Source organism: Mytilus trossulus, chromosome 6 (assembly GCF_036588685.1).
Source record: "Mytilus trossulus isolate FHL-02 chromosome 6, PNRI_Mtr1.1.1.hap1, whole genome shotgun sequence".
NCBI classification, from domain to species: domain Eukaryota; kingdom Metazoa; phylum Mollusca; class Bivalvia; order Mytilida; family Mytilidae; genus Mytilus; species Mytilus trossulus.
The window spans coordinates 46,003,792-46,075,880 of NC_086378.1; the positions used below are offsets into that span (position 1 = coordinate 46,003,792).

Below are 72,089 nucleotides of genomic sequence, written 5' to 3' on the forward strand. Positions count from 1 at the left end.
TTTGCTCTAAATGCTTTCAGAGATATAAGCCAAAATCTTCATTTCACCCCTATGTTCTATTTATAGCCATGTCGGCCATGTTGGTTGGTAGGCGGGGTCATCAGACACATTTTTTAAACAAGACACCCTAATGGTGATTGTGGCCAAGTTTGGTTAAAATTGTCTCAGTTGTTTCAGAGAAGAAGGTTTTTGTAAAAGATTACAAAAATTTACAAAAAAATGTAAAAAAATTAGGTCCTGTTGACTTATTTGTAGATCTTTCTTTGCTGAACATTATTGCTGTTTACAGTTTATCTCTATTTATGATAATATTCAAGCCAATTACCAAAAACTGCAAAATTTTCTTAAAATAACCAATTCAGGGGCAGCAACCCAACAACGGGTTGTTTGATTTGTCTGAACAGTTCCAGGGAGATCTATCCTGACCTGGTGCACACTTTTATCCCATGTCAGATTTGCTCTAAATGCTTTGGTTTCATAGATATTATTAAGCCAAAATCTACATTTTACCCCTATGTTCTATTTTTAGCCATGTCGGCCATCTTGGTTGGGGGACGGGTCATCGGACACATTTTTTAAACTAGATACCCCAATGATGATTGTGGCCAAGTTTGGTTAACTTTGGCCAAGTAGTTTTAATTTAGAGGAGAAGATTTCTGAAAAAAGTAAACGACGGACGACGGACGCCAAGTGATGAGAAAAGCTCACTTGGCCCTTTGGGCCAGGTGAGCTAAAAAGTAATGGTTTACACATGTTGAATACGACGAGACAATTAACCATTTAAGACTTAAAACTATATAGGTAACTAAATGAAGCTGATTGATTGGTGATTGTTCCAGTGGCAAATATTTCATGTATATTGAGGACGAGAATAATTCAAATACATTAGTATTGCAAAAATGGTCGACCGGGATCAAGCAGTATTCAAAAATTGCAACATCTTTAATAAGATGGCATAGTACTTTGAAAAAGGCAAGAAGGATTTCGAAGTGGTGTGTCTAATATTAGTCATAGAACAGCGTCAAGTGAACTCAATGTTGGTAAATCCAGAAAAACCAAGTATTTCAATCAGGATTATTGCATTACGCACGCTAGTGGTACATACGTGTACTGACATTTTAATTAAATGTTTATTTAACAGTATCTAATTAAAACAAATGAGAAAAAAATAATATGTAGCATTTAACATGTTTAAAAGAAACGTAAATCTTAAAAATCACACACACTTTCTGCGTGGGCGCGTTTGAGAAAAAAACACAATTTTATTTGATTTGACAGATGTGTGGACCATTTGACACCATCATTAAACTGTTTTTGCGATTCAAATAAAAGATACCAAATAATTACTCTGTTATTCGTCATTCTTATTTAAACGCGGCAACGTTAGGATAACCTTTCACAACTAGTCTGTAGTATATGAAAAATATCAATAAATCATATGATATGGTCAGCAAGATTAATATTTTATTTTCTTACACACGCACATCTTTCATTTGGTCTTTGAAATAAAAAAAAGTTATTATTTAATCTTTTCCAAAAACGACATCGATCTCTATTGAAAAAAAATCAATACAAAAGAGACACGGTGACACCTCTAACATATATTTCAAGAATGTATTAAAGTTCAAGTTATGTTCTCTTGATCTCTACTATAATCTCAAGTGCATATTTAAAGTGACTTTTGTTCGAATCAGAAAATCCTGGATGATATTATTTGTCTTCACAGCAGGAAATTGTCTGATTACTACAATATTGTAGATGACTGACCTGTAAATGACCAACTGTGTACCACGGAGTGTACAAATACTGTTTCACCATGGAAGTATTATATCAGTATAATCATGGAAATATTATATTGACTTATATTTAAAAAGAGAACTATTTGAAAATTAAAATAAACAAGTTATAGGACAAATGCCATATTTTGGGTTTCTTCAGCTAAATAGACAGAACATTAACCAATTAACAGCATATTGGTACATCATTTATTCAAAAACATGTTTATTTGTCTTCACAGCAGGAAATTGTATGATTACCACAATATTGTAGATGACTGACCAGTAAATGACCAACTGTGTACCACGGAGTGTACAAATACTGTTTCAGCATGGAAGTATTATATCAGTATAATACTTCCGTAGATACACATAAAAAGGTTAACTGTTATCAATCAGTGACACACTGTCTACTGACTTTTGAATTCACATGCACAAGATGCCCCCCCCCCCTTTTTTTAAATTAATACAAGTCAATGTGAAATTTAAAAAATCAAGTATTTGTGTTTAGTATTTTATGTTTTATATACAATCAGATATCTAAGATAAATATGAATAAGAAATGACTGATTTTTAATAATTAACATATTTTCAAAAATATTTGCATTGTGTACCAAAATGACACTTCAATGCAATGCAATGCAATGTTCTCGTATCAAGTGCATACGTTGAAAATTTATTCTCTGAACAATGATGTCTAAAATCAGACGTGAGTTTTAATAATTTACAAAGTAATTAAAAATTCATTACACAAAAGAAAAAAAACCCTGACATTCTTAATATATTCTGTTTTACAATTTACTATTTGCCTAGCCTGCTACAAAAGATGCCAAAGCTAGACATAGCAGTCCTTCTCTCTCGTATCAACATTTAGATTCATTCTTTGGTTATTTTTTTTTTAAACGTCAATAACTTTGTTAAGTCTTCCTGCAACTGTGTTTTAATAACAAACGGTCCTTCTATACAATGACAGCAACCAGAGATTTTTTTTCATTTTCCAATATTTTACAGATATATGGACTATTTTTTTTGCTTTTTGCACTAACATTGTTTATAAAACATGGAATTTATCGAAATAATAAGGATTTTTTATTCCAGGAACAGATTATCTTAGTTTTATTTGGAAAAAAACCTTTTGGAATTTTGGGTCCCCAGTGCTTTTCAACTTCGTAATTTATTTGGCCGTTTAATTTATTGGATTCGAGCGTCACTGACGAGTCTTTTGTAGACGAAATCCGCGTCTGGTGTACACCATTGTAACTGTTATCTATATATGTGTTTATTTAAATACAGTCTGGTGGTTAAGTTTTTTTTTTAGAAATCAATATCTTTGTAAAGGCATCATGGGATGATATTTTGATTGATTGATTGATTGATTGGTGTTTAACGCAACTTTCAGCAAGTGCTATTTCTTATCGATCAGTTTTTATTGGTGGAGGAAGCCGGAGTGCCCGGAGAGAACCACCGACCTTCGTATGAAAACTGACAATCCTAGTCAATTATTATAAGAGTCGAGCGCACCTGCCACGTGCGGAATTCGAACTCACAACCTCAGTGTTGACAGGCTAGTGATACAGTAGTTCGACTACTTAAACCACTTTGCCACCGATGACCCTGGAATGATATAAGTAGCTCCTTAAAGATCAAGAGTAAAATTTAAAAATAACTGTTTCATTTTATTTACTTTACTGATTAATGGCATTTTTGAAATTTTCATTGGATGAGAATGGGTGAGTATGTTCTAATGGTATTTTCATTAATAATTTAAGTAATCTGCTCCGATACTAACTTTATCATTAAAGGGAAAAAAATTGTTACAATTAAGGGCATAAACATTTGACTAAAAAACATTTTTTAAAAACTAAGGCTTTTCTACCTCAGGAATAGACTACCGTAGCTGTATTTGGCAAAACGTTTAGGAATTTTTGGTCCTCAATGCTCTTCAAGTTTGTACTCTACTTGGCCTTTTAAACATTTTTTGATTCAAGCGTCACTAATGAGTCTTTTTTAGACGAAACGCGCGTCTGGCGTAAATATAAAATTTTGATCCTGGTATCTATGATGAGTTTATTTGCAACCACTGGGTCGATGCCACTACTAGTGGAGATTTATTTCCCTGAAGGTATCACCAGCCCAGTAGTCAGCACTTCTGTGTTGACTTGAGTTATCATTGATATGTTCATAATTATAAATTAACTGTTAACAAAACTTTGAATTTTTAAAAATCTAAGGCTTTTCTATTTCAGGAATAGATTACCTTAACTGTATTTGGCAAAGCTTTTAGGAATTTTTTGTCCTCAATGCTCTTCAACTTTGTACTCTATTTGGCCTTTTAAACATTTTTTTATACGAGCGTCACTGATGAGTCTTTTTTTTAGACGAAACGCGCATCTGGCGTAAACATAAAGTTTTGATCCTGGTATCTATGATGAGTTTATTTGCAACCACTGGGTCGATGCCACTACTGTTGGAGATTTATTTCCCCGATGGTATCACCAGCCCAGTAGTCAGCACTTCTGTGTTGACTTGAGATATCATTGATATGTTCATAATTATAAATTAACTGTTAACAAAACTTTGAATTTTTAAAAAACAACTAAGGCTTTTCTATTTCAGGAATAGATTACCTTAACTGTATTTGGCAAAGCTTTGAGGAATTTTTGGTCCTCAATGCTCTTCAACTTTGTACTCTATTTGGCCTTTTAAACATTTTTTTATACGAGCGTCACTGATGAGTCTTTTTTTTAGACGAAACGCGCATCTGGCGTAAACATAAAATTTTGATCCTGGTATCTATGATGAGTTTATTTGCAACCACTGGGTCGATGCCACTACTGTTGGAGATTTATTTCCCTGAAGGTATCACCAGCCCAGTAGTCAGCACTTCTGTGTTGACTTGAGTTATCATTGATATGTTCATAATTATAAACTAACTGTTAACAACACTTTGAATTTTTAAAACAACTAAGGCTTTTCTACCTCAGGAATAGATTACCTTAGCTGTATTTTGCAAAGCTTTTAGGAATCTTTGGTCCTCAATGCTCTTCAACTTTGTACTCTATTTGGCCTTTTAAACATTTGTTTATACGAGCGTCACTGATGAGTCTTTTTTAGACGAAACGCGCGTCTGGCGTAAATATAAAATTTTGATCCTGGTATCTATGATGAGATTATTTGCAACCACTGGGTCGATGCCACTACTGTTGGAGATTTATTTCCCCGATGGTATCACCAGCCCAGTAGTCAGCACTTCTGTGTTGACTTGAGTTATCATTGATATGTTCATAATTATAAATTAACTGTTAACAAAACTTTGAATTTTTAAAAAACTAAGGCTTTTCTATTTCAGGAATAGATTACCTTAACTGTATTTGGCAAAGCTTTGAGGAATTTTTGGTCCTCAATGCTCTTCAACTTTGTACTCTATTTGGCCTTTTAAACATTTTTTTATTCGAGCGTCACTGATGAGTCTTTTTTAGACGAAACGCGCATCTGGCGTAAACATAAAATTTTGATCCTGGTATCTATGATGAGTTTATTTGCAACCACTGGGTCGATGCCACTACTGGTGGAGATTTAATTCCCTGAAGGTATCACCAGCCCAGTAGTCAGCACTTCTGTGTTGACTTGAGTTATCATTGATATGTTCATAATTATAAATTATCTGTTAACAAAACTTTGAATTTTTAAAACAACTAAGGCTTTTCTACCTCAGGAATAGATTACCTTAGCTGTATTTTGCAAAGCTTTTAGGAATTTTTGGTCCTCAATGCTCTTCAACTTTGTACTCTATTTGGCCTTTTAAACATTTTTTTATACGAGCGTCACTGATGAGTCTTTTTTAGACGAAACGCGCGTCTGGCGTAAATATAAAATTTTGATCCTGGTATCTATGATGAGTTTATTTGCAACCACTGGGTCGATGCCACTACTGCTGGAGATTTATTTCCCCGATGGTATCACCAGCCCAGAAGTCAGCACTTCTGTGTTGAATTGAGTTATCATTGATATGTTCATAATTAAAAATTAACTGTTAACAAACTTTTAATTTTTAAAAAACTAAGGCTTTTCTATTTCAGGAATAGATAACTTTAGCTGTATTTGGCAAAGTTTTTAGGAATTCTTGGTCCTCAATGCTCTTCAACTTTGTACTCTATTTGGCTTTTTAAACATTTTGTGATTCGAGCGTCACTGATGAGTCTTTTTTAGACGAAACGCGCGTCTGGCGTAAATATAAAATTTTGATCCTGGTATCTATGATGAGTTTATTTGCAACCACTGGGTCGATGCCACTGTTGTTGGAGATTTATTTGCCCGAGGGTATCGCCAGCCCAGTAGTCAGCACTTCTGTGTTGACTTGAGTTATCATTGATATGTTCATAATTATAAATTAACTGTTAACAAAACTTGAATTTAAAAAAAAAACTAAGGCTTTTCTACCTCAGGTATAGATTACCATAGCTGTATTTGGCAAAGCTTTTAGGAATTTTTGGTCCTCAATGCTCTTCAATTCTGTACTCTATTTGGCCTTTTAAACAATTTTTTTTATACATGTACGAGCGTCACTGATGAGTCTTTTTTAGACAAAACGCGCGTCTGGCGTAAATATAAAATTTTGATCCTGGTATCTATGATGAGTTTATTTGCAACCACTGGGTCGATGCCACTACTGTTGGGGATTTATTTCCCCGATGGTATCACCAGCACAGTAGTCAGCACTTCTGTGTTAACTTGAGTTATCATTGATATGTTCATAATTATAAATTATCTGTTAACAAAACTTTGAATTTGTAAAAAACTAAGGCTTTTCTACCTCAGGAATAGATTACCTTAGCTGTAATTGGCAAAGCTGTTAAGAATTTTTGGTCCTCAATGCTCTTCAACTTTGTACTCTATTTGGCCTTTTAAACATTTTTTTGATTCGATCGTCACTGATGGGTCTTTTTTACACGAAACGCGCGTCTGGCGTAAATATAAAATTTTGATCCTGGTATCTATGATGAGTTTATTTTCAACCACTGGGTCGATGCCACTGCTGTTGGAGATTTATTTCCCCGAGGCAAGACAATAACAATATAATTTTAGATTAAAACAAATATCATTCAATAAAATCATGTGATACATAACTTACTTTTGTAAATAATTTAGCAGCAGCTTAAGCTTTTATAATATATACACAATGCAATTGTTTATGCTTATATATCTAAAAGAAAGTAAATATATAAATATTAAACTGTACATAGCTACATATAAGGTTGTCTAGGCCAAAATGTTCAGCTTGTTTACAGTCCTTCCCGTGTCAGCAACAGGTAAGATATTATTGTGGTATCCTAGATGCAGCTGGCGCTAGGGGATGATACATTAAAGACGGTCTGGTATGCTTAATGTATATAATTATGTAGAATCGTCTTTATCCCACCTGTATAATAATCATAATAGGTAGCAACAGAGGTAACTTGAATTCAGTTGACACCAGGGGACAATGCCATTAGGATACAAAAATATTTCCTTTTCTGGAAAAAAAACAGAAAAAAAACCGACAGAACACGGGTATCTTGTCTTTAAAATTCTTTACGATGCATCGTCATGAAATATCATTTATATATCATAGCGATACACCGTAGAGAATTTTTAAGGTAGGATGAAAACCGGTAAATAGATAAATAAATTATAAGATTATTTTACTTAAATGTGTATTGTTACCTGTAAAATGAATGCGCAAAAATCGAATTTTGATTGTCTCCAATTTGAACGATTGTAAGTTTTTTTTACTTCTTTTTTTTGTTGCTTTTACTTCACCGAAAACCAGAATGTCCTACCACAGAGTAGGTAACATGTCGAAAATTAGTTTACTTCGGAGTGAAACGTCGGTAATATGATTTATTTTTTGTTCAAATTGATAAATTTTATGTTCACATACTTATTCAAATAAACTCATCATAGATACTAAGATTCAAATTTTGTACGCCAGACGCGCGTTTCATGTACAAAATACTCATCAGTGACGCTCGAATTAAAACATTTTAAAAGGACAAGAAGATTAAGAGAATTACGGAAACCAAATTCCGAAAAAGGCTTTGCCAAAAACAGCTACGGTAATCTAGGCAAACAAAAAAGTTGAGTAGAAAAACGATTTAAATGTAATGGTCGAAATTTATTTGAATGCAAACAATATTATCATAAATAATTAATCAACAGTTGAAGAAAATATTTACTTAATTTGTTCTCTTAAATTTTATTCCTTCAATAACTAGATCTCGTTGTATTGCATTACTTCGATCAGAAATAAATAATCTAAAACTGACTTTTTGATGATTTTTGAAGCTCTTTCTTCAAATAAAATTATTATGACGTCATAGTCAAAATATATAAACTAAGGATAAAGAATTTACTTTTTTTGTTGGTTTTTCATAAAACGTATTCTAATGGGCTGTGTCTGCCCATCCTTGCAGTTTCAAGAACTATGCCCTCAACAATGGTTTAATATAATTTCATCAATTCAATTCAATTCAAATCTTTATTGCCATAAAACTACATATTTATAGTATGTGACACAACATAACAAAATAAAAATAAAAAATAACAACAAGATCATTAATATACACAATAAAAGTAAATATTTTAAGAGTCCCCTGCCCTCAGTTCAATAGACTGTTAAAAAGGATCCTAGCTTATTTACCTGAATGCGTGAAATTGGGTTGAGTAAATATGTTATTTTATCTATGTCATCAATGTGTTTGAAATCGTGACAAGGAAAATGTCACCATTGTTGCTATGATGATATTTGTCCTCAACACTATCGATCTTTGCATGTGAACAATAATCGTTTATTGCATACAATTAGTGTTTTATCTAAATCAATTTAGCATGGCGCGACGCCCCTTTTTCCTGACGCCATGACCAAGCTCAAGCTAGCAGCCACTCGCTAGAAGCCGCTACACTAGCAGCCAGTTTTCAGATATGTCTATGAACCCAAAAGTTGCATAATATTCAAACGTACTTAAAATGTTTTAATAAAAAAATTGCGATATTGTGTGAAATAGCTTTCCATATTCTCAGCACGCTTTAAGTTTTTAATCGTCAACACTTATGCGTGTATGTAGAATCGTAAATGATTATGAAATTGTTATCACATAGTATCGACTTTTCCATTAGAAATTAATTTGTGATATTGTGAAAAATAGCTTTCCATATTTTCGGCATCCTGTCAAATAGTTCCCGAAAAGTAACAACTGTTATACATTACAACAATAGAAAGTTGCGCTCGTGCTTTAACATTTTTTTGGCCAGACAAATCTGTTTTCACAAAACATTCTACTTCTCAACCAGTGGAATTCGCTTACTTTTGATAGGACTAAATGTTTATTTTTGGAACTCAAAGTATGGTGGGCAAGGAAATTATTTATTAGTTATTTATATAAAAAAAAAACAAAAAAAAAACGTGCCATATCCAAATCTGCAATTTTGATTAAGCACGTTCTAGGTCCCTATCTTCCGTTTGCACCTAGTAAAAAGTATTGCCGTAGAATATTTTTTATTAACTTTTCAGTAAGGATGGGGTAGGGTGTCCGACCCCAACTTTGGACCTACCTAAAAAAAAACTAAGCCGAACAAACAACACCCTGGATTTTTTTTTTAAATTAGGTCCAAAGTTGGGGTAGATAATAAATGATTTCCTTGCCCTCCATACATTGTGTACAAAAAATAAACCTTTAGTCCTATCAAAAGTAAGCGAATTCCACTGGTTCAGAATTAGAATGTTTCGTTAAAACAGATTTGTCTTATTAAAAAAATATTAAAGCACGAGCACAACTTCCTATTCTTGTAATGGAGAACAATTCTTACTTTTCCGGAACTATTTGACAGGATGCCGAGAATATGGGAAGCTATTTGACACAATATCACAAAAAAGTCGATTCCATGTAACATGCAATTTTTCCAGCAGTTCAATAATTTTATAATTATTTACGATTCTATATGTTCACTCAAAACTGTTGACTATTGAAAATTTAAAGCGTGCAGCACGCTGTTTGGTATATAATATACATGTATTGAAAACGAATACTATTGTCATTAAATTAATTAATGCACAGGAAATGAAATTTTTAAGTTCTTTGAATAGTGTCTTCGACTGCCTGATGATATATTAAACAGATAATTTAATGGTTATGCATTAATTAAAAACATTTTAAGTACGTTTGCATCTTATGCAACTTTTGGGTTTATAAACATATCTGAAAACTGGCTGCTAGCGTAGTGGCTGCTAGCGAGTGGCTGCTAGCTTGAGCCTGGTGTCTGGACAACTGAAATAGATAATAAAAATAAGATGAATTTGGAAAAGTCAACCCTAACAATCCTTTACATAAGTCTAGAGGGGGTGGGGTTTGGAGGGGGTGTACTTCAATACTTAATTGATAGGGGGTGCCGCTGTTTTGTCACCTTACCCAGTTTTACATTTTAAAAATATATACCTTTTCATAAATTGAGTAGGAAAAAAGTTATATCATATAAATCTGATAGTTTTCTCAACTTTTCACTTATTCAAGCTTAAAAATGTGTTAATAGAAGTGCCCCCTTCAATCCCAACCCCTTCCGGAAACATAACTACAGTCATGGAAATACACTGACTTTTGAAAACACCCTTTAATGCATGTGTCTGTATCTATTTATTTAAGATAATCAATATTAAGATTTCTAAGCGCTAAATGTGTCTTGTCTTTATATTATTCTTCTTATCGCTGATAAGTGAGACCCCACCCAGCATCAGATGCACAATCTGTATATATCAGAAATACCTGGTGTTTTGTTTTGTTTGTTGGTGTTTCAATATTGCTTTCCCCCTTAATGTTTACCTTGGAGTTTGTTTCTTTTTACAATTTACATCTTAAAGTGCCTTTCTGTTTCAATACATATTTAAAATTAAATCTTGTAAATAGAAAACAAATCGCGGTTGCCATGGGCACAGCTATGTTGCTAGGGAGAAACAACAGTGAATTGGCAACAATGTGCAATTAATTATGTAATATTTTAAAAATGGTGTACAAGTGTAAAGTTCACTACATGCTAAATAGGTTCAATTTCAAATATAGATACTGTATAATAATCATATTTGATGAGTTTAACTCCGCCATTTTAGTGGTTACTAGGCAACAGAATAAACGAGCTAGACCCAAAATTCGATTATTTTCAGAAGGTCTATGGTATAGACTTATAACATGACAAATTAAATGGAATTTGGGGGTGGGGCCAAAAATGGCCCTTATAGCCCCTAGTCCTTTATTTGCATCACACAGTGTAAACTGTAGACGCTTTTTCTATCACTTATGCATAGGTATCGGAGCAGGGTGGGATACAAATATTATTCTCCCACATCTTGTCTACAAAAAAGAAGGAGAAACAATGTAAGACAAAAATAAAACTTTTAAATGAATTGGTTCGAAGGTGATTTTTACTACATTTAAAACATAACCATATTTTTGTAATTGTAAATGAGGAATCTCATGAAACTAATACAAGACCAACTTTTGGATTTTAAATACATTTTTACAGTTTTTCGTAATATGATAATCTTATACTGTGGTAACGTGAACATAATATGAGTCAAAAAGCTTATCACGGTTGCAGAACCTGTCGGTTCCCATTATGTTTTAAAAGCCATCCCGGCTGGATATCCATACGCATCGCTGGTGCTGTAATTTCCATAAACCCATAATCCAAAACGTGTCTTTTTTGTGTGCGTGATGTGATGTGATCCACTTGATATTGGAGTACTGAAACTACTGAAGTGATATTCCTCTTCAGAAATGCTGTAAATATTTGTCAAATTTAAGACATTGCCGTCCAGTACAAAGCCATCGACTGCGTTTGTAGGCACCGTAATGCTGACGAAACTTTCAAAATCTGTAGGAACCATGAAATCATAATCATACAGGTACTGGTTAATACCGGGAATCGTCATCATAAAAGCGTCTCCATGTCTACCTGATAGCTCATGCGAGTATATATGTACCATTACATCGGTTGCAGATGAAACACATGAAATAGTTGTATGAAAATAATCGAAAAAGTCTCGAGATTTTAGTACGTTTGTGGTGCGATTGTCACCATTCTTCAACACTACGTTTGTATCATTTACAGCAATTACGCGAACTGTATTTTCCAATTGATAATTTAAATGTGGAATGACATAAACATTATCTAGTTGATTTGTAGGTAATACCATTTCAATGAATGGCTGACAGTCTCCTGCATAGTTTATAACGTTGCATACATTTCCACTGACTGCAACAACTGGCTTAGATGCAATAATTCTTGTCCCGGTTAAGTCTGATGTGTGCCATATTTGAAATGTTGTATACTTATTCAGTACCAATGTTAATGTCTGATTGTTGGAATATTGTATATTGTCGTATGAAACTGACCAATCTTTTATTTTAAAATTTATTTCTATAACTGTATTTGAATAGACAGAAGAAAAGGCAAATACACTATACATGCTTTTAAATTTGTTATGTGGAGTGAACGAAGGAATTATATAATCTGTTGATGCATATCGAGTTGGAATAACAAAGAATCCTTCAGAATATGAACGGACAAATAAGAATCCATACAGGTTGATCGGAACATTAGAGTGTATTACTGCTCCAGCTTGGTGCAAACCATTTGTCATTAGTACATTAGAGTCAAGGTTATAGTGATTATCGACGGAATTGAAAGTCACTGAAACATTTTTATAAGTTGTGAAATAGAAAACAGATAAAGTTCCACTTCTGTTAACTGTAGGTAATATTCTTGGTGATGGACTCCTGAATGATTCTTGAAATATCACAATAAAATCCTTTTCTCGTCCATCTGCAATAATTTAAAAATTAAAAGCTGACATTGGGTACTAATGTGTTAGCACTTAAGGAAAGTGAATTGATAAACACAAATATCAAATTTTACTTTATTTCACGATGAGACTAAGACAGTTTTGATTGACAAGTCCGTGATATTTGTCAAATTGGTCGACCTTCAATATGCAAATTTGATAGTAATAGATGAACATATGAAGTAATAAGCTCTTTACTTTGTATAGCTGGCATTATTTAGAGCGCACAGAACCAAAAAAAAATGGAAAGTTTCACACGTAGATGTTCTTGTATGAAAATTATATACGGAGTGACAAATTATGAAAAAGCATCTGGTTTACAAGTTAAATGGAAAGGCCCCAGTACCTGCATGGTGTGGTAAACTATTTTTTGCAACGTCAATACATGTGTAATTAAATTTTAGCTATGTGCTATGAACCTAGATTCAAAACACTGCACTCACTTTGTTATCAACATAGTTCATAACACCGTAGAGAATCCGAACAAAGGTTCAACATAATCCCGTTATGAAGACTTTGAAAATATACATGTATGAATAGATGAAAATCAGAATTGAGAGAGCTAACAGTTAAGCGTTAATTTTCCTAAAAATGTAGATACAAGGTTATAAGACCAATATTTTACAAATGCATATACAGGATTATGTCTGGTTATTCCTAAATATGAACTAATTTCTCTCTCTCTATCTCTATGTATATACTAATCTTTTTTATCCATACATTCATACATCTGTAACAATAGAGAAGAGCATGATTTTCCATCCATAATTTAACTGTACCAGACTGGGTTCGAGCCCGCGATCTCAGACACAGTAAGCCACCGCAGCTTAGCTAAATTAGAGGCAACAGTAGTTTACCGATGTTCAAATCTCATAAATTCATTTAGAAGAAACAAATCAAGGTAAGAAACATTAACTGAGAAAACCGCATGAACTCCAAAGGAAGCGAGACTGGGTGCGTCGATGTGGTAAGGGTCTCTTGTTATGGATGAAGCACCCGCGGTTCGAATTCACACTACGTCGAAATCTCCCTATCGGAAAGAGAACACAATCGGAAAATTTACAGATCAGACGACTATACTTATATCTAGAGATCTAAGACCTCGAAAACATGTCGCTACTGTGTTGAGTTACAGGCACATCGAATATGCCAACAAATTCATGATCGTGACCGTAAAATTTATGTTGTGTCGATTTCCGTCGTTTTTCCTCAACCCTTTGTTGGAGCAGTTTTTGTGTCCGGTGTAGACCCCTATTGACAAAGTCCCTATAATGTAAAAATGCAAGAGGGTAACGTGTTAATTGAGATATGTGAACGCCATACGATGGAACAGGGGATAGTTGACTGCCGCGAAATAGGAAGCTGATAATTAAAAATGTGAAAGTATAAGGAGTACTCGACTAGCACAGCTTATTGAGACAGTTATAAAATCTACTAGGTCAATCGAAAAACCGCTACATCCATCAATCCATTCAATAATCTATTATCACTTTCAGAATGAAATTAAAAAAATAAACGTACGCGTTTGAATGACCAGAAGATACCTTGACATTTTCACATCAAAACGACAAAACATTCTTGACATATCATTATTGCAGACTTTTGTTGTCTGTCCGTTTATGACGATGTGAATTAGACATCTATGAGACAGCTATCCAACGACACAAAACAAACAGTCAGTTAGAGGTAAAAAATACATTTATTGATAAGTTATAAAAAATTTAAATTTCAACTGTAATACTTATTTCAGAAGATTTAAAGGTCACAGTGACATTTGTATGTAAAATATGGAATCCTTTTATGTGTTGGTAAATGAAAAGCCATACATTATCTTTGCAAATCATACATCTTATTTATGATTATGTGTACACAAATCCTTTCTTGTATAATATGGTTCGACTTGGTGACTTAATGGATCTCTTCTTTGAAACTAAAAATTGTCCCTCATCTTTACTCGTAACGTTCCTTAGATAGGCCAATAAGCCAATAAGTCAATAAGCAATAAGCCATCTACGGACACTCAGAGAGTTGTTGTAACCAATGGTTCTTTAATGTGCGGATAGGCGTGGCACTCACACGAGGCATCTAATATAACATCCGAATTCCGACTGGACGTGTCTGCGTATCTATACATCCCGCACAGCCAGACGGATGCCCAATCTTATCGGGAATATTACTGCAGAACAAAAGAAGTGTTGGGATCTTTGATCATACTTCTATACACAAGTTAACACTAGGGATTTCGACGACAAGTGTAACAAGATGATAAAGTTTATATTAGGGCAGGTTAAATTTCTGTGTTTTATCTGCCTATACTCATTCTTTGGCAAGCAGATTCATTACGGATATGTAAAAAAGTAATGGTTATAACAGTCGAAATAATTCTAAAATCAGTTTGCAATTGTATAAGTTTCCCCAGGTACACAATTGTATCTCCGAATTTTGAAATTAATTCTTATGGTTGTCGAAATAACGTAGACTTTTGATACTGTTATACGAAGCCATGTACATGTTAAGACATCAACATTAAGTATTGGAAATAGAGGTTCGATCACTACTTAATGATATTTTCAAAGGAACAGATTTATCCATTTATTGGTAAATGTATGAAAATGCCATTCTGATAAAATTTATTCCAGTGAATGATTATAATAGGAACAACTTGCTAACAAATTTACAAAGAGATTTGGCCAATTTGTCATGTATTAATTATACTCGCAGGTCTCAATTGGAATGTTGTTGGAACAGAAGAGTTGTATATCTAATATAAAATACAATTCCCGTTGAAGCTCACTTGGATATGAATATTACAGAGTTAGCATAATACATATATGAGATTTTAGAACATTTTTACTTGAATCAATAGTCGAATAAAAATGTTATTAATCGCTAAACATACATGTAGCTGTTGAAAAAAACAACATCGAAGGACATCCTTACCAAAATCAATAGTTTGCATCTGAAAGACAATGAAATACGTTTCTTCAGACAGAATGTAAGTGTCTGTTGCATGGTTCAGAATGTCCTTCTGTCTTATTAAAAAAAAAATACACAAAATTTTCCAAAATCATTACAAATTGAGGTCTTTATGCATTTAAAGTCCGTCGCAAGTTCGAAAATATGCTAAATTGATGTTAAAAAACTTAAAAGTACTAACATGAATCCTTGATGCTATGAATTTTAGTAAGGATTAAATGACGTTTATTGAAAATGAACCTGGTGTAAAAAAAATCCAGGGGAAATTGGCCCTAAGAAACCACAAAATGAACCAGTGACATTACAGTTTTGTTAGGGTTTAGAATATTTCAACTACAATTTAAAATTAAATGTTATGAAGCGAACTATTATCACTTATAATTGGAAATGGTGAATTTAGCTAAATATCATGATGTGGATCAATTTAAATTATATGGAAACTATTTGAAGACACCGTCTGGAGAATTTTCCCCGCTACATGCAAAATGCGGTGGTCACTTGCTTTTAGAATTAAACATCTATACTAATAAAAAAGATTAACTATTAAACATCTATAATATTTGTTTGATATGTATATCATGTATATTATCCAACTTTAAAAAATCATAGATATTAATAGACAATTAACCTTTACAATTAAAATTTCATGTTTGACATTTTGAAACCTCACTAATGAGTGTTTTGGAACTAGATTGGAATGTTATGAGCCTAAATTTCAAAACAATCTATAGAGTAATAATTTTAGAGAGTGTTTGAAACTCGTAAGGTTTTCCAGAAATGCAGTTCCTGAAAACTTGAAGGGAAAGCGACATCAACATCCTCAAAATGTAGAATAAAGGATAATTTGATTTCGTGTCCGCAGGTTAAGTATTCTGAACTTTGTTTCAGTCTACGTAAATGTGGGCATTCCTATCAAATTTTCAAAAAGCATGGATATTAAAAAACAATCAACTTTTAAAATTACAATTTGATATTTGACAAAGATGCAGAACGATTATTCTTGTTTTGCTTGTACGTGTGTTTTAGTGGTATGTTAAACACGTTAATGTACTGATATTGCAGAGATGAATTCGCTTCTAGAACTTACTTTTGTTGTAAGATATATAAGTATGGAGATGTTGTATGATTGCCAACGACGTCGATGTAAGCAACTATAGGTCACCGTAAAAACTTAAACAATGAATAACACCAATACCGTATACAGTCAGCTATAAAAGGCCCCGACATGAAACATGTGAAACAATTCAAACGAGAAAACCAATGACTTGATATATGATATAACAATAAACAAAAACAAATATGACAGAAAGCAACGACAACAACAGAAAAACAGGCGCCTGACTTGGGACAAGCACATACAGAATGTATTAATATATTTGTTATACTATATCATTATTTTGAACACTTAATTCTTTTAATAGGAAATCTCTTTCATTAACTTTCAACCTAAGTTTCAAGAGTCCTGCATACTTTTTTGAACTGGATAAAATAAAACGTTCATAAATATAACGTTCCCTTTAAGACCCATGTGAGATTTACATATTGTGATATCAAATATCTGCTGGAATCTTTAGCTTTTATACTAGCTTGTCTTAACTTTGATAATATACTAAAACGGTATTGTCATTACCTGCATACTGACATTTGTCGCCAAGATAGCCATCAGCACACTCACATCTGTGTCTATTTTCGGAGATTTTACATTTGCCATCATTCATACACAGTTCAACGGCGCAAATATCTTAAAAAATAACAAAGGTATTTAAGTGAGTAAACAATGATTTCATTTAAGGTTAACAATATATGGTTTGTATAAACATATAATGGGAGGAATACGTATTTACACTTAAGACACCACATATAAAGTGTTGCAGTATTTGCCATTAAAAGAAGACAAAAACACAAAAGGAGAAAAAAGAACTCCCGATATTAATAACAAAAACGAAAAACTAAAATTAAATACACAAAATGCAATAAGACTAAAACAATAATTTTTTTTTTTAAAAAGGCCTGCGACAAAAGTTTTGTTAATTTATTCCAGTCTTCGAAAATGAAAAGAGTCAAAACGGATTGTTTTTTACCTGACCAAAAGGATACTTGAATTTTCCATGAGATGTAGACAAAATAAACGACATGATTTATGAATCAAGATAATGTGATACATAAAACAAAGGCTTTCAAGTCATCTTATTTTCATCTATACAACGTAATCATAAATGAAAGCGTTTAATTATAACATAGCGATCATACATTCCGTCATCTGCCGTGTCAGCATCGTCAACATTTAGGTTCGTCTGTTTAATATTTGTTTTTATTTTCCCCTATTTTACTGATAAAATAAACTTTCTCGCAGTTAACATTAAGAAACAGTCTAAGGTTAAAGTTTCAGACATCATTACTTTGGCATACCTTCATGGAATTTTATGAAACTTGGACAGAAGCTTTTTTATGCTGAAAAGACAATATTAACAGCAAAGTTTTGAAAATAATTTGTTTCATATTTCCTTATTTAACTGATAAAAGGACTTATTTGCGTTTGCAGTCAACATTTAGATACAGTCTTTGGTTTACGTGTTTAGACAGCAAGTTTATTTTCAAACGTTCATCCGAAGAAAAAAGTTAAGATTTTTTAAAAAGTTTTATTTTTTTTTATTTTTGGCAATCAACATTACACTGTTACACTGACAGCAGCAATCACAGGCGAGACACAGGGTTCCGCGTAACCCTTCGAGAGTTTTATAAGTAACCGCCGCGATGGTCTTGTGCTCGCCTCGAGTTTCATAGGTCGCGGGTAAAATCCCCGCCCGGGTCAAACAAAAAAAAATACAAAATTATGACATTTACGAGTAAAAGCAAAGGCTGGTTGGGTCGAAGTCAGAATGAGGTGTATGATATAGTGACATATCTTCTTGCGGACTGTACCCGTATGAACAAGCACGCTTAAAATTCGCCTCAGCGTGGCGGTCGAGAACAAAGCACGGAATATTTAATTAACATAATCTCGCCTTCATATGCATGTTGTATTTGCCACTGGACTTTAATCACCAAATCATCATCGTCATCATCATCATCCTTTGTAAATGTGTTTATCACCAGCTCGGTAGTCCGCACTTTTGATTTGACATGATGTATCTTTGATGCGGTCATACTGTACTGTTTATAAAATGTCGACAGAATAAGATTTTCATATCCCAATGAACAGCTACATCAACTAGATTTTGCACAATGTTTTGGAACTTTTGGGATTTAGTGCTTCGCAACTTCGTATTTGATTTGGCCTTCCAATTGCTTTAATTTGAAAGCCACTAATAAGACGAAACGCGCCAGGAAAACTGTCACAGAAAATACGTTACGTGTTTCCCGACATAGTTTGTGTCTAACAACATTTACTTGAGTAACTTTGATTTAATGGTATCACGATATTTACAATATGTTTGAACTGTATATCCTTGTTATAACAAAATTCTTCCTCACTACAGCTTAATATTACTATTATGTGCTATCATTTTATACATGTATCAGATATTTCATGTGTAGTTACATTTATTCACCACATTTAAAATTGTGTTTATATTTTTATTTTCAGTTTTTAACCGCACTTAGACTGGTTAGAGATTAAATTATCAACACCTGATAGTCTTTCACTTTTTGAGCCTAATCGTCGGTTAATACTTTATACATGATTGCGCCAGTAAAATGAAAAGCCTTAAACCTGTTATATACTGTAAGACTTCTTCATTCCGAGGCTCACATTTTATTGAAAACCTGTTTACTTGTCCTTTCACAAGAAATTGCAAAAAAGAATCATTCGTACATTTTTTTGTAGCTGTAAGCTTGACAGTACGCAACACAGCTTGTGTGTTCCAGTCAAGTGTTTATATAACTACCAGTTAGTAAATTGACACACGTAGGTTCTAATCACATTAAACACCAATACGTCGACAAGCGTCTAGATGGAGACATCGGAGAAGTAGAGGAGCTCCAAAATGATATTGAGCATTCAGATACAAATCAGGGAATACATGGACGAAAAGGTCTAGAATTCCTCACGGAGCAACGTGATCATTTCCGTCAGGAGCTAGAAAAACATCTTGATAGAAATTGAATTCATGTTACTGGAAGTAGAGACGCCTACTTACGAGCTACATAAACTGCTTTCGAAACAGAAAAGATCGATACAGTCCTTAATAAATCATCGTAGACTCACAGATGAGTATCGGGATTTTATAAAGGGTAACAGAACGCGTTACAGTCTGAAGGACGTGGACAAATGTAACTCCTTATTAAATTCGTCTGATCAAAGCAAACCTTGTCATGACAATGCTCAACGACCATCGCCTTATTCTAACAGTGACAAGATTGAAGTCTCGCTCCAATGTGTTCAAGACTTTGTCAATCAATATCCTGAACCCCCTACCGTACCGGCAGTGACAAGCCTACCTGATAGGCTCATGTTACAGTATAACTTAATCACACCTGGGTGTGTGGCAGCTGTTGACCTAAACTTGCAATCGTTTTTTTATCATAAAACAAAAACGAAAATCAACATGTGGATTCAATTTCTCTTTTCAATTTTGACTAATTGTTATGTAAAAAGTGGAGTTTTGTTAATTTATTCCAGTCTTCGAAAATAAAAAGAGTCAAAACGGATTGTTTTTTACCTGACCAAAAGGATACTTGAATTTTCCATGAGATGTAGACAAAATAAACGACATGATTTATGAATCAAGATACATTTGTAATTTGATACATGAAACAAAGGCTTTCAAGTCATCTTATTTTCATCTATTCAACGTAATCAGAAATGAAAGCGTTTAATTATAAGACAACTAGCCTATTACATAAATCAAAGAAAGCTAACAGAGCGGCTAGGAGATCAAAACTATTAGAAATAAGAGATAAAGAGGACGAAAAAAAAACGACTCTTATAATCTAAACAATTAGGGCGCTGGGTCTATCACTTTTTGAAAGGGTGGACATGTAAGATGATAGGGATTGATAATTAACGTCCAGCAGCCAATATTACACGCATATTAAGGACAATATTATTTTATATATTATATAGATAAATTCCAAATTAACTCTGCAAGTTGATATTTTAAGTCGGGGTTGAACAGACCATCTTATTAGTCACCAGAAAACAGTTCAAAAGAAGACATGTAACCATACAATGGAACGTTATTATAACCCCTGCTCTAATTAATTAGTTGTTTCTTTACATGTTATCACGTAAAACGTTAGTAAAAATAATATTGTGTTATATGTTCAGTATAAATGTTATCAAAGAAGACTAATGAAATACCTATTAAAATCAGACAGTATTCAGGCAATAACTACAATATCTTGGTGGATAAATGTCGCATTGGCAATTATACCACATCTTTTATTTTCATATTAACAAGGTAGAGCGGGAGATAATTTGCAAAAGTATGGTGACATATCTTCGTTTACACTGTTTCCTGGTGATTCATTATGTGGTCTGCTTGGAGTATGGTTAAATATCTTCTTTTAAACTGTTTCCCGGTGACTCATTATATGGCCTGCCTAGAGTATGGTTACATATCTTCGTTTAAACTGTTTCCTGGTGACCCATTATATGGTCTGCTTAGAGTATGGTTACATATCTTCGTTTAAACTGTTTCCTGGTGACTCATTATATGGTCTGCCTAGAGTATGGTTACATATCTTCGTTTAAACTGTTTCCTGGTGACTCATTATATGGTCTGCTTAGAGTATGGTTACATATCTTCTTTTAAACTGTTTCCTGGTGACTCATTATATGGTCTGCTTAGAGTATGGTTACACATCTTCTTTTAAACTGTTTTCTGGTGACTCATTATATGGTCTGCTTAACCCCGAATTTAAGTGTCAACTTGCGGAGTATATGTAGAATTTATTAATATAACTTATACAGTTATAAGTGTTATGAATATGCGTGTAATATTGGCTGATGAACGTTAGTCATCCATCCTTATCATCTTAGATTTCTATCTTTTCAAAAGTTAAAAGATCCGGCGCCCTTATTGTATAACTTATAAAAGTTTTTTTTCTTTTGTCCCTTGATTATGTTTATTTCTGATTGTAATATTATTGATCTGGTAACCGCTTTTTTTTTTTTACCGTAACGGGCTAGTTTTATTATTGATTAATTGACTGAGTTATTGTTAAAACATCCTCGGTGGTTCCATGTAAAGCAAGCCTCAGAACGAAAATGCAAAAATCCTAATCCTCATACGATATTTAAGAACAATTATACTTGGTTGCATTTTTTCCCCACTTTCTGCACTTATTATGTACATTCCTTTGATCAGTTGTTTTCCTCCGCAAAAAGTATTCGTAATAGTTATGGCGGTCACTTCAAGGCTAGGTAAACACGTCCTACCGTCGTCTCAAAGGCTTCGTCGAAATGATAATGAACATGTTTACAGCAGCTCTGTAGAAAACAGGTTAATCACATGTATATTAAAGTAATGCATCTAAAGATGACTATCCCAAGTTTTAAATGCCGAAACAGTTAATTATTGCCGTGTTCTATCAGGTAATATCAGAAGTGTGGTTGCAGGTATGTTTTATAATAACAAAATTTTATCTACAGTTTGAGAGTGAGCAGCCCAGCTTACCCATCAATAACCTGTAGAACAAATTTTGATTAATCCTTATAATTCTGAACCAAAACATTTTTGTTTAAAGTTAACTTTCGTGGAACCCAGTGATTCCATTCATGTGTATCTAAAGTTTTCAAATCAGCAGCCAAGTTTACACATCAATAACCTGTAGAAAAAAAAAATGATTAATCCTTAAAATTTTCAACCAATACCTTTGTTTTTTTTAAATTTCACTTTCTTCGAACCAAGGGATTCCATTCATGTGTATCGCGCACGAATATATCACAGTGCAATCGACAATCTTTACAATAAACATAAGTTACGAAAGCAGTTCCGGCAACATCGTCTATCTAACAGTATACTATCAAAGGAAGGAAATTTTAACGGACCAATCATATTCAAGTATTCGTAGATATTCAAATCATTTAAGAATTATTAACTACTATCTAATACATTTTTAACATCAATGTCAACCAATCTATATTAAGCAGATTAATCTCGAATTTCATTTTCTTTTCAGACTTGTGACTAGGGACTATTTCTGTGGCTGTGTTGAACTTGCTTTGTTCCAATCTACTCATTTATTTAAGACACAAGCTAGTTAAATGTCGGGATTTTTTTGGATTTTTTAAAAATATTTATGCCATCCCCAAGATTCTTATTCAAAATTTTACTCTAAGACTTGTTAAAGTACCTGACATTTTATTTGGTCTACTATAAATAACCCTTACTTTCTTCACAGAACTGCCCATTCCAGAAGTCCTTTTCACAGCACCCACAATGATGATTTCTGCACTGTAGTGTTGCTTTACACTCAATTGAGGAATTACAGAGGGCATTCTCATCTTTTGCTGAAAGTAAACAATAAATTTTAAATTCATAAATATCTGTGATGTTTAATTAAGTACCAGAAAAGGCAATCTGATTTGTTTGTCGCGACGTGTGATCTAAAAACATGTCATAATGGGTCATGTTCAGTGACCTTTTAGCATCCAATCAAAAATATGTACCTTCAAAAGTTTCGGTATTTCTAACTATGAACTATCCAAACATTGTCCAGTAAACTGCAAATTATTTCCGAATATAGTACGGAAATTACATGATCTCACTGTTTAATTTCCCGACATCGTTCCGATTTTGTGCACCGACCTGATTGTTAACAATTTTAGATTTAGGAAAGCAGTAAAATTTCATTTATTTAATCATTTTTTTATTTTTCAATCTTAAGGCAATACAACAATTAAGTGGATCATCGGAATATATTTCCTCGGATAGAATTTTCTTATTTGCCAAAATGAAGATTTTACTGTGCTTTTTTTTTTTAAATATAATAAAAAGTGTGGGTCACCGTTCTATTTTTCAAGCTACAAGTCGTGCAAAATAGCCCAAATTTGCATAGATTGTTCATGAAAAAAACACACCTTTGTAAGTAAAAAGAAATCTATGAGATAGAATTTGGAAATAAAATTTGAGATGATATGTTTTATAATATAATTTAAGAAAATAAAAGAATAAATTGTTTCACCGAACTTGTTTTCTTGCTACAAGTAAAAGATGAAAATTTCACTATCATTCCAGTATAAAAAAAAATACTATAAGAGTTATCTCCCCTTAAATGGCTAAGTTGAAAAAATAATTGTGAAAACACAAATATCGGGTATTTGTTTAAACATTTTGGATAATGCAATAACTCACTATTTGTTCATTATAAAAAGAAGCAGTCTTACACATAAATTGCAAATCTGTCTCAAAAGCAGATTTAGGCAAAGAACTAGACCGATTGTGTTCTGTTATTGTACAATCCAAGATGGTGGTATACAGTGAATCTACTTTAATCACTATAAAGGTACAATTTTGATTTTATAGTGTCAATCTATGTTTGAAGGGAAATTTGTGTTATCATAGTGTCAGCGTGTCACTCAAAATTATTGGTTGATCAAAAGTTTTCATACAAGGTTATCTAAACATGACCCCTTATGGGATTTCAGATCTTGCACGCCGAGACAAATAAATCTAGGGGAGCAAAGTGAAAGATCTGATTTTAATCAGAATGCACAAAAGCGAAAAGATCAATATGTTATGTATCAAAACTGCAGTTTCAACTTTGGATTGTATTATTTTACTGCATTTGTTATTGCGTTTAAAAACTTCGTATTATTATATGTGCATTTAATTATTCTCATTTTGAATTTACAATTTTCACATTCCTTTTTCACAGCTATTATTCTAATTCGGTTTTACTATGTATTTCCGTTGTTGTTATTCTAGCTCTCATTTTACACATTTTTTTAGAATATTTTATTCCCTTTTTACTGGTTTACTCCATAGAAAAGATAAATAATACCGTAACTTGAATTTGATGTTTCATACGTTTTTCCTTTATTATTTGTACGACGATTTCAGGCCTCATTAGTTTTCATAATAACGAAGTTGATTTTAACCGTATTCTTTGTGAGTCTTTCACGCTCTGTAAAAACTATGTCGGACAATAAATTCATACTTATGAAACACGTTGATCCTGTCCAGTAGTCGGATGATGCACACTGACATACACTCCTAGCACAGTGCAAATTTGTTCCGCACTCCTCCTCTTTCATACATGCATCGTTTATAGATTTTCCTTAAAAAAAGTGTTTGATATAAATAGTATAAATATATGTCTTTTATAGTTACCCATGTAAAAGATAGGCGGAAGATATCAAAGAGACATCCAAACTCACTAGTCGAAGACAAACTGACCATTCCAGGGCAAAAACGATGAATGATATAGTTAATTTATAAAATGTTTTTTTCTCCTCATGTATATCAATGTTAAGCACAAAACGACGTCAAGACAAACAGTCTACAAAACACAACATAGAAAACCAAAGACTTTATAACAGTAATTCCACAAAAAAAACACTTGATCGCAGGTGCCCCGGAAGGATTAGCAGGTACTGCTCCATATATGACACCAGTCGTAGTACTTCTATACAACACACTGATAATTTATATCAAGTGATTTTTAGTCATCACGTTATTATATTTCAATTTTAATCTTCTAATTTGCAAAAGCGGATTGGTTATTAACTTTCATCTTACATTATGACATCATCAAATTCAAATTTACATTTAAAAAGTATAATACTTGGGCAGAAACTGTTTACGTCCAAACTACTATTGTATGCTTTACATTGATATAATTGCAGTATTCATCTTGTTGATAAACTCACGCTAATGCTTAAAAGGGTCAAACGTTTATGATTTGCAGACTTCGAATAATGAAAAATGTTTCCGTAGTATTGACAATATCAAGGTTTACTTATATGTATAATTTTTAGAAATGAGAAAAAACATATTCAATTATAGATTTCAAAGATTGTTTTCGACTAGCAACTAATTATTACGTTAGTATAATTAAAGGTCGAATATTTAAAAACCTTGACCTAGAAATACATTGTTAAGAAAAAAAATCTTTCTCTGCATCGGAAAAGCTGTCACTCCAAGCATGTATTACGAGGATTGATTACAAGTGACACAATACAGCATATACGATATACAAGAGACCAAAACAAATAAATACACAATCTTACTATTTTTGCAGTTCAATTAGTTGATAGGGTAATGATAAAATCGACAACAGATGATAGTAGTACAGATGCTTTATCAAGTGGCCGTACTAAATTATTAGAGCACAGAAATGCAAAGGAAAAAGGAAATATTCCTTTAGTTTTAATAAGTTAAACTAAATAAAACTCCTATATACGTAAACTAATAAAAACGTAGTATGAATCACTGACATTTATAATAATTGCAATGTGGCGAAGAATGTGTTCAAGTTTTTAATGTTAAACTAATAGTTGCTTAAAGCAAACACAAAAGTCTAGGAGACCTGCTTACTACATCAAATTTATAGACTTTTATATAAATGTGACAGTTAGACCCCTGATAGTGGCACATCTGTCGTAATATCTATTGATGAAGAATATAAATATAGACATGCGTTTTGTTATAATATTTTTTGGCACTCTTTAGGTCTTTTGGAAAATGTTGTTTGTGCTGTTTTAAGACCCTTCTACAACGACATTTGTTACATGCACACGTATAAAAATTGCGGTTTTTATCCAACGCAATCATATGTTTGAACGTTATTTTCAATTTAGACTTATTTATATTTATTTCGTTTGGGCTTGTATTATATATTCCCTCAGGTTTATATAATCAGTTCATCCTTTTTTGAATCTTTTAAATTCAAGAGTCTATCCTAAATTGAGGTAAATTAAATGGCCTTCCAAATACCTTTCGATCCCTAACATCACTGAAGAGACATTAATTGTCGAAATCCGGATATGGTGTAAAACATTTAGCACCCTTTGTTGTTGTTTACCATCTTTGCCGCAAATTTAGTGTTTTCTACTTCGTATTAAATCAATATAGGGATCCATTTTGTCAAATGCGTTTTGTTATAATATATTTTTTCACCCTTTTGGTCTTTTGGAAAATGTTGTTTGTGCTGTATTTAGACCCTTCTACAACGAAATGTGTTACATGCACACGTATAAAAATTGCGGTTTTTATCCAACGCAATCATAGGTGTGAACGTTGTTTCCAATTTAGACTTGTTTATATATATATATATATATATATACAACTCGTCTAAACATCAACCCAACAATGTTAGATCTGTAAATTTGATTTCGCAAATTTTTGGTTCTTCCCTCGCCGGGATTCGAACCCATGCTACTGTGATATCGTGACACCAAATCGCCTGCACTGCAGCCGTCCCGCTAGACCACACGACCAGCTGGGCTCTCAAAAAAAGAGCTTTCGCTGGCCGTATGGTACCTTTCCACGTCAGTTTTAATCTAGCGGCGTACTACAGTACATGATATATAAGGCATGAAGATGTTATTGTTACAGATCAGCTAAATTATCTATAGTAAAGGATCCTACAAATTAATGTAATATACAGTCACAGAAAATAATTATATTTATAAGTACGTCTGAGTCAGTGACAACTCTACAAAAGATGTATCCATTGGATCGCCATCAATGATGGTGATACATGGCTGTGTACATAATGTATATACAACTCGTCTAAACATCAACCCAACAATGTTAGATCTGTAAATTTGCTTTCGCAAATTTTTGGTTCTTCCCTCGCCGGGATTCGAACCCATGCTACTGTGATATCGTGACACCAAATCGCCTGCACTGCAGCCGTCCCGCTAGACCACACGATATATATATATACAACTCGTCTAAACATCAACCCAACAATGTTAGATCTGTAAATTTGCTTTCACAAATTTTTGGTTCTTCCCTCGCCGGGATTCGAACCCATGCTACTGTGATATCGTGACACCAAATCGCCTGCACTGCAGCCGTCCCGGTAGACCACACGACCACCTGGGCTCTACAAAAATAAAGCTTTCAGTGGTCTTGTGTTACTTTTCCTCGTCAGTTTTAATCTAGCGGCGTACTACAGTACATGATATATAAGGCATGAAGATGTTATTGTTACAGATCAGCTAAATTATCTATAGTAAAGGATCCTACAAATTAATGTAAGATACAGTCACAGAAAAGTACGTCTGAGTCAGTGACAACTCTACAACAGATGTATCCATATATACAACTCGTCTAAACATCAACCCAACAATAAAATTGAGAATGGAAATGGGGAATGTGTCAAAGAGACAACAACCCGACCAAAATAAAAAAATAAAATTAAAAAAAAACAAAAAAAACACAACAGCAGAAGGTCACCAACAGGTCTTCAATGTAGCGAGAAATTCCCGCACCCGGAGGCGTCCTACAGCTGTTAGATCTGTAAATTTGCTTTCGCAAATTTTTATATATATATATTTATATTCTTCATCAATAGATATTACGATATTTATATATATATATGTGTGAATGATTTATGATTTATATATTTAGTTACATTAAAGTAATGCATCTTAAGATGACTATCCCAAGTTTTAAATTCCGAAACATTTAATTAGTGTCGGTTCCTATCAGGTAATGTGGAAAGTATGGTTGCAGGTGTGTTTAATGATAACTAAAATGTATATAAAGTTTGCATGTCAGCAGCTCAGTTTATACATCAATAACCTGAAGAAAGATTTGATTTGTACTTATAATTCTCAACCAAAACATTTTTTTTTAATTTCACTTTCTTGGAATCCAGGGATTCCATTCATGTGTATCGCGCACGAATACATCACAATGATATCGACAATGTTAACAATGAGCATAGGTTACAAAAGCAGTTCTGGCAACATGGTGTATCGGAGCGTACACTAGCTAAGGAAAACAATTCTAACGGACCAATCACATTCAAGTATTCGTAGAGATGTAAATCATTTAAGAATTATTTACTAGTATCTAATATATTTTTAACTCAATGTCAATTCAACTATAATAAGCAGGTTAATCTCGATTTTCATTTTCTTTTCAGACTGGTGACCAGGGACTTTTTGTGGCTCTGTTGTTCTTGCTATGTTTCTCGACCAACTTCTTTATATTTCTGATTGTCGAGTTTTGTGTGCTTTTTCCAATCTATTTATTTTTATTGAATACACAAGCTAGTTAAATGTCAGGATTATTTTTACTTTCTAAAGATATGCAAGCCATCCACGAAATTCTTATTCAAAATTTGACTCGGGTTATAATACCTGATATTTAATTTTGTCTACTAGTGTAAGCGAACTTTTATTCCGACGTGTAGATTTTCCAATGAGTAAATTTATACTAGTGTTGTCTTTCCGTTAATAGTACGAAACAAAACAGGGTTAGAGTTAACTTTACCTAAACACTAAGCATGAAAAAAGTAACCTAGTGCAATAGTTCCTCTGGAAATTATACACTAGTATAACTAGTCCTCTGGAAAAAATACACTGGTGGAAGGAATACAATGTTACGCGATGACCCTTACTTCTTTCACAGAACTGTCCATTCCAGAAGTCCTGTTCACAGCAACCACAGTGATTATTTCTGCACTGGAGTGTTGCTTTACACTCAAGCGGGGAATTACAGAGGGCCTTTTCATCTTTTCCTTAAAAAATAATAAATTGTACATTCATAAATATCTGGAATGTTTAAATAAGTGCCAGGAAAAGCAATCTGATTAAATTAAATTTTTACTTTGGTCCCTTAGATTTGTTTGTTGAGGCGTGTAAGATATGAAAACATGCTATAAGGAGTCATGTTCAGTGACCTTTTAGCGCCCAATCAAATATTTTCCTTCAAAAGTTTCGGTATTTTTAACTATGAAATATCCAAAACATTGTCGAGTAAACTGCGAAATATTTCCAAATGAAGTTCGGAAATTCTATGATCTTACCATTTAATTTCCCGACATCGTTCCGATTTTATGCATCGACCTGATTGTTTACAATTCTCTATTTATGAACGCAGTAACGTTTCATTGTTTTATTCGTTTTTTATTTGATAAACCATAAGTCAATAAAACAATTAATCAATTTAAAGGACACATTTTGATTCAATTGTGTCAATCTATGTTTGCAGGGAAATTTGTGTAATCAAACTGCCAACATGTCACTCGAAAGTATTAGCTGATCAAAAATTAGCATACACGGTTATCTAAACATGACCCTTTATGGGATTTCAGATCTTACACGACGAGACAAACAAATCTAGGGGAGCAAAGTGAAAGATCTGATTTTAATCAGATTGCCAAAAAAGCGACAAGATCAGTATACTATGTATCAAAACTGCAGTTAAGCTAGTAGTATTTCACTGCATTTTGGTATTGCGTTTATTAATTTCGTATTATTATATGTGCATGTAGATTTGTTCAAATTAATTATTCCCATTTTGATTTACAATGTTTACATTCCTTTTTCACAGATATTATTTTTGTTACTAATTCAAATTCTAATTTAGTTTTACTATGTATCTCTGTTGTAGTTATTCCAGCTCTCATTTTACACTTTTTGGAATTTTGGGTCCTCAATGCTCTTCAACTTTGTATTTGTTTGGCTTTTTAACTATTTTGATCTGAGCGTCACTGATGAGTCTTATGTAGACGAAACGCGCGTCTGGCCTATAAAATTATAATCCTGGTACTTTTGATAACTATTTACACATATTTTTCTTTTTTTATCTTCTATTCCCCATAATATACTGGTATACTACATAGACAAGATAAATAATACCGTAACTTTACTTAGATGATCAATTTGATGCTTCATACGTTTTTCCTTTAATATGTGTTTGAAGATTTTAGGCTTCATAAGTTTCCATAATTAATTTATAAAGAAGATGATTTTAGCCGTATCACAAAAATTGTACTCTATATAAATCTTTCACGCTTTGTAAACCATATGTCGGGTAATTAATTCATACTTATAGAACATGTTGATCCTGTCCAGTAGTCGGATGATGCACACTGACATACACTCTTAGCACAGTGTAAATTGGTTCTGCATTCTTCCTCTTTCATGCATGCATCGTTTATAGATTTTCCTTAAAAAAGTGATTGATCTAAATAGTATAAAAACAATGTTCATATGGCATACACCAAGGTATTAACAGGAAAATATATATAGATTTCAAAACAGAATTTCTAACACATAAGACTTATAAAGAATGTATGCATGTTTGTATGCATCATCTAGTATACGAATCGAAGTCATGCATAACAAGACGAAACTGTTATGGGTAGAAACAGAAAAAAACAAGAAATTATGATTTCGCAAAAAAACAAAATCAAACATGTTTCTAGTAGGTAATATATTCACGATGACTGAAAATACATTTTTGTACACTGACACGATTAGGAAATGATACAGTTTGGTTGATCTAATGTATTTATGGTTATTATATTTCAATTTTTATTTTTATCTATTTTTTACTCCAGATTATTCAATGAAGGCACCAGTAGTATATTGCTGTTCGAAACACATAAATCGATCAAACATTTCACTGGCTAGATGTAGGTACACTGTACTTTTTCTGTTGTAGTTGCAGACTGTATGTTGCCCTCTAGATTTCGTATTGTTATTTGCGTCGTTCAGCTGATGTTACATTGACATGAAGTGTATTATATCGTTTACAGTTCCCAATGTAAAAGAGAGGCGGAAGATACCAAAGGGACATCCAAACTCACAAATCGATGACAAACTGATAACGCCAGGGCAAAAAAACAACGAAAACTATAATTATAGCAATGTAAATCACAAAACGACGTCAAGACAAACAGGTCTACAAAAAACAACATAGAAAACCAAAGCTGAGCAAAACGAACCAAACCAAAAAAACTGTGGATATCTCAGGTGCTCCAGAATGTTTAGCAGGTACTGCCCCACATTGACACCCGTAGTATTACTCCTATAAATTACATTGATAAGTAAGATCAAGTGATTAGGTGGACTGTTAATTGACTCTTTTCTAACCCCAAGACATCACCAAATTAAAATTAACTTTTAGCAAATACATGTATAATACTTTGACCGAAACTGTTCACCTCTAAACTACTGTTTTGTGCTTTATATTACTATTATAACACTCATCTTGTTAATAAACTCACGCAAATGCCTTAACGGGTCAACAATTTATTATATGCAAACTTCGTATACAGAAACAGGTTTCCATAGTATTGAGAAAATTAAGTTTGAATTATATGTATAATCCCTAGATATGAAAAAAAAATTAAGAGTCAGGGCTTAATATGACATATTCATAAAAAAAAAAAGATTGAATATCCCATATCAATTAAATACGCGAACAATGTTATATGTATCACTAAATATGCAAATAAAGAAGACACTACAAAAAGCTAAGTATCTTTGATGCTTAGATGAAGCTTTGTTTAAGAAAAACAAAGAGTAGACACGGTAATTGTCTGTACAATTTGTACATGTTACGATTTACTACAGTTGACTTTGCGTAGCCACGAATGCAAGAATAAAACAGGGATGGACAGAAGGAATAAAAAAGATAACCCAAAATGTTATATTGGTTTTCCTTAATATGTTCTAGCTGACTTTAATGTATAATCAAAGTCACTTTTCCAGAAGTGTCATATAAAGGTTAATAAAACATTACTGTAGATGTTAATATAAATTTAAATTTATTTTATTTTTTTCTGATAAAAAGGAAAAAGCACGTACACATGTATTACCAAAAGTGAAACCAACCATACAATTAAAACTTAAATCACCCTTTACAAAAATTGAGTATAAATTGGTCAGATAAAGCTGTAACTTGACAATGAACATTTTTTGGGGCTAACAAAAAGAAAGTCCTTCCTGTGTTTAGAATTGTTCTGTTACCACAGTTACATCTGTATACACTTGTATTAATTTTTCATATCATCTCCGGAGATAGTTCAACGCTATAACAATAAGTTTTCGTTTCTTTCCGCTTTCTGTTTAGTCCCCTAGTCTGCGAACACCATTTGGTCAAAAGCCTTGATATAATCCTTAACCACGCCTGTTAACATGTTAGTTTACTTTCTTTAATGTTATAAAAGTTTGTGTTCTTACTATATAAAACATGTCTAAATACATAAAAAAAATCTTTAAATTGTTTTTTTTCTTGGTGATTGCATTGCTTTATAATTATACTTTTCTGACGAAAAAAGTACTTCCGGTTGTCGAAGGTGACGCTGACCTTTCATGTGTTTTTCCTTTAATAAGGTCACATATAAGGGGGTTCAATGTTAAAACACTTACCCCCTACCACCAACCGGTATGGCCACTTGATGCGATTATCTTGGTTCTAGCTTTTCCAACAAGACATAGTGAAGTTGTAGCTGGATGCCCCAAATCGTTTTTACTGTTTACTTTTTCTTTATCTCGAACGGTTTCAGACATATTTTATAAATTACATAAACATATCTAAATCTAAAAAGGTCATGTCGATCTTGACCTTTGAAATATTGAGCTTGATAAGGCTACATATGAAGTTATCCTATGGTAAAAACGACTACGACTGATAGTTTCAGATTTGTGACCACAGACTATTTCTTGGAAATTTCAATGAGCTTGACGTCCCCATTTTTAACCAATTACTTTATCCCTAACTATTACCGTTTCCAAATGCATCTCACCACAAATTCCAAGGTAGAAAGGTGAAATGAGCAAAACGCATACCGTACAGTAAGCAATAAAAAGCCCCGGCTGACACAATGCATCTCATCACAAGTTCTAAGAGAGAAAGGTGAAATAAGCAAAACGCATACCGTACAGTAAGCAATAATAGTCCCCGGCTGACACAATGCATCTCACCACAAGTTCTAAGAGAGAAAGGTAAATGAGCAAATCGCATACCGTACAGTAAGCAATAAAAGGCCCCGGCTGACACAATGCATCTCACCACAAGTTCTAAGGGAGAATGGTGAAATGAGCAAAACGCAAAACGTACAGTAAGCTATAAAAGATCCCAGCTGACACAATGTGAAACATTAAAATGAGTAAACAAACGGCCTGATTTATACTGGAATAATGAACGAAAAATAAATATGGCAGACAGCAGCCAACGACAACTACTGGATAACAGGTTCTTGGCTGTGGACAGGCATATAAAGAGGTTGGCTTCGTTAAATGTGTCTGCGAGACCTTTACCCCCGGCCCTATTAGGACTGTAGTGTAACAACTCAAGATAAGAACAAAGTGTGAAAATAAGTTGGACAGGGCTTTTCAAAAGAAGATAATTTTGATAAATCGCATTCCTTTTTTTGTAGCCTAAAAAATCGGCGTAAAGTGGAAGAATTATAAAATAAAATTGCCTTGTTTATCCAATGGTAACGTGCTCGTTTCGAGTACCGTAGCACCAAACCTTGAAAGGAATAACAAAAGCTATGGGCACTTGCAATACATATCTTAGTTGTATAACTTGTGTGGTCTTTCCAGTACTCAGATTCTGAACACTGACAAAAAGATTTCGTATATTCAAGATTTTCTGCACATTCGATAAAAGAACTACATGAATGTCTTTTGATTTTTTCTGCAATTGAAAACTCGCTTTCTGGTCAACATTCAAGGAGCAATGACTCATAACGGCATTGAACCGAAAAACTGGTCTTTCTAATCAAGCAGACAACAGAAATTCCAGTTAGTTCCAAAGAAATAAATATCAGCAAATTAAATCAGCAATATGTTTTATAGATGACTGATTTAGAGAATATTACAGGAGATTTTTTTTATTACTGTTAGCAACTAAAGATATATGACTGATTATCTATTTTAACATGTAAACATATTGAAAATTATTGCAATTCCAAAGAATATGTACAGATCAATAAATTTTGAAAGGTTATGAAATTGAATATAAGGCTACCGTGATATATGTTCAAAAAGAATACAATGCAATTTGCAATTTTGCCTACATATCGTTTACAATCAGATTCGACAATCATGACTATATCTCGTGGGATACGCTATTTTCCCACCTTCGTGATTATAATTATAAATATAAAAGAAGTTTTGAAAGCTTTTCGTTTTAAGAATAAAAATAAAAATAGTTGTCTAAAGAGGAAAATGTATCTCAGTTAATACAGCGGTAGAGTCCATAACATGTTTAAATAGCAGACCCTGGATAGTAACCACGTTTTGACAGAAGATTAACTTAAATTTTTTTGTTAAAAAATGTTATGTATCGATAATTTTAGTTTGTTTGTAATTGTATGTTCATTGTATGGACTGTATAGCATAGTAAAAAAAGACATTTCAATTGGCGTAAACGCCAATTAAATAAGCATCGAGCTTACATTTTTTTTTTATTTTACTCCAATTATTCGAGATGAGCTTGTCTACTGATTGTTTGCATATTTAACTTGACAGTCAAGTGGTTTGAAATTAAGGTTAGGCGTTAACAAGTCTGGAAATGAAATATACTACTTACTTAATATACATTTGATTCCATTCCACAATAAATCAGCTGGACATTGACATACTCCATCATCGCAAAAAAGTTTTCCTCCACATTCGTTTGAATTAGTACAAGTGTCGTTAGATATCTTTTCTGTAAAACAACATTCATGACTCCATTGCAATTGCAACACGTATTTATCTATTTGTTGTAAATTTAGAAATATTGATTCGTTGACTAGATTTTGTTAATACTGAAACATAGTTCTTTTCATTTATTCATCAGCATGGTAAATTTTTGTGATAGTGTTTTGCGAAAAAAAAGTATATTGTCTCATTTTTTGTTATGAATTTGACTATTCTGTTTAGGTCCGCTTTGATCACATACTCCGCACTTGTTCAAGTATTTAAATTTCCTTGGATTTTTTTGGTGGGTTGGTATTTTTTGGTGATGATTCACGCCACTTTCAGCACTCTTGGCTTTACCATGACGGACTTTTTTTTTATTTGTGGAGGGATCCGGAGTACCCGGGGAAAACCACCGATGTTCGGTATTAAAACTAGCAAACCTTGTCAATTTAGATCGAAGTCGAACGCACCTCGCCACAAGCGGAGTCCGAACTCACAGCGTAGATTATTTCTTTGACCACTTAGACACCGAGGCCCTTCATTTTTGGGGATTTGATAATTCCTTTATGAGGGTTAATGCAGAAAAGCGCTTTGGACGCACAATTAATAAATTAATGATTTTGTTTTCCTGTCACCTGATGCAGCCATTTTTTTATAATTTTGTCTGGTAAATAGATATTTCTTCTTTAAAAGAGGGACGAAAGATACCAGAGGGACAGTCAAACTCATAGAGCGAAAAAAAACACAAAAAACTGACATCGCCATGGCCAAAAATAAAAAGACAAACAGACAAATAATAGTACAGATGACTTCTATCTATGAATAATAGTGTTTAATAATATTTCAATTGCCATATATTTTTTTCAGATTTTTGCATTGCTTACAAATTGATTTGCATATTTCAATATGTGAAATTTTACTGAACAATGATGATAAATCCTTTATACTTTTGTTTAATATAGTGTTTTTATTTTCCGTCATTTATGCAAGAAACCATGCATGTGTGGCTGGATAATTTCTTACTAGTAACACAGGTCTGACTTATGTCACATGAGAAACTGAAAATTTTGATAAAAATGACTGAGACTGGAAGAATGTCATTTATGAAGTCACGTTGACGTTAAAGATATGCAAAATTGACAATTGTTGTTTTTGAACAAAAAAGGCCCTTTTACACATAGTTTTGTATGCACATAAGATTGAGCTACCACATTACTTGCATCAAAAAATTTTAACCTCTGGTAGCTAAATATATATTTAAGTAAAGACTGTTTGTGACACGATGCCGAATTAAATTTGTTTTGGAAGGCTATTTTTCAGTGATTCTGTAACAGTAAGGCCTTAACCAAATTTGTAAGACAATACTAGTATTCAAAACTACAAATACTGACATTTGAAGGCATTTAAAATGTTTTTTGACTATCGAATTCATAGGCCAAAAATGCGAACTTGTCAAACATCTTCTATCATACTAGTACTTACTGTACTATCATATCTTTTAATTTTATTGAAAATATTCCTTAATAGTAATATAAAAAGGAAGAGTTATATGATTACCAATAATGCAAATATCCAACAAAGACCAACTTGCGTTTTCAGAACAAGTTTAAATTACTACACAGTGTATCAAATTTGAGTAACGTTCATTAAAACATATGCAGTGAACTGTTTAGAAGGAGCTGTGCTTAAAATTCCGTGAACAAACAAACAGAAACAAGCAGACGAACTGAGTAATCAATTGCAAACCATGAATCCATTCAATTAAATAACTGACAGTGACATTGTGTGTAAATAATCGCTCTCAATGTACATGTAAGTACAGTGACCCCATGATCGCGTCTTCAATCTCACAAAGGGGGTTAGTTTTCAAACTAATCCTCAAAGGTTGGACATTGACCTCTTGTCGAAGTTTTTGGAGTACATTTTGCTAATCGGGCTTTTTTGTTAAATTTTGTATTTAAATTTACTCATTAAGACAATCTATGTATTGCTTTGCATGTCTTTTCGTGAATTTCTTTGGATGATTTTGTACTGTTATCGAGCCATCATGATTGCCCCATATCTGTTTTATTTCACAAGCTTGCATAAGCCAGTAATAGAATAGTAGTAAAAAAACCACCAACGCCAACCTAGAAAAAAAGGCGTTTTTTTTGTTTTTTTATTATATTAAGTTTACATGAAATAAAGATGTTGTATACTCATCATAGACTTGAAACTCGGGATCATAATATCATAAATATGTTGTTTTTGGTATTTCCAGATACTCAATATATATGATACGATTGGATACGTTCTAAATTGATCGACCTCTAGTACAGATATTCCAATTCAAGAAGTGCAGTTGCGCACATTGACAGGTACCGTATATACAGAACAACGTTGTCTCGCATTCTGTAGTATGTTTACATTTGGATTCAAATGTGGTTTTTTTTCTATACATATTAATATAAGTATTGAAAATATTATGGCAGTTGCATATACAATATATTTAAATTCATTTGTTTTTTTTATATTTATAAAATTGAATGCTCCTTTTTGTAATTGAGCGGAAGCTCTTCGTACTAAGAATGTGCGCACGTGTAACCCTTTTAAATTCCTATATAATTACAAAAAGAAGCATTAAATTCTTATAAAAGTTTAATCAAGCATTTTTTTTTCATTTTTTCTATGCTTTTTCACTTTATCACGGAGAGCACGTGCAGTCATAGATGTTGCATTTTATACGATACGGAAATAAAATATAACTTTTGGAATGCCTCGGCCAATCAAAATTACAGATTGTCTTGATTTATTTGCTTGAATTGATTCCCTAAAGACATGTGCATGTATGCTTTGTGACCCCCTCCCCCCTCCCGAACACACACAAACACTGTGATATACAAAACACCACAACCACTATTTTCTTCCAGAAACTTCAAATGTATGTCAAATGTTTAAGTGAGAAATTATGAATGAAACCAACATTAAGCATTTGAACTTTTCTGAAAAAGACTATATATGATAAGCCAATTTGTGAAACTTGATTATCTCCCCATAGTGATAAAATGTTGAAAAATAACTGAGAGTTATCTTATTAAATTAATCACAGAGAGTGTCTAGTAGACATTTGTATTTGGAAAAAAATAATGACTTTCAAACAATTTAACACTGCAAATAAATGCTACTTTATTCAATTATAAGGACTTAGTTTGTCAAATCTACTAAATTTATTGGATATTGTGATTTTTTTATGAAAATAGATAAAAATGCTAAATACTGGCATTGTCCATTGAAACAAATCAGCTTTCCACTACAGTGATATGTAGTCTCACACGAAGAATTGATAGTTTATAAGACAGAGTTAGTTGTGATGAACGCTGATCGTAAGTTACGGTAAAGTTTAATTAGATGTCAGTATTTAAACTAGGGGCTCTAAAGAGCCTGTTTCGCTCAACTAGGTTTATGTACAATGAACACAATGGAAAATCTCAAACATTGTAGACTACAGTATAATTCATACTTAAATCTATGTTTTGTTGATCTTGCATTGCTGATCATTTTCCTGTTTACAGTTTCTCTCTATCTTCAATAGTTTTTTTCCCAAAACACAATAGGGTAAACAATCGTCATTAAAGTGCAATAAGTAGGTATAAGAAGACAACTGACAATTTCATCTATACTGACCTATTTGCAGATTTTGTCTTGCTAATCATATTTGCTTTTTAAAGTTTGTATCTATCTAATATAGTTTTCAAGAAAATAGGCAAAAACACAAACAAATTGTAGAACTTGTTTTTTAAGGGTAATAACTCCGACATCTAGTTTTGATCATCAACCACATTTCTTATACAGTAGGAGGTCACACATGCATAATTTTTTCATATGTTTGATATATATTGGTTACTTACAGGCCTTTTAAATTGAACCCTATATTGATTGAACTGATATCTTCTTTTTATTTAAACGGTATCGACTACGTTATCAACAATTGGCCCGTGTCTTCGGACAAATGCAGGCTAATTTTTGTCCAAATCGACTCATTGCAGTATAATATAGCTTAAGGTCATTCAGTTGAACGATTTTAAAAAATACTCGAAAGCGAATGACCTCTCTATTAAATTGTTTATCTTGCAGTATACCTACATGTCATCATAATTTGTATAAAAAGTGATTGTTTTGTTTTAAAGTTATGACAAAATATCTCATATCAATGTGGTTCTACACGGACAAGACTCTGACATACGATGTAGGACAAACTTAAATTACACATTGTAGTTCCTAGTAAAAATAAAAACTCGTTACAATAAAAACATAATTAACGTAAAATATATAATGTCCGTCTACACTTACCAAACGAACATCACTACTGTAAACACTAGCCAGTCAACACTGAGGTTGTGAGTTCGAACCCCGCTCGTGTAGGTGCAGGTGCACTCGACTCCAATGTTAATTGACTAGGATTGTCAGTTTTCCGATCGAAGGTCGGTGGTTTTCTCCGGGCACTCCGGCTTCCTCCACCCATAAAAACTGACCGCCGCGAAATAGCCCAAAAGTGGCGCTTAAAAGTGGCGTTAAAACACAAACAAGCAATCAATCAATCAAACGAACATCAGATTACAGACTTTTTGTTTAAAAAAAAATTAAGTGATAAATGCATGCATAACATCTGAATGTGTTTACACCAGCTGTATTTGTCCCAGGTTCATGCCAATATTTCGTATTTGTACGAAACAAGTAAACAAAAAATACCAACCAAATCAAACAATATACATCAAAGTATACACTTCTGAAATGAAGTCACTAGGGAAAATTAAATGGACGTCATGTATATAATGAAAATAAATTTTGAAGACTATTAATCGAAAAGAATTTTCTTTTATATGGAAAGTTTCCACGACAATGAGTAGACCGGCGTACTGAAAAGTGAGCTGTTAAACATTTATCGATGTAGTACTAGAATGAACGAAAAGTTTTTGTTAAACGCTGTGTTTTATTGATAATCAGCAAGTTAAAAATAAATTGGTAAAAAAATGTTAATGTAACAAGCTTCAAATGCATTTGTCTTAATAGATAACAAGAACACATATATTACAAATAATGCTTTTTAACAAACAAAATTCTACCAAAGATCATACATGTACATATTGATTAAGAATTCAATGAATCGTATGATTAAAAGAGTATTCAGTTTATACATAGAAAGATCAGTTGTAATTTAGGGTAAACATAGATATTATTCAAGTACAAATTTTGTAAAGGGAATATTCATCGACAAAATAAATTATACATTCTAATATGACGGCCTTCAAATCGTCAACCAGTATAATCACAATATATCTACTTTTAGCGCAAACGCATTAATACATAAGAATGGCTGTTCCACGTTACGCCCACCTTATTTATACGACTAGATAAACTCAATTTGCCAGTAAAACCCACAACAATACGGTTATCTCTACCCTAATGCCAAAAAAATAAACAAAAACCAAAAAACACATCTATTCAGTCTATTTCAGTTATTATTTTTGTGTAAAATTTCATAAAACGAAAATTACGCAAAATTATGTTATCGTCTTTGGCATTTAAAAAGGTGACGTTATATGTATGAAAAGTAAAATAACAAAAATATCAAATCCAAGGAAAATTCAGAAAGGAAAGTCCTTTATCAAATGGCAAAATCAAAAGCTTAAACACATCAAACGACTGGAAAACAACTGTCGTATCCTGACTTGGTACAGGCATTTTCCTTATTTAGAAAATGGTATGCTTATGGCGACAATTTATACACCGGGCGTTTTCAGGCAATTTGTACGCCTCAGACTGTAATAAAAGTAGATAAAAAAAATAATTTTAGGTGCAAAATGTTAGTTTTTTTAATTTATTATTATTAATATTTTAATACATTGGGGGGGGGAAGGAACAGCCAAAACAGTATCTTGTGTACAGGCCTATTGCTTTCACGGTAAAATTAACGTATTTGTCCTATAAGAATCAACATTATTCATGGCAGCCTTAGGTTTGTTTTCATTTAACCATGGGTTAGGCATTTATATTTAAGAAACAATTCATGGAAGCCATAGATTGTTGGAAATTTACACATGGCCTGGGCCGTGATATTCGAATTTTATCCTGAGCGTTAGCGAGAGATAAAATTAACGAATATCAGGCCAAGGCCATGTGTAAATTTCCAACAATCTATGGCTTCCATGAATTATTTCGATTCTAATAGGACAAATACGGTCATTAAAAAACTGAAGCGTAAGTGGGTATACTGTGTGTATGGCTGTTCTTTTTTACCCCCGTTAGATAAAGCTCAAGCATTCTAATAAATCTATAGTTTCAATGGATTATTTCGTGAATAACCGCTAGAAAAAAAATCTTTTTAATTCTTTTAATTCCCCAACCCAACATTTGCCATTTTTAATTTACATGTTTTTCTCGTAAGCTACCGTCAAATCCAAAGTTGACATTTCGTAAATAAGAGTACGCCATGTTGACTTGCTGAAATCAGTAATATGCGAATAATGCAATACAATAGGAAATTAAACAAAAACTACCTCAAAAATCAATTTATAAACAGTATTATACAAATTTGGAGGGCTCACGTAACAGAAAACTTTCAACTCAAGCTTTTTCATTTGTATGATGCATGTTTTGAAATGACTTAAATGCGCCAAAATCAGTAATAGACTTTCGCGGATTTTAATTTATTTTTATTTTATTAATTTCTTCGAGCTCTTGTGCATTACTTCTTTTTATTATGCATCCGAATAAGAATACACGTTATTTTTCTTTTTTGAATTGCAATTTTTAAAACAATAAAATCGGCAAAGGGTTTGCAAATAGGTTCCAATACATGTGGATTTACATGGGAAGAATATTGTAACAGCCATTATTATGTATATATCTGAGTCTGTGCTAAGTATAGATATATTGAGAATTTTACCACGGTGTTATTTACAAAGCGAAAGAAGCACGTCATATTAGAATCGTGTTTTACCCCGATCGAGCGATAGTGAGAGATTAAATAATCGTATATAAATGCCCAACCCATGGTTAAATGATAACAAATCTACGGCTGCTATGAATTAATTCTTAATTAATCAACTTTCTACACAAACAGAAAATGTTTATATGTTTAGCTTTATCAAGAGAGGACTAACTGTGTGCTTCTTTAGAATTCCACTGTAAGGAACATAGTCTGAATACCCCTTCAAAAGATTATAGCCAATTATTATATTAAAACATACATCTGGGCCTAAATCGAATGTGTTCATATTCAAAACACATGCATATATATATAATTTTGGATACTTTAAAACATAGTTACTGTAGTATTTATGTATTTTGACGTTAACTTTGTAAACTGAGTAATGTGTTTATGATAAAAATCCGTCTCACCTGTAGATGTCTCAGATTCTAAGTCAGTACTATTAGCCGTAGAACTAATTGTCCGTGTCTCTCCATATGCTGCCATACAGAGCAGGAAAAATATCAGCACATTACTTGACGGTACCATTTTGACTATCTGGAAGAAATGCTTATTTTGTTACTAAATGAGCCAATAAATTGCACCAGGAAGAACCTAGAGTCTGGTGATATCAAAACAACACTTGATAGAAGTACGTCAACACATTCAAAAGAAGAGGCGCATAAAGGGCCTTATTTTGGCATAACAATTGGAAAGTGTCGAAAATCAGATGAGTTTTTGTTAAATTGATAGATGCTGAACGATCAGGTCATTTATTTATTACATATATTTACAGAGAGTTGAAGGGAAATGCATTTTTATCTCAATGAGCCAATCAATGAATCAAATACCCCGTTGCGGATTATATTACATCATTAAGAACCAGTCTCTAATAATTTAAAACTAATACTTGGTCGAAGTGCGTATACATTTTTAAAGGAGGACGTAACGTGTCTTATTTGACCTTAAATTGAAGTGTTGAAATTCATATGTTTTGCGTATTAATAGCAGAACCATTATGTATTAAAAAAATTACGAATATTTAAAAGATGTTTTGGTGTAAAGTTGCAGCAGTGAAAGATGACATGAATCTTTTTTTTTAAACCAACAAATATTGAATAGTTTTACAATTATTTCTGTGTAGGAAATATCGCACGAAAACAGCAAGTTAATAAAAAAAGGTGTTTTCCACAAAGACAAACATTGTAAAGTTCTGTGTTTGTTTTTGTCATGCGCACTGCTTTGTACAGATGTGGATTCGAAATCAAAAATCAAATTATAATCAGAAATAAAAATCAATTGTTTTAAAATCAATTTTAAACGGTATTTTCCCTCCGAAACACGATTGATTGATTGATTAATTGATTGATTGATTTGTAGGTTGGTTGGTTGGTTGACTGATTAAACACATTTAGGTCCGCGCGCGCGGTGGTGTTTGTGAAGTCACGTGATGCTCGAATATATATATGTCTGAACTGGAGCACAGAGTTGTATTTTAATGCATGTTTAGAAGTTTGATTGTAGGATTTCACTAATATTTACGAACTTAGGAGCGATTTCTATGTCATTGATTTTAATTTTTTTCAATCCAGGTAAGGTCGTCCAGCGGACCGCACGTGCATTTAAAGTGCATTTAACAGGAATATATTGTTTTGATTCATTGTACAGGTAAACTGATGCTGTTGTTATAGTACTTTAACAAAACGTTTATCGATTAATTTCAGAAAATACATGAATTGGAGCAGATTTTGCGGGGACGGATTGCAATTTTATAGTAAAATGTGAGGGACTGAAGGCGATTTTCATTTCATAGAAATGGGATTCCTCAAAAAAGAATCAGTTGGAAAAAGGGGGGAGTCGGTGGTGGTGGACTTTGTTGATTAATTAAGATAAGATGCATGTATACATCATGATAGCTGCAAAATTTGAAGCTATAATTAGTTAATTTGTTCATTTTACCATTTCAGTGGCATTGAAATCCCAAGAAAATGACGCGTACCATGTTTCGACTAATATTTTGGTTATTAATAATTATTTTTTGTCGATATATATAACTCTTTCTAAGTAGAAGCGGTGTGAATTGAATGTCAAAATTTAGAACAAGACCTTGACCCTGACCTCCTTTTCTAAATTAGGACCCAATGACCCCAAATAAAAGGACTCTAGGTTTATACGGCTTACGGTTTATGAGTTACAAAAAAAAAAATAATAACGACACATTTGTTGTGTAAAGTTTTACGGAGGAGATACAATAACAAGAAAAACAGTGTTAGAGAGGTAACTCTTACAATAGAAGTCTTCAGCTAAACAGAACTGCAATAACTGTTCGATAGAATATCCAAAGCATCTAAGCGACATCTTGCGAAACCCCTATACACCGCAAGAAAAGGGTTTGGCGGAAGACGAAAAAAAAAAACCCAAAATTTTAATGCATGTTTAGAAGTTTGATTGTAGGATTTCACTAATATTTACGAACTGAGAAGCGATTTCTATGTCATTGATTTTAATTTTTTTCAATCCAGGTAAGGTCGTCCAGCGGACCGCACGTGCATTTAAAGTGCATTTAACAGGAATATATTGTTTTGATTCATTGTACAGGTAAACTGATGCTGTTGTTATAGTACTTTAACAAAACGTTTATCGATTAATTTCAGAAAATACATGAATTGGAGCAGATTTTGCGGGGACGGATTGCAATTTTATAGTAAAATGTGAGGGACTGAAGGCGATTTTCATTTCATAGAAATGGGATTCCTCAAAAAAGAATCAGTTGGAAAAAGGGGGGAGTCGGTGGTGGTGGACTTTGTTGATTAATTAAGATAAGATGCATGTATACATCATGATAGCTGCAAAATTTGAAGCTATAATTAGTTAATTTGTTCATTTTACCATTTCAGTGGCATTGAAATCCCAAGAAAATGACGCGTACCATGTTTCGACTAATATTTTGGTTATTAATAATTATTTTTTGTCGATATATATAACTCTTTCTAAGTAGAAGCGGTGTGAATTGAATGTCAAAATTTAGAACAAGACCTTGACCCTGACCTCCTTTTCTAAATTAGGACCCAATGACCCCAAATAAAAGGACTCTAGGTTTATACGGCTTACGGTTTATGAGTTACAAAAAAAAAAAAAATAACGACACATTTGTTGTGTAAAGTTTTACGGAGGAGATACAATAACAAGAAAAACAGTGTTAGAGAGGTAACTCTTACAATAGAAGTCTTCAGCTAAACAGAACTGCAATAACTGTTCGATAGAATATCCAAAGCATCTAAGCGACATCTTGCGAAACCCCTATACACCACAAGAAAAGGGTTTGGCGGAAGACGAAAAAAAAACCCCAAAAAAAAACCCAGAACAAAATCAATAGGTCTTTCCACGGAAAAGTGGAAAGACCTAAAAAAAATTATTTTAAATGCTTGCCGGAGCATCTAAGTTCATCCCCCGTTTTTTTTTTGTTGGGTTCGTGTTGTTCAATCTTAAGTTTTTTGTGTTATTATGTATTTCTATAGTTGTTTGTCTTTTTGTCGTGTTTATTTTGCCATGGCGTTGTTTCTATTGGGCTTTTTATGCTTGATTATTCTAACCATTCCCTCTAGCTTTCGAACCTGAATTGAACTCCGATTTAAATTTCCATGATCGTTGTGGATATGACATGAAGATCATTTATCGCATATCATTTTTAGATTGTTTTATTTCTTGATACCGATTAATCATAAAACAAGTGTAGTGATACTTAAAAGCGGTTATGCATGTTTCTTGTGATAGTAAATTGTAATACTTGACTGTTGGAAATAAACTCATCATAGATACCAGGACTAAATTAAGTATATACGCCAGACGCGCGTTTCGTCTACAAAAGACTCATCAGTGACTCTCGAATCAAAAAAAGTTAAAAAGGCCAAATAAAGTACGAAGTTGAAGAGCATTGAGGACCAAAATTCCTAAAAGTTTTGCCAAATACAGCTAAGGTAATCTATGCCTGAGGTATATAGAAAATTATTCTACGTGTAAATACATATTTTATTTATTGCTTCTCCAGTGTAGAAAATATATTAACTATTATAGTTATCCGTGTACTTAATAACACTAATACGACAGAAACTATTAAACAAACTATGGTTAATTAGAAACATAGTAATCTAATAAAAGAGGATTTGAAAAATATAACAACCATATATGTACATGTTACAAAACAATTTAATCTTCGACCAGATCTATGATTAATACTAAGTATTAAGTGTTAGAAGCCATTAAAAATATAAGAAAGTTTAAGTAATTTTTGCTTTGGATTAGAAAATATATACACATGGATGAGAATTGGCTTATTCAATTGATGCATAGTTGATAAGTGTGATAGTATTAACCTGATGAAGTAAAAACAACGAGAACTCAAAGTTTATACTTGTTAATTTATCACACTCAAATAATGAATTAAACACATTTCTGTAGAATTTACGTTACTGTTATAAAAACATGATGGTATGTTTTAATGTACTTTAAAATGTAAATTATTGGTTTTTATACATGGAAAAAAAAAAAATAAACAAAGGGTTTCAAAATTAAGATTCTAAGTTATCCCGTTAAAACTTCTGCACGACAAAAATGCGCTTCTGTGGGATTTATCTTCACAAGGAACGCTCAAAGCTGCTGTTTAAAAGCCAAAAATGAATAGGACACACACCATTTACTTAAATAACTTTTGAAAAACCATATTACAAAAAAGGAAATAACATAAACGCTCAATTCCTCTTATTTTTGCTTGATGAAGTTAAAACCATATGTACTTGGGGACAGGACAATTCTATTTCCTAGCCATCACACCTTTTTCCAAAATCTGTTATCTTTTGTTTTCCGTTAATTGCAAGTATTTTCATGTTTTATAGTGTAATATACACATACATATGCTAAAAATAACTGGTATTTTCTATTTACAATCAACTCAAAGTTAACTATCCTCCGCGGTCACTGATATATCATATAGAGAGAAGGTACCTCACTTGGTACCTTATCATCTATATTCCTATGTGAAATTTAGGAGGAATCCCAATTCTTATTCATTAGATATTCAATTTCCTTAAGGTCAGTGGGCATTACTCCTTTCTGTAATCATTTCTCTGCATAAAGTGCCATCGCTTTTAATATCATTCGACGTCTATCGACAGAACAGATCAATTTTGCTCGACGTCTCGTCGTACGTTGATTCTTAATTGACGGAAGTATGGTATGGCGACACCTCCAAATCCGATTCCCTGCATTAATTGTTCCGAATATTATTGAAGTAGATAAGGTACAAGATTTTCCTATTACAGTATTAAGTATAGATAAACTTGAAGAGGTTTAAAATTTATTTATACTTTATACTTTATACTGAGATACCGTCTCTCTACATGATATATCAGTGACTTCTGTGGATAGTAAACTTTAAATTGATAAAAAAAATAGAAAATACTAATCATTTATAGAATATTTATTGGTGTATTATACTGTTAATCACGAACATAATGAAGAATAATAGAACACAAAAAATAACGGATTTTGGAAAAGATGGAACAGACTGTCCTGTCCCCGAGTTCCAATGGTTGAAACATTTGGGACGTCAAAAGTAAATTTTCAAATAATTATGATATTTACACAATACGCTTCCTTAATGTGTTTTATTGATTTTGAAATATTACTTTCTCGATGGTTAGTTATAAAATCTTGCATGTAAATAAGTCACAAAAACTCGAATATGGCAGGGATATTAAATTAATGAAACATCCGACATCTAAAGTGAGAACAACTAATTTTGACTCTTGAAATGAACAATTATATATGTTTACATTACATATTTGAATATTTATTTGTAGTGAACTGGCACATAAAAGTCCGGTCAATTGCAAAAGGCAATATAAACATGTACAAATAGTAATGAATATCTCACTTGAGGAACATCTGGTATTGTCCCAGTATTCTGTTTCTGGACACTGACGTAGAGATTTCCTACAATTCAGATTTTCTGCACATTCGAAAGAAGAACTACATGAGTGTTTTTCGAAATGTTCTGCAATAGAACATATGCTGTCTGTTCAAACTTTAAGGAACTTATATATTTACAACAAAAGTAGTATAACAGTTTTTGACAAAAATGATAAAATTTGACGGCATTGGATGTCGAATGACTCGTATTTCTAATCATACAAAGACTTCGCACATTACAATAATTTGCTTCAAAGGAACACGTTATTGTTTCAATTAAAGGTTGATGATTGTCAAAGATTATATTGGATCAGTAAGGTGAATTCATTTATCTATATGCACGGTATGAGATACAAGTTTGTACATTTGGCATGGAATATATTTGAAAATAGTAGTTCTTTACTGTATACAAAGAATAATAAAGTTTGAAAGCTGAATCTCAATTACAGCGAACATACAGTTTTTCGCCATCTAAATCAATATATGTATGTTTACAGTTTGACTACATTTCGTGTACAATCAGAGGGAAAATATAGCTCGCGCCTATAGGGATACATATACCCACCTCTTGAAACATTATTGTATATATTAAATGATGTTATCAAGGTTATCATTTTATACTTACATGAAAATAATCGTTTTGCGAGGAAAATGTTATATCTTATTCTAATATGACGTGCTTCTTTCGCTTTGTAAACAACACTGTGATAAAATTCTCGATATATCTATACTTAGCGCAGACTCCGTGGTGTACATAATAATGGCTGTTACAATATACTTCCCACGTAAATCAACATGTATTGAAACCTATTTGCAAACCCTTTGCCGATTTTATTGTTTTAAAAATTGCAATTAAAAAAAGACAAAATCACTTTTATTCTTATTCGGATGCGTAATAAAAAGAAGTAATGCACAAGACCTCAGAGAAACCAACAAAATAAAAATAAAATAAAATTCCGCGAAAGTCTATTAATGTTTTTGGCGCATTTAAGTCATTTCAAAACATGACGTCATACAAATGAAAACGCTAGAGTTGAAAGTTTTCTGTAACGTGAACCATTGAAATGTTGTTTACTATTGTATTAAAATTGATTATCAAGGTAGGTTTTGTTTGATTTTCTATTCTATTGCATTATTCGCATATTTACTGGTTTCAGCAAGTCAACATGGCGGCTCCTTAGTTACGAAATGTCCACTTTGGATTTGACAGTAGCTCACGAGAAAAACATGTAAATCAAAATGACAATTGTTGGTTTTGAGAATGAAACAGATTTTCATTTTAGCGGTTGTTTACGAAATAATCCATGCAAGCAACGGATTTATTAGAATGTTTGAGCTTTACCTAACAGGGAGTAAAAAAGAACAGCCACACACACAGCTTTACCCACCCTCGCTTCAGTTTTTTTAATGATCGTATTTGTCCTTTTAGAATCGAAATAATTCATGGAAGCCATAGATTATTGGAAATTTACACATGGCCTGGGCCGTGTGTAAATTTCCAATAATCTATGGCTTCCATGAATTATTTCTAAACTCGATGAGCTGTAGAATTAGTAAAAAGTAGGCATATATATAATCATGGAAATGACGACCATTCTATCAAGATATCACCTCAATATTCTGTTTTAAATACTTTCCATATCGTTGATTGATTGTAATTCATCATAATGAACATTATATGAATAACAAAGCACACAAAATAATAGGTTTGTTAAAGCAAATTCTACTTAAAACCAGCTAACATCATATATTTTTCTCCAATGCATAGAAATGAGCTTTTTGTAATGACTCTTTAATCTTGAAACTATTTAAAATGCAGGTGAGCAAATTTTCGCATCAATATGAAAAAAAGGAGTTTGGTATGTTTATCAATAATACTATACACTGTACATGCAGGCATTCTTGCAGCGTTCAAAAATGGGAACAAAAACCGTGTCGACTCTTCGTGATAAGTTAAAAGTAACTAGCACTTACTTAATATACATTTGATTCCATTCCAAATAAATCAATAGGACATTGACATAAACCACCCTCGCACAAAAGTTTTTCTCCACATTCGTTTGAAATGGTACATGTGTCATTATGTATCTTTTCTGTAAAACAATATTTATTGTTGTTGCATCAAACATTTTACTAAGTAGTTTTATAATAAGAGAAATCGATTCATATAATACAAATCTTTAAGTTTCCAAATTGGTGTGTATGTGGTATCAAGCATGTTCATTGTCTCATGTTGTTTGACGTCAACGATAATGAAAATGAACTATAAAACTGTGCTAGAATAACAAAACGTGAATTTTCCAAAAGAGAAAGCCATCGATTTCATTCTGAAACACTAAACGTAAAGCATTTTTGGTAGTCAGCAACCCAACACAACCACTGATTAACAGGCTACTGGCATAGGACATATTTATGACGAATGCCTTTGCTGTACTTGCCCGTGAGCGCTCAGCCTCTCTAAAACCTAGCACACTGATGAAACAACAAAACGTAATACAAAACTGTTGAAGAGGTAAAATAATTTATGTTAGGTGTCATGTTTTTTATTTATATTAAAAATAGTTACTAGATACACATATATTCCCATTCTAGTAGTGCATCTGTGCACATTGAAAGGTACCATATATACAGAACAAAGTTGTGTCACACTCTGAAGTATGCTTACATTTAGATTGAAAACTTTTCTCTAGAAAACATAATAGAAGTATCAAAACATATTAAAACTGTCTGGGCAGTTGCATAACAAAATCTTACTAAATTGTAAAATGTGTCTGCTTATATTGCCTTAATTTGTACTTGTTGTTCAAATCTCTATTTAACACCTTCTTACCCCTTTTCTACATATAAGCAGTGCGCGTATTACAATGTAAGCTCATTTTATTAATTGGTACAACCAATTTTATATGATCTTAGATTTGAAATCATATCAATGTTTTGATATTTTAAAAAAATCTCTTTGTTATGCGTGTTAGGTATGAGTGTATGCTTACCATTAAATTGAGTACTAAATGAAATTCAAATGTAAACCATCATTTTTTTTTATAGGAGAATAGCATTCTTCTTGATATAATAGAGTATGACGTAAAACCACTGGATACATATATGCCAGTAATACATTTGTACTTCAATTAAAACATATATCTTATTAGCTGCAATGGGCCATTCCAGTTAATTTCTGATAGGTGGGGATGGATGGGGAGATTTTTGTTCATACCTATCAGAAAAAAACATCACGAAAAACTACCTATCAGATCTATAAATTAATACCTATCAGATGTAGAGTTTCTGTTCATATTGGGTGGATGGGCTTTAATGGAAAAAATTGACCTATCAGAATTTTTACTGCAAGGATTGTACCCATCAGAATTTTAAATCCAATAACAGGTAATGCATAATACGAAACTGTCTACATTCCAAAGCACCCCTAAGATATGAAATAGGTATTTTTTGTAACCCCTAAGATGTAATTATATTTAATTATTTACTGTTGCAAGACCCCTCAGAAATTGTTGCGTAAAAGTGTACCTGTTAGATGAAAAAACCCAAAATTTCACCCCTAAGATGTATAAATTTTACACCCCTCAGAAAGGACCATCCATCCCCAATTATCAGATATTAACTGGAATGGCCCAATGCAGTTGGTACCATTCCAGATGTGGTTTTCGCAACACTCACATAGTCCATTTACACAAACAAGCTTCCCACGACATTGATGTGTTACTTTGCACGAAGCAGTGATAGTTTGTCCTTTAAAAAACAGAAAAAAACAAAGCAAACGGTAAACTTGAACGTAAAAGTATTACAGGATGTCAATACTGAAATAACTGTATAGGCCGAATATTTGGATTATAATGCGCAGTCATTAGCAATGTTTCCTAACACTATTGCGTCCCCACTGCAGCTGTTTGAGGTTTTTATTCTTTTAGAAAAGTTGATCGATATGCATATTAATATTTTGGAACATGAATATGATTTTTCAGTTTTCAACTATTTTTTTGTAAATCATCATTTGACATTAAACATTGACAAAGATAGATATAGGAAGATGTGGTGTGAGTGCCAATGAGACAACTCTCCATCCAAATAACAATTTAAAAATTAAACCATTATAGGTTAAAGTACGGCCTTCAACATGGTTATTACGAATTTTCTATGATTTGTTTTGCATGTAACCGTATTAAAAAAACGACAGACGATATAGGAAAAAACAGATGTATATTTTCAATTACGGGAGACTACATGTAATTTCTGTAATTTATTTATAAAATTAATCACAAGAAATGTACAAGCGTTTATAAGGGGCCAGCGGAAGCTCGCCACCGGGTGCGTTATTTTCATGCTGGATTGAAAACCTCTTGGTGGCCTTCGGATGTTTTCTACTATATCATGTATATGGTCGAGTTGTTGTCTTTTTAACACAATACCCATTTCCATTTCCATTCTCAATTTGATCTTTTATTAATTTACTTGTGTCTACCATACAGTCGGCATTTTACAGGTATAACAGATGTTAATGAGTTTGAAATGACTACTTGTTTTCATTAACAGATAATAAAAAAAGAGAGACAAAAATGAGTGCAAAATGTTAATCAATAAATATAAAAAAAAAACACACATCAGTTGTCGAAACAAACGCAAACTCAAAAAAATCCGTGCATAATACAAGAAAGGACTATATATTGCTCTAGCATTCACCCATTGCTGTATAGAACAAAGTGATTGTACTTCTGAATATTTAACAGCAACTTTAACATGTTTAAACCTTGAAACAGAGAACAAAATTATAAACCTTTATCGAATGTTTTCGTTAAGCATATCAATGACTTTTGCATAATACATATTTTTTTATACTTAAACACACACAATTATGCAATTTTCGATTTTGACGTCAACTTGCAAACTTACAATTAGGTACATGGAAGCCCGTCTTACCTGTATATATCCCAGTATCCAATTCACTATTATTAACCGTAGAACTAATTGTCGACGTTTGTCCATATGCTGTCATTCAGAGTAGCAAATAAGGCAGCATATTACACGACGGTAACATTTTGACTATCCGGTGGTAATGCCAGTTAATAAAAGAGTCAAGACACTGCATCAGAAAGAGCCTTAAGTCGCATGATATCAAAACAACACTAATTAGAAGTACGTTAACACTTTCTAATAAGGAGGCGCATTAAGGGACTTATTTACTGGCCATTCACATTGTGCTGGAAATATGAAGGATTTTGGTAAGATAATTAACACTTAATTATATGTTTGTTCGATTGATAACAATTATCGACAGAAAGGGATTGTTTTAATAAATGTGCCAAACTATGAGACAATATCCTATCACGGACAATAGTGTCACTGTAAGTACAAGTACCTCGTGATTTACAATAGCACTAGTAAAAAGAGAGTGTGCAAGGACAAGCGAAGAGTGTCTTATTCAACGTTCACTTAAAGCATTGACAGTCATATATTTTTGTTTTCACATAAAAGATGCTTAACTCTTATGATAAGTTTGTATTATGCATTTTTAGCTTTAAAGATGACATTATGACAGTGGCTTTTAATACAGGACGGCATATTGTACATTTTTACACATAAAAAGTAAAAATAATAAAAATACCGAACTCCAGGGAAAATTCATTATTGAAAGTCCTTAATCAAATGACAAAACCAAAAGCTCAAACACATCAAACGAATGGATAATAACTGTCATACATGTATATGACAGCTACCTCAGGTTACGGGGAGGAATTTGTCATCGACTAATTCCCACGAAAATATAGTTCCTCATTCGGATCGATCTTAATACCAAATTTTAATTTGACTAAATACCAAAGATGTTAACCAAGACAAGACAAGACAATTTTATTATATAAAACCACTGTATACACATTGGTACAAAGAATGAAATAATAATACATAGTATACAAAATAAATTGTGCACATGACAAGATAGGAATGTTACAATTACTATTTATATAAATATATATATACACCAGAGGTTATCATAATAGAAAAACAAATAGACAAAGACTAACCAGGAAGACCTGCTACTGAATTTATAACCTTTATAAATTTGCATATATGTTTTAACTTATTTCTATGTGTTGTTTGTAATAATTTACAAAATTTAATTATATTTACTCTGTTACAATAACAGTTATCCAAAAAACAGTTTTCTTGAGTCGTCTAGGGAACTACAATTCAAAAGAAAGTGAAATTCATCACCTAATTCTTGACATTGACATAAATTACAATATCTCATTTCTCTATATAAACCTATCCATCTTCCAGTTTCAATTGGTAATCTATGATTACCAGTTCTAAATCTACAAAATGTTACCCTATCTCTATCTGGTAATGTGTCTAAATATTTTGTTAATTCAAACTAATCCTTATATAATCTATATGATAAACCTTTTGACGAATTACATATATCTGAACGCCAGTTCTGTTGAAATTGGTCAAATAGCTTCTGTTTTAAACTGTTACTCAGCCATTTTGTGCTAAAGCCAGTTTGTGCTAACCAGATATTACTATAACCACATGTATCAAGTATATTTTTTATAAACTTAACCCATTCAGACTTAAAATTATTCTGTGAATATTTTAAAAACATAAAGTTAAACAAAATGTGTGACAACTTATTTTCTTTGCCGTGGACAAATCTACACCAATAATTTATCATACGCAGTTTAACATAGACTACCATGGGATACACACCAAGTTCACCATATACCATAAAGTTTGGAGTTGACTTTTTCAAGTTCAGTAGTAGCTTGCAAAATTTCAAATATACTCTCTCCATAATATCCATATTACTGAACCCCCAAATTTCACACCCATAAAGTAAAACCGGCTTCACTATCTTATCGAACAAATCATACTGACATCTCACCGAAAGGTTATAAACTCTCCCCTTCTTCGTACATCGTACATGGCACGGTATTCCTTATAATTAGTAACTAATATCTTTTTAGTATTTGCAAAGCTACCTGTCCTTGAAAAAGTCAATCCCAAATATGGTATTTCTTTGACACCATCTACTTCAATATTATCAAAATAAAAATGAGGATTGTGAGATAAATGTCCACCAGAACAAATAATAATTTTCGTTTTACTAGAATTTACACTAAGTTTCCAAAGTTTACAATATTCACTAAATGTATTAAGTTGAGATTGAAGAGATTCAACTAATTCAGCAAATAGAACTGTATCATATGCATATATTAAAGCAAACAGTTTAATATAAATATTCATCTCATTCTCAATTTCTCCAGATATACTACTAAGTCCCAAAACATCATGTATTTGTAAAAAAAGATTCCAAATCATTCAGATATAAGGAGAATAAAAAAGGAGAGAGATTTTCTCCTTGTCTTACACAAATATTACAAGGGAAAAAGTCTGATGATTGTCCATTATATACAATTCTTGATTTAACACTACTATACATATTGAATACAACGTTATAAATTTTACCGTTAATTTCGTTTCCAAGCAATTTCTGAAACAATCCATTTCTCCATACACTATCAAATGCTTTAGCAAAGTCTATAAAGGCACAATACATTTTTTCTTTTTACTTTTCACTAAACTAAAAAAAACATGTAAATAACAAATAAATTATCTGTAGTACTGTCTTCATTCCTAACCCTGACTGATTTTCACAAATAATATGATAATCATCAGAAAATTTGTTTAATCTTTTGTTCAAAACAGAGGTGAATAATTTGCCAAAGCAGCTAATAATATTGATAGGCCTAAAGTTTTTGGGATCCAATTTGTCACCCTTGTTTTTATATACTGGTATAATATTTCCCAATAACCAAATCTCGGGAATAATGCCACTGTCAAATATAATATTAAACAGCTTTACTAATATACTAGATAAAATATGAAATGAATGCTTTAAATACTCATTTATAATAAAATCGTCACCAGAGGCTTTATTATTTTTCAGATTTTTAATTGCTTTTTCAATTTCATCTACAGTGATGGGTACATTTAATGACATGTTTAATCTATCTATATCGTTTTGGTTGTTTACATTTTCACCATCTTCATTTGCGCTACCAGCATTTAATGTTTTAAAATAATCTAACAATATGTTCATATTAGGGCTTTTCTGTTTTTTCCACTATTCAAAATTTTCCAATATTCTTTTGGTTAGTGGATTTCAAATTATTTATTTTATTTCTATTTTTTTCCCTATGTTTTCTCATACTTTTATCCATAGTCCTTTTATATTTTTTCTCTAATTTCTAGTTTCGGCCTCCTGAAGTTGAGATCGATTTCTTCTCAACTTTCTTTTTGATGATTTATATTTTTTCCTGGCTTCCTGGCTTCTTTACAATCATCATCAAACCACGGTTTGGATGCCTTCTTATATTTTTGTAAATTTGGATTAAGTTAAGTTTTTGCTGGGTATATGTGGCAAAAGTACTCTTAGCTGCATCGGTTAGTAAATTACTTACACTCCCAACTGCGGTATTTATGGTTGTTTCATATATTGTTGCATTGTCAACCATATTTACTATTTGAGTCAGTATTTTGTTTACTTTTTCTCCGTCTATATGTCGAATGACTCGTATTTCTAATCATACAAAGACTTCGCACATTACAATAATTTGCTTCAAAGGAACACGTTATTATTTCAATTAAAGGTTGATGATTGTCAAAGATTATATTGGATCAGTAAGATGAATTCATTTATCTATATGCACGGTATGAGATACAAGTTTGTACATTTGGCATGGAATATATTTGAAAATAGTAGTTCTTTACTGTATACAAAGAATAATAAAGTTTGAAAGCTGAATCTCAATTACAGCGAACATACAGTTCTTCGCCATCTAAATCAATATATGTATGTTTACAGTTTGACTACATTTCGTGTACAATCAGAGGGAAAATATAGCTCGCGCCTAAAGGGATACATATAGTGGAGCGGCGGAATGGGCAATTTTAGAAATTTAAATTACCTACATACCTCATGGGATTTTAATAGATCACTGGAAAGCTGAAATCGTGTAGTTTTTGAAAATACGTGTCGTAAATATAAAATCTGGTACAATCATACCAAAAATCAAGGTCAAAGGTCATCACTAAAAAATCCTATTTTCATCTGGAGAAACAATACCATTGATATTTTTCAAAATTAATAATCTATTCAATAAATTATATGAGTAGTATAATGTAGAAATGCGTTAGTTCATACATAATCGTTTTCATATTTGCACACGACGTCAGAACAACGTTTTATCAAGGAGGTTAAACGTTTTTGAAGGTAGTCTGTGGTATACAAATTATAAAGCCTACCAAAAATACAGTAACAAAATAACCTTGATATTTGACCTCGACAAATGGCATTTCTTGAATATTTTATGATAAAAGTGTTCCGAAGAGTATCCGAAATGCATAGTTGATAAATCAAACAAAATGTGCAGTCATGTTAAATTTCCTTTCAGTTTTCAAGGATTCGACATGTTACGGAGTTTTCTTAAAATGAATTCCAACTATCTCAATACAAGATACCTTTTCATATAATATAGTTATTAAAGTGATAAATTACTCAATGTGTGCAAGCGTATTGTGGAACAAATTTAAAAATTGCGACATGACCGTTTTGGTATCTATAATGAGTTTATTTTCATACTAAATGAAACATCGAAAAAATTATAGCAAATTAAAATAAAGTTACCAAATACCGTATAGCGGGTTATTTTCGCGGGTGTAAAATTTCGCGATTTTCATTGAACAAGGTATACGAAATATTTTGGCGGTTATTATTTTGGCGGATTAAAAACTTGTATTCATACCTTTGTATGTACACCTTTAATTTGGCGGAACTTATTTTGGCGATTTTGTTCTATCCGCGAAAATAAGCGAAAATTTGCACCCCGCGAAAATAACCCGCTATACGGTATTACAACAAGAACTATAATATATTTTCATATTATTTCATCTGTGTCATCAGCTTTGTCGGCTGATTCTGCCTGGACATTGGTACTACTACCTAAATTTTGACAAACACATAAATCAGTGTTAGGAAGACCCTGATCCTTGCAAACACATGTTGCCTGGCATGCTTTTTCCCCCTTACACGAACAAATTATATCTTGTAGAAAGTCTCATGCCATTCGTCCCTCAAAGAAAACTGGCTCAAACTTGTCATTTTGCGCAGTTTTTCAACCAAAAGCACATGGGGAGTCATTATTATTTGGGGTTGGCTAAATTTGTCAAAATGGAACAAGTTGTTCGGTACAAATACTAGACAATTCATGTGGCAAGACATATCCCTCTCTGCATATCATTCTACGATTTACCCACAACATATCTGGAATCTGGCCGAATCTTTGCAATTTTTTAATACATGTAGTTCAAGTGCATTTCAACGTCGCAACGGTTCGCCTATCATTTTTGGTTTTGTAAAGGGAAAGCACTGCATCATCCAGGATACTTTTTCGTCATATACTAAGGATTTGTCCTGTTTCCGTTCAAACCGTTGTCTGATACTGAACCCGAGTGTTCCATGTAGAACTGAATTTTGGAATATAGCACGCGTCATCGAGTGAAATGTGGTTTTACCGCCAATCGTTTCGGTATTCTTGTCAATATTGTCCACACCTTCTTGGAATAAGGAACCACAGTTAGCTATACCGGATGGGACATAGTAACCACCTTGTATGAATAATATGCAATAAAGATATTGTTACGTTGAAAGAAAACACAACAACCACCTTGTATTTTTGTTATTTCAGCATTCGTTACATTAGTCAAAAACATCAAAACCTCGTCATACTTGACACAGAAACCATGTGCATTTAAATTTTCAATCACATACTTCGATTCGAACTCATGATACAACTGAACTACAAGATTAAACTAAATGGAGAAGTTATGTTATTACAATTGGACACCAGGTACTCTGCTAGAGCAGCACATTTTCTTCGAATTCATGCGAAATATCCATTGATACCGAAGAAAATGTTTCAAAGTCTTTTTATTAAAAAGCCAAGTAACAAAACTTGCCAAACAGGGTGGCACCATTGCACCTGACATTTCCAACGACACTGACTTCGTCATTTGCAGGATAATAATAAGATACAGAAACATTTTCCGTTTTTTGTCTCAATATTGAGGCTGTTTCATAAAGAACATGCATATCGGTTTGTTCGTTGGTTTTAATGGAGCTACATGCACTTAAGTAGGCTTTTATCTCAAACATATTTTATCAGGTAAAAAAGACTGGTACATTGTCAAAAGTGATGACAATACAAGATACTTTTTGTCACGAATAAGGTCTCTATCTATAATTTCAACTACTCTTTCAAAAGCCAAATCATACGCAAATTTATTAGTGGATTTTGGTCTATATGCCAAGTATGTGGTCAGACATGCTGCGTGATACACTGCATTATTGAGAAAATTCTCTTGGTCTATTTGAATACTAATTTCAGCGTCGCATGCTCTAACACCAGCATCTTTAAAATTGACGAACCTTTCAGCAGATGAAATTGTATGTCATGTTTTCACCCTTTTATGAGATTTGTTTTTGCAAATAATACACTGATGTATTGTGATCATTATTTTCAGGTGCCAAACACTTAGATAAATCGGAATTTATATCTGGTGTTTCCTTTTCAGCTGAAGAACATGATACTGATTTTAAATTCTGCTTACCTGTGTAGCTTTGATAACATGACCCATGATACCTAAATACGGGTAATTCACTTGCTGTTTCGTTGCAGATTTCATTTAATTAACTAAAAAAATCATCACGTCTCTTTGCTGCAGCCTTTATCAGACTTTTTCTTCCAGATACTGTTGATGTTATTAAAATTTCTCCAACTACTGAATCGCAGATAAAACATTTGTCAACACCAACACCCACTCTCCTTTTTTTTGGCATCTGTCGGGACAAGCTTTAACGAGACTGTTAAATTGTCTGTTTGATTGAATAAAAAACAAATCAAACACAACTGAAAACCAAACAAACCCTACAATGATGTTCACTTTCCAAGTAAAATTCATCAAAAACGAACAAACAACAATACCAAACAACATCAATTAATCACAAGGCTTCGGGAAATTATAAAATGAACAAGAAATATGCTTGAAAAGGACTACAAATGACCTTCGCTAAATCGCTGAATGTGGGACTATAACTAGAAACCACAACAATGTCGGTAAATCTGTGACAAATATTCGGACTTGAAATCTGGATAAAAAGCAGATATTTCGCCAAATATCTATCTTATTAGGAATTAACTTTAAAAAGTAAATCGGGTCGATTGAAGTATTATAAGGCGGCTTAACTGTTGTGCCTTTAAAATACAGCCATACTGCACGTGTAAATAATGCTAGGTGAAAAACGATGATTTTTCAGTGTTATTTTCAACCATTTTGAGGACTATTTGGAAATGCCCTTATATTGTATACAATTCAAAAATAACTTTATTTACCAATTTCGTTCACAAATTATTTTTTAGAACGGTTTTGTTATGAAATTTGTCTACCGAATCAGTAGTGGGGTATTCGATGCAAATTGGGTAACGTCAGTTAAGGCTATTTTTAACGTCATTTGTACCACATTTGATATTTACGACAAACATTTTTCTAAAGCTGAATAATAGATGGACAATTTAAGACCTTAAAATTCCATGAGGTATTTAGGTCATTTAAAATCGTTAACTAAGCGACTTTTTCAACATTCGCCGCTCCACTAATATACCCATCTCCTGAAACATTATTGTATATATTAAATGATGTTATCAAGGTTATCATTTTATACTTATATGAAAATAATCGTTTTGCGAGGAAAATGTTATATCATACTCGATGAGCTGTAGAATTAGTAAAAAGTAGGCATATATATAATCATGGAAATGACGACCATTTTATCAAGATATCACCTCATTATTCTGTTTTAAATACTTTCTCTATCGTTGATTGATTGTAATTCATCATAATGAACATTATAGGAATAACAAAGCACAAAAAAAAAGGTTTGTTAAAGCAAATTCTACTTCAAACCAGCTAACATCATATATTTTTCTCCAATGCATAGAAATGAGCTTTTTGTAATGACTCTTTAATCTTGAAACTATTTAAAATGCAGGTGAGCAAATTGTCGCAGCAATATGAAAAAAAGGAGTTTGGTATGTTTATCAATAATACTATACACTGTAGTTGAAATGTAGTCTATACAAGCATTTACAGGCAACCTTGCAGCGTTCAAAAATGAGAACAAAAATCGTGTCGACTCTTCGTGATAAGTTAAAAGTAACTAGTACTTACTTAATATACATTTGATTCTATTCCAAACGATTGTCCATTATATACAATTCTTGATTTAACACTACTATACATATTGAATATAGCGTTATAAATTTTACCGTTAATTTCGTTTCCAAGCAATTTCTGAAACAATCCATTTCTCCATACACTATCAAATGCTTTAGCAAAGTCTATAAAGGCACAATACATTTTTTTTTTTTACTTTTCACTAAACTAAAAAAACATGTAAATAACAAATAAATTATCTGTAGTACTGTCTTCATTCCTAAACCCTGACTGATTTTCACAAACAATATGATAATCATCAGAAAATTTGTTTAATCTTGTGTTCAAAACAGAGGTAAATAATTTGCCAAAGCAGCTAATAATAGTGATAGGCCTAAAGTTTTTGGGATCCAATTTGTCACCCTTGTTTTTATATACTGGTATAATATTTTCCAATAACCAAATCTCGGGAATAATGCCACTGTCAAATATAATATTAAACAGCTTTACTAATATACTAGATAAAATATGAAATGAATGCTTTAAATACTCATTTATAATAAAATCGTCACCAGAGGCTTTATTATTTTTCAGATTTTTAACTGCTTTTTCAATTTCATCTACAGTTATGGGTACATTTAATGACATGTTTAATCTATCTATATCGTTTTGGTTGTTTACATTTTCACCATCTTCATTTGCGCTACCAGCATTTAATGTTTTAAAATAATCTAACAATATGTTCATATTAGGGCTTTTCTGTTTTTTCCACTATTCAAAATTTTCCAATATTCTTTTGGTTAGTGGATTTCAAATTATTTATTTTATTTCTATTTTTTTCCCTATGTTTTCTCATACTTTTATCCATAGTCCTTTTATATTTTTTCTCTAATTTCTAGTTTCGGCCTCCTGAAGTTGAGATCGATTTCTTCTCAACTTTCTTTTTGATGATTTATATTTTTTCCTGGCTTCCTGGCTTCTTTACAATCATCATCAAACCACGGTTTGGATGCCTTCTTATATTTTTGTAAATTTGGATTAAGTTAAGTTTTTGCTGGGTATATGTGGCAAAAGTACTCTTAGCTGCATCGGTTAGTAAATTACTTACACTCCCAACTGCGGTATTTATGGTTGTTTCATATATTGTTGCATTGTCAACCATATTTACTATTTGAGTCAGTATTTCGTTTACTTTTTCTCCGTCTATATTATCAATAAAGTCTGCAGTTTTAGTACTCTCCCAGTCTTTAATCTGTTCATGCGATGGTTCATCTACAACCACTTTATTTTTAACTACTTCGGCTTTAACAGTTAATGATAACGGATTATGTATATCCGAAAATAAAGTATTCGTTTCTAATATAGAGAAATTTTCGATAAGTTTGAGTAAACATGGGGAACATATATTATAATCGACAACACTTGCATTTTTACAAGTAAAGTTTCCACTGTTGTCACCAATTCTACCATTAACAATAAGCATATTGTTGTATTTACAAAAATCTAATAAAAAGTTACCGAAATTGTTCTTTTTAACATTCATACTTTTTCTCTGGATGGGTAAACCTAAATTATGTAATGTGTTAATACAGGTATTTTCAATGTTTAACATCCCTGAGAATTCATCGTATTCAAGATCAATAAAATCTGGATCTATGCTAGTTCTAGAATTGAAATCTCTCATAAGACAAATGTAATTATAATGTGAACAAAAGTTCAAAAACTCATTTTCCATTTCGTTATAGGGGTCCCCAATAAAATACGATGAGTTTTCAGGAGGAATGTATACAATTCCAAACAAATAACCTTGATTTAGACGAAATATTTCTTTATCAAGTGTGAACCACATGATATTTTTACTATCTGTATCAATCATATTTATCTCATCTGCTAAATGAGTCCTAAAGCATAATACTATTCCCCTAGATTTTACCCTTCGCAAAGTAAATCTATTTTTCATCTTAATTTCAAAATTTGGTATATCAATTTCGTCTATATCATCCGTTTTTGACTCTACAAAACAAAGAATATCATAATTATTAATAAGATCTAAAAACTATTGAACACGTCTACTTAAACCACACACATTTAATGTAAGTATTTTTAACATAGTTTTATTAATCACATGATTATTTGTATTGTTATCAGTTGATTGAGCTGGAATGTTATTTTCTCTTCCAAAGTTGAACTAACTATGTCCTTCTCTGTCTGGAGTAGAACTCACTCTCGATCGTTTCTTCGGTGTGATAGGTGTCTGGCGAGGCTCTTCACGAGGCGCTTCGTCGTTGGAAACTGTCACTAACTCATCATTAACATATAGTTTGTCACGGATGAGAACAACTTTTGAGTTGTTTTTTTCGTTCGGCCTTCCTAATCGGATAAAGTTTCCGTCTTTTTTCTTCAACTTCAGCTGGAAATTGCTGGTTCATTCCATAGTGTGTACCTTTAAGGTTTTTCCCGGCACTGTTTATCATATATAAATCGGAAAAGTACAAAAACCGTGCTATGATTGGTCTGGGTTTGTTCCGTATGTTCCGGTAACTCTTCCCAAAAAGATGAAAATTGCCAAATTCTAGTCTATGTTCAATTCTCATTCTCTCGAGGATAGTCGTGTATCCATTCTGTTTAATAGTGTCAAAACGTTATCTAGAACAGCAGGTATCTCTGTTTCTTCTCCATACAAGACATTCATACTTGCCTTTAGAATCTGCGTTGTCGATTTGTCACCCTTTTTGTCTTTTTTGTCTCTCATTTTTTGTTTGTTTACTCTTCTAGACACTCAGTTGAGTTAATATATAGTTTTTATAAATAGTACATCGGATCGGAACGGGATCACATGTTATCTCAAATACACAATAATCTTCGTTAACGGGCGTTGAGAGGATAAGACCCTCATCCCAAAATCTTTGAATAAGATACATACGATTTATAGTGTGAAGTCAATCATTAGATCCAGTTATAAGAATTTACAAGAATTTATCTTAAGAGCTCGAAAATTCAAATCATCCATCGTGTCATGCACACTCATGTAGCCAGGTGATTTAATTAGTTTGATACCTAATAAGGCACCGATCAGTCATCTTATGTTTGAGTGTTAAATGGGGGTTGATGGTCAAAAATAATTTTCTAGAAAAATAAATTTGTTAAAATGACCTGCATGTTTAGGTAATGCAGTGGTGACTTGAGGTTACCTGATCATGCAGTACTATAGAGGTAATATGATGTAACCTGATCATGAGTGCAGTGGTGACCTGCCGTAACCTGACCATATACAGAAATGTATACTGCACTCGTTCTATCTGAGCAATCAAACTGCCATGACTGTATATTTCTATATCATATACAGGCACTGATCCGATATCACTTTTCCCTCATGAATATTTAAACAGTAGTTGCAGGCACTATATTTGATTATTCATGACTACTTGTGCAGCCTGTCTTTGTTTCAAATATAAACATCAAAATGCAGAATGACTCACACGTATTTATATTTATTGAAGAACGTATTTCACTTGATGTTATTTTTTGTTTTAAACCTATAAATCTTTATATTTTATGGTAATTGGTGATATGTTAATACCCAACGAAATCGAATTGGTTTCAACAGCTCACATTTCATTGTGTTATAATATTATTCTGCCAGGTATTACGCCTTTTTCATGTTTTTTTGGCAAAAAAAAGTAAAATCACAAAAATACTGAACTCAGAGGAAAATTTAATCGGAAAGTCTATAATCACATGACAAAACACATAAAAAATTTATGAAAAAGAACTGTCACATTCCTGACTTGGTACAGGCATTTTCAAATGTAGAAAATGGTGGATTAAACCTGGTTTTAAAGCGCTATTAGGGGATGTTTGCCAATATTTAAATCAAATAAATAACAATAACACAATAAACAACAGTTGAGAAATTATTTTTCTAGATTGCAATATTAACATGATAAAGACAATAATAGTGTATTGACTTGGCATATCCACAATATTAGGATTCGGTCCGATACGTTGAAGAAGCTCGACAGAGCTTCACAATTCATCGTATCTAAGTCTCATTCTTATATTCTTGATATGTCAGGTCAAAAGACTATTATTGTCTATACAGTGGTGACAATGACGAATCCAAAACTTGTTTTAAGTGGAACAGTGGCACTGACTGACATAAGTGGACCGCTACAGTCATGCTTAAGTGATTTCCTATATAATATATTTTTTTTTAAAGTTAGCATTGTATTATGTGCATGGCCATGATACCTAATGTCACCATTGTATTACTGTACATAGCCAGGTTACCTCAGGTCACCATTGTATTACTGTACATGGTCAAGTTACCTCAGGTCATCAATGTGTTTCAGTTGATTGTCAGGTTACCTCAGCTCACCATTATATTACTGTAGATGGTCAAGTTATCTCAGATCACCACTGTATTACTGCATGACCAGGGTCACCACTGCACAACCTTACACGGTGAGGTCATTTTAACGATTTAGTTTTTCATGAAAATCAGGTTTATTTTGCCATCCACCCCCTGACAACACGAACATACAAGATGGTCGGTGCCTAATTCAAGATGGTTACATCTTTTGTATATAGTCACATTAAAACTGTCAATTTGACATCTGTATTCTTATATCTTGGTCTAGACTGTTTTAATTAAACTGTGAAACTGGATAATTTTAAATCTCGGTCTTTTACTGAAATAAGTTCAATCAAAACTTTTGATTTTTCAACCCTGTATACCATCATTCCCCATGTGAAATTAAAAAATCGCTTGAAAGAAATACTCCACAATGCCTTTCAGCATGTATTACTTTGGGATATCATAAGGCATATTCTGTTTATAGTGAACAAAAGGGTTAAACATGCTACACAGAGGAACAAGTGATCAGTATGCTGGAGTTTCTTATCGACAACATATTTGTTGAATTTGGAAGTGGACTTTTTCAACAAATTGTCGGCATTCCTATGGGAACGAACTGTGTGCCCCTCCTTGCTGACCGCTTCTTATTTTCATATGAATCGGAGTTCCTTCAGACACATGTCAAAAACAAGAAGATTAAAGAAGCCAGATTATCAAATTGCACTTTCAGATATATTGATTATGTTCTTTCTATTAATTAACAACCCGACCTTTACTGATTGGGTCCCATTAAGTTATCCCCCAGAACTAGAAATTAAAGAAACAAGATGTTCCCCATACAATTAAAGTATTCCACACCCAATAGAATACGCAACTGTCAAATAGAAATTAGTGCTTTAGCTGAAATCAGCTATACAACTTATTGGTTGACCGACCATGCCTGGCGACGATTTAAAAAGTTTGTTGATAGATGAAAATAAAAATCATTATTTTGATGAATAAAAATGAATTAAAATGGATTTTCGTCATCAAAATTATGAAGTTAATTATTTTAAAATCAATATTTTTTCAAATAATTCCAAAATATTAAAAGAAACTCATTATCTACTCCAGGAATAATAAAAAAAAAAAGTTTTATAATTGGCCCCTAAAGAAATCATTGGTCTCATAAAATGGACCTCAAACAGTCATGCATAATATAGATCTAAACATTATTTTTTTTCTTTCAGGAAGGTTTTATCACAAATATTTATTTTTGATAAAAAGATTCAACCCACTCTTCCTCTTTTTTTAGCCACACAAATCCAAAAGATGAATTGTGGGGTTCAAAAGAGAAACATTGTCACATTTTAAAACTGCCTACTAGACACATATTCAAGTAAAGCTAATTGACTGGCAGTTTTGCGAACGGCATAAATCTAAATGCTGTTTGTCAGAAACTTCGACTTATATTTCAAGTGAAATAAAATAATTAAATGTTTAATAAAAATAAATCTAAATTAAACTACATGGGGGATCATTCAGGGCATTCATACCTAGTTGCACCAACAGGGTATCTTACTATACCAAATTAATCCGTGTCTCTTCACAGTTTAGTTTAGCCATAATAAAAAGAGTAAATAACAGCAATAGAATGTCATAAACAGCGCAGAATAAGTCAGGCGAAATTCATACTATTGATATAGTGTCAAGACATATTCAAGACTGTCAAGAATGTGTCGAGACATATTCAGATATTATTTAGAATGTCAAACATATGTCAAGACAGAATCAGACATAATTAAGAATGTCAATAATATGTCAAGACAGATCGAGACAAATAGAAGACAGTCAAGAACTGGTCGAGACTAATCCAGACTCTTATCATATGATACAGGAAGTGTCGACAAGTTTTAAGACAATGTAAAAATACTGTCCAGACACTTTTCAACAAAAATCAAAAATATTATTAGGCAAATTTATACTATGTCAAGACTAACTAAGAATGTCGAGTAAAAATTCAGGCAGTTTAGAAAAAAACTGGTCTTTTCAGACTTTTTGACTTTTGTAGTGATACCTCCCTGATATGGGTTCAAGCTATTACAATGCAGCATATAGTCATACAACCATGATTAAAAAATATGCATACATACCTTATTCCCGGATGAACAAATCCTCAGTAGTAACAGTATCAGATAGATTTTTTGATACAATTTGATTGAAAAAACTCTATAAAGCTCCGAAGAATTTTTATTTTATAGTTAATGCAACACCTACATGCAAATTGATCGATGCAAATCCTCAAACTCCGCCTTTGTCAGTATTTTGGCACATATTCAATATCTTTTTGTTGTTAAATTTTACAATCTGGCAAATGTGTTTGGTACAATAAAGAACGAGGAATCAGGTCTCGTGAATGCTATTTGGATTTTAACTTTTACTTGTTTCATAAATGTAATTATTAATTGAAATTCCCTCAAACATGTTACGTTGAGCGAAATATTAAATCGAAAAGTGTGGTTCAAATACAAATGAACAAGTGTAATTCTGTTAACAAATTTATATACAATGATGTGATATATAAAATGATATATTAAAAATATGGATGTATGATAAGGTAAAATGGTAAATGTTTCATGGTATAAAGGTTAATGGTTAGAGTACGAAATTTTAACATTTTAAGAACTGTTTCAACAATTCTTTATTATTGATTCATCAGAGAAATATGTACAATAAAAATTAAACTTGCAATAACTAATAAAGGTTAGTCCGTCGGAAGTGGACGATAAATGGCTGACCCGTGGTAAGAGAGAGCCATATCTCTTGCACGTTAAAGACACCCTTGTAGATTTTGAAAATTCGCAAAGTGGAAAGAGATTAATATAAGTTGCAAAAATTGTTTCCCAATCCACTCTAAATAAAAATGGTTAAACTAACTAAACTAATAAAGGTTGGAAAGTACAAAACTACAAAGTAACGATGAAAAAGCTAGAGACGCTTTTCCAAACTGGCCTTAATCAGAAAAAGGTCCAAAAAAAATCTAGAATGTATAAATAGCTATAAAAACTACCAGGATTATAATTTAGTACACCAGACGCGCGTAACGTCTTCATAAGACTCATCAGTGGCGCTCATATCAAAATATTAATGAATCCAAACAAGTACAAAGCTGAAGAGCATTGATGATCCAAAATTACTAAACATTGTGCCAAATACGGCTGAAGTAATATATGCGTGAGATAAGATTATCCTTAGACAAATTCAAAGTTTTGTAAAGGGGAGATTTATAAAAATGACCACATTATTGATATTCATGTCAACACCGAAGTGATGACTACTGGGCTTGTGATACACTCGAGAACGAAACGTCAACCAGCAGCGGCTTCGACCCAGTGGCGTAAACAGCGATCAAAGGTACCAGGATTATAATTTAGCACACAAAAGGCGTGTTTCGTCTTCATCAGACTCATCAGTGACGCTCATATCAAAATATTAATATATCCAAACATGTACAAAGTTAAATACATGTTATCTGGAAGAGACATACAAACAAGACTTAAAACGTATGACAACATTCATCTGCAAATAACTTTTAAGATACTGAACAAAATGTAAAGCGAACATTAGATTTGTGAGCAACTACTTGATAAGACCAAATAACTAATAACCAAATCCTCAGCCTAGATATCTTCAATATGTTTTTGACCGGAGTATTTGTCTTAGTTGCCATTTGTTTGCCAAATTTGTTTACTGACTGATAAAGGATAAAATCAAAATTTGAAATATTTATGCGCGCGCTATTTTCCTACTAGCCAGTCTGGATGTCATGATTTTATGTTTAACTGGAATGATGCTTACATATTCAATGTAAAGCAAAAACCAACGATGTGTTAGAAGTAAGGAATTCGGAAAAGACGAAGCTCACCGAGCCCTCAAACAGATAAGTCTAGAAGACATACAATGATTATAGTCATATACTGTGTTTTACACTTCAGCTTAAAATTGCCAACTATTATAGTTGTGAAATTGTTGACACATTAATAAAACTGATTGTCTGTCCCTCAACGAGAATTAATAATGATGGGAATGGATGAAAATTGTCACTATTACTGTTATGAAATTTATGTTACATTTATAACACCAATTATACATCACTTAAGAAGACTAAATCGTGACGAAAAATTATATGACATTTATTACTGTATACCTTAATTATGGGCAAGTGTTAATCTTCTATTATTCAAGTATAAATTTACACAATTGTGCAAAATAAATAAGTTTATTTTCGATCATTATCAGTTTGGCATTTTCAAAACGAATATGCATATTAACACAAGCGGATGATAGATATTTAATTATATGTATATGTATAACATAATAACAGATAACTCATCATCACGATAGTTCATTTATAATATCATTATAATAATTGAAAATACAGTCATTTATTATTCATCCCCTTTTTAAATCCTAAAGACTCTAACTTGTTTATATTCTTTATCCTGTTTCAAGCCTTTTTATTTCACAAAGTATGTAACCCTTAGATAATGCGTTATTATAATAGTAGTAATTCCTTTTTTATATTTCTCCCCGTGTTAATGTGTAGTCATGTTATAAGCATATGCGAACCATCGATACACATCAAACTTTTGTATTTTAGTTTTAAAGGAGAAAGAAACGGTGTGCGCAACATTTGCAAATACACTTATACACAAATACACAATAGCAATATTACACATATACAGCCTTGTTCAGCTCTCCTTAAAGACATTTTGGTTTTTGATGACACAGTACAACACTGTCGCATTTCAAAATGTGAGACCAAAGGCTGCAAAACTTGTGCTGTTTTAATTTCAGATGCTGAGTTCAATGCTATTTGACCAAGAAGTCATATTTTACCAGAAGTTACGATGATCTGAATTGTAAATCGATAAATGTCGTCTACGGATTAGAGTGCAACCTTTGCAGATTGGTATACGTTGGTGAAACAAAAGGAAGGCTAAACAAACGTATGTGCGGTCATAGATCAGACATTAACCTCCATGCTAACGACATTCTTTACCAGCATTTCAATCAGCCCGATCATTCCATCGTTTTTATGACAGTTTGCATTATCGAAAAGATATGCCATAGCTCTAACAATTCTAATCTGGCAACGGCTCTCCGTAGACAAAGAGAAGACTACTGAATTAGACAACTGGGAACTACAACACCGTATGGCTGCAATGACAAAATGGATGGTATAGGTATTCTATCTAGTCCTTCGTGTAACTCTGTGAATGTGTTGAATATTTTCAACTCGACTCCTCGACATAGACGCAGTCATGGTCATCGTCATTATACATCACATTCTCTGCATGATGTCTCTATTAATATCTTGCTGTCATTCATACAAAAGCCGTTAGAAATTCATCACATTCGCACGAAACTTTATTCATTACCCCTTTCAAAACTCTATTCTCTGTTCTATTTATGTTTGGAATCCCCTGTTACAAACCCTCATTTAAACCAATACAAACTTTAAGCTATAATTTCGGATATTGCAAGTCACAGACTTTTCAAGTCAGTTCGCATTGGAAAAGATGAAAAAGAGAAAAGATCTTTTCTTAATCTTTCCTTTGCCAACAAAGGTCTCAATGCCGTCAACCTAGGTAATATCCTTCATCATAAATTAGTTCAATCGAAAATACCTCCTTATTTCAAAGACCAGTCTGTACCAATAATTTCTTATACCTATACCAAACCTTGTTAATAACACTTCTATACGAAATGTGTTATCGAAAGGTCCGAAATATCGTGAGCCTAAATCCATCAACTGGAAATACAACTTTGAAATTTTGATGGATTCAGTCGAGGATCATGCCAGGCAATGGGCTAAGCGCGAGAAGGAAGACGTAGACACTCTATCCGAATGGATTAAGGCAGTGAGGTCGTTAATACAAATCAGAATTAAGAAACTGAATGGGTCTATCAATGCCCATGCTACGTCAATCTTTAAAGACCCAAATGTTGCTAAAAACCTATCCGACCTCCATGATAAATATGTTGTTGTCCCCGCAGACAAAGCCCCAATTAACATCGTTTTTGTCTGTAAAATTCATTACATTAATTGCTTGATAAACGAATAAGGTGCCATAGACAATTCACTTGGAAACTCAACATATACCCTCACGACACTTACCAAAGAGGAAATCCTGGATAATCATAGGTCTGTTCTTTGTTCCTTTGGTATTTCAACCAAAGATGAAGAACTGGATCTTCAATCACTGTATTGGATACCTAAACTACATAAGTGTCCTTACAAACAACGGTATATTGCTGGGTCTTCCAAGTGCTCCACTAAATTATCAACATCTACTTTATCAGCAATCAAAGACGGG

The 72,089-nt window shown here is 32.5% G+C and overlaps 1 protein-coding gene across 3 annotated transcripts; it reads right to left on the reverse strand.

Moving 5' to 3' along the window:
- Positions 1-11,294: 11,294 nt before the first annotated feature.
- On the reverse strand, positions 11,295-42,744 carry LOC134721434 (uncharacterized). Of its 3 annotated transcripts, XM_063584460.1 has the most exons (8): positions 42,554-42,744; positions 35,079-35,198; positions 30,579-30,698; positions 29,146-29,265; positions 24,727-24,846; positions 22,958-23,077; positions 17,252-17,362; positions 11,295-12,626 (listed from the first exon to the last, which is right to left on the reverse strand). In XM_063584460.1, exons 1-8 carry the CDS (start codon positions 42,669-42,671, stop codon positions 11,416-11,418), a joined length of 2,040 nt encoding a protein of 679 aa, XP_063440530.1. In that variant the 5' UTR covers positions 42,672-42,744; the 3' UTR covers positions 11,295-11,415. The 3 variants fall into 3 exon arrangements, with proteins under 3 accessions (XP_063440530.1, XP_063440531.1, XP_063440532.1); XM_063584461.1 differs by lacking the exon at positions 24,727-24,846; XM_063584462.1 differs by lacking the exons at positions 24,727-24,846; positions 29,146-29,265.
- Positions 42,745-72,089: the final 29,345 nt, after the last annotated feature.

Bases quoted from the DNA above. Each gene is read 5' to 3' on its own strand.
- LOC134721434 (XM_063584460.1), bottom strand. From the start codon at position 42,671: ATGGTACCGTCAAGTAATGTGCTGATATTTTTCCTGCTCTGTATGGCA. The intron at 30,699-35,078 runs GTAAGTAGTATA...CACTTTTTTAAG, and splicing joins TGGAATCAAATGTATATTAA to GAAAATCTATAAACGATGCA. The intron at 23,078-24,726 runs GTATGAATTTAT...GTTTACTTTCAG, and splicing joins AGGATCAACGTGTTTCATAA to CAAAAGATGAGAATGCCCTC.